This window comes from Barbatula barbatula (genome assembly GCF_947034865.1).
Source record: "Barbatula barbatula genome assembly, chromosome: 5".
Classification (NCBI taxonomy): Eukaryota; Metazoa; Chordata; class Actinopteri; order Cypriniformes; family Nemacheilidae; genus Barbatula; species Barbatula barbatula.
The window spans coordinates 5,616,429-5,676,917 of NC_136769.1; the positions used below are offsets into that span (position 1 = coordinate 5,616,429).

At 38.3% G+C, this 60,489-nt stretch overlaps 2 protein-coding genes across 3 annotated transcripts; both read right to left on the reverse strand.

Moving 5' to 3' along the window:
• Positions 1-3,518: 3,518 nt before the first annotated feature.
• LOC306893961 (Fc receptor-like protein 5) lies at positions 3,519-22,107 on the reverse strand. 2 transcript variants are annotated; one of them, XM_079456156.1, is made up of 23 exons: positions 22,058-22,107; positions 18,263-18,298; positions 17,835-17,900; positions 17,172-17,231; positions 16,977-17,048; positions 15,148-15,405; positions 14,678-14,947; positions 13,560-13,817; positions 13,163-13,429; positions 11,714-12,001; positions 7,315-7,590; positions 6,679-6,960; positions 6,458-6,595; positions 6,220-6,378; positions 5,830-6,132; positions 5,493-5,744; positions 5,305-5,406; positions 4,966-5,061; positions 4,775-4,831; positions 4,619-4,684; positions 4,458-4,544; positions 4,289-4,348; positions 3,519-4,197 (listed from the first exon to the last, which is right to left on the reverse strand). In XM_079456156.1, the coding sequence occupies exons 1-23, from the start codon at positions 22,086-22,088 to the stop codon at positions 4,148-4,150; spliced, it is 3,534 nt and encodes a 1,177-aa protein (XP_079312282.1). In that variant the 5' UTR covers positions 22,089-22,107; the 3' UTR covers positions 3,519-4,147. The 2 variants fall into 2 exon arrangements, with proteins under 2 accessions (XP_079312282.1, XP_079312281.1); XM_079456155.1 differs by having other exon boundaries at positions 3,525-4,197; positions 4,945-5,061.
• Positions 22,108-41,777: 19,670 nt separating this feature from the next.
• LOC306894873 (uncharacterized protein) lies at positions 41,778-56,894 on the reverse strand (the record flags this gene model as incomplete). Its single annotated transcript, XM_079457711.1, has 21 exons — positions 41,778-41,827; positions 41,919-41,978; positions 42,088-42,174; positions 42,249-42,317; positions 42,405-42,461; positions 42,596-42,691; positions 42,928-43,029; positions 43,116-43,367; positions 43,841-44,125; positions 44,213-44,371; positions 44,451-44,588; positions 44,672-45,045; positions 45,473-45,584; positions 45,671-45,752; positions 47,249-47,440; positions 47,584-47,831; positions 47,930-47,986; positions 48,079-48,193; positions 48,339-48,583; positions 51,476-51,511; positions 56,789-56,894. The coding sequence occupies 21 exons, from the start codon at positions 56,892-56,894 to the stop codon at positions 41,778-41,780; spliced, it is 2,922 nt and encodes a 973-aa protein (XP_079313837.1).
• Between the last annotated feature and the right edge of the window lie 3,595 nt (positions 56,895-60,489).

Sequence of the window (60,489 nt, forward strand, 5' to 3'; positions counted from 1 at the left end):
TGAATTTACTATATACTTGAATACCAGTGTACACATCAATGGCAATTAAATGGTTTCTTGTCAAGTTGTCTCTTCCTTTCGAGTATTTTTTCGTTCCATTTTCCCAAGCTTTCCCAAAGCCAGATATGTTAGCAGAGATTTCTTTGTTTAGATATTTTGTCTCCACTTGACGTGTCATGTTTTTTGAACAACCATCATACTGGTCATCCGCTGAATCCGGTGCCATATCCAATGAATATATTCTATTTCGGCAACCCTGTAGCATTGAGAAATGTTAACTTCGCATCTTCAGTGATCATTCTTGTACAGTAGTGCCGTAGAAAACCCCATAATTTAAGCTCACCTGTCCCAGAGCAACTTCACAGGTGACTGTGAGAATAAGAGCTGCAGCGGTCAACATCATGATAGTCTGAGTCCTCAGATATACAACTAGTGGAAATCCTGTAAAATAAGAATAGAAGAGAGGAACAACTGGAAAACAAATACGACATTGTTTTACAAATTGTACGGCCAAAATCGTATTCATTGCACTGACTTTTTAACTTAACAAAGTCATTAAACTAACATTTGTATGGGTCCAAAACCCCAAATTTCGCCAAAATGACACGATTGCAGTCAACATTTTGTCAATTAAACTGCATTTACATTCCCAGCAACTGACCTTTTCATATGTTATCAGGCCTTCAAGTGATTTTTGTACCAGGATTTGAGAAAAGAGTTGCAAAAGTTGCCTATCAAAGTTTGAGTTCAAAAAAGTACAAAATAAGTGCATGTTATGTTACGATCGCATGCATGAACAAAGAGCAGCTATGAGGAACAAACTCTGAGAGTTTTTATACTCTTTGAAAGTAAGAGGTGGGTCAAACGCACCAACTAACTAACAAGACCTAACTAACTAACAAGACCTAACTAACTAACTAACTAACTAACTAGCTAACTAATTAACAAACTAACTAACTAACTAACTAACTAACTAACAAGACTTAACTAACTAACTAACAAGACCTTGGATTTTTTTCCGTGTTTTGACCTTGGATTGTTTTTATTTTTGTATGAATCTCTGCTGCCTGCACTGGCCATTGCCTTCCCTGATTTTTACCTGTTTTTTAAACAGCTGTCCTGTAGCTCAGTGGTATGAGCATGGTGTTACCAACACCAAGGTAATGGAGATTTCACATACGTCTTTTGTTTAAAAGCATCTGCCAAATGCGTAAATGTAACCCCTCGGAGCAGTTTGTAACAGAAGACATAGCCAATATGAATCTAGCTGCCGAAATTTGACCCCAGCTAGATGTCAGCCGGTACTTGTTGTGATCCCTATACCAGTCTTTGTCTGTGATTTCCAAAATGGTCGCAGCATTGAAGTTTTTTTTTCTCTGAGTTTCTCTGGTATGCCTATAGCCATTATGAGCCTGAAGATAATAATGTTATGTCCAAGAGCCCGTTCCTGAGCCCAGTCAAGTCCAAGAGTCTGCTCTTGAGCCAAGTCAAAGTCAACGAGTTCGTTCCCAAGTCTGGTTAAGTCCAAGAGTCTGTTCCGCTGAAGGCACCAGATTCACCTGAATCTTGTTGTTACTTGTTGTTATTTCTGAGCATTTTACCCTTGTTGGATTACCATGGATTGTTCCTAGTGTTTTACTTTTCACTTTTTAGTGTTTTGTGGATTATGTTTATTGAAGTTGCGTGTACTGTAGATCCTTAACCCCTTCATGTCTCGGAGCAGTTTGTAACAAATATACAAATACATAATTTCATCTTTCTTTTAACAATGCCTTAAATGTCCATTTTAGCATGGAAGGGAAAATACACTGGTTTGTTGTGTGTCTCTTTAAATCCAATTGAGCTGCTAATCTCCGTCTTTCCAGCAGAAAGGGCTTAAAAGGGATAGTTCACCCAAAAATGAAAATTCTTGTTCAGAATGGTTTATTGATTTTTTTTCAGTGAAGAGGAAGTGGCACAAGTAGAAAAACACTGAACAAGTTTCAGTCTTTGCGGCCAAAGTCCCTTTTAAAAACAAGTTCAGTAACACTTTTTGTAACACGGAAATACTTTTTGTCAGCCATCAGTAGTCAGTTCACCATCAGCACCACACCCCCTCAATCCCAATTCTTTGTAATGGGAGGTATCGGTTGTTTGCCAAATACTTTTTAGTAATTGTTTCTAAGTTAAATTATTTAGCGTGTATAAATATACCTTGGTCATTAGAGTGCAAATGAATAAAGTTTCAGACCTAAAGCTCTGTGTTCATAGTGGGTGAGTAGCAACGAATGTCCGCCTTCACCTCACCCAGTCAATACATTTCCCTCGAGGAACATACATGTACGCTGTTTCTCAATTCTGAGGATGCAAAGAAAGGATTTGTGTTCTTGTGAGGTAGCCTTGGAAGAATGAACTTGGATCAACACCAGAGGCGTTGCTAGGCTCTAGCCCCCCTATAGTTCAAGCTCAGCCCCCCTAAAATATTGTAAGTACAAATCTGTACGAGTATTCAAGATCATTTTATAGTCCCCTTTAAAACTCTTATTATGAAAACTGTGGAAGGCTACGTTATTTAGCGCATTCTTCAGTTCATAGCAGCACAGAGTGGATTGAACGTCATAAGCAGAGTACAAGGTGACATCTGCATCTTTGCCATTATTTGTTATAAATGCAGCTCACATAATATGATGCGGGAGCAATTCAAGACCCTTTCTCATCCACTGTAAAACGTTTTGTGTGCGTTCACCCCTCGTCACACTGTTAACTAGTTATTTATTACCTCTAGAAAAATAAAATCATTTCACACCATTGACGGCATACTTTACAAAACAAGCATGATGATGTTGTTGTGCACAGAAATGTGTCATTCATGATGATGTGCTGTTTTCTGCACCTAGTTATTGAGAGCTGATGGTAGTTTCAAGAGACCCGGAAAGACGACGGGCAGATAGAGTAACTGTAGTTCAGCCTGGTGCGGCTGTTGTGTTATTTATTGTTCTGAGTTACGAAGACGAATATTTGTATTATTAATTGAAAATATATTGTGACGGTAATACATGAACACGCAGTCATGCACAGGAGTGACAGCGCTCGTGCTTATCAGAATGAATGAAACATATCAATGTCATATCAAGTTATTCCTTTTACCAGTTGATTGTGACATTTATTATGTGACAGTTGTTTTCACTTTGAATTATAAATGTTGCAGATCCATCGATTAATGTGATATTAATTTAAATAACTTGTCTTTAATCTGCATATTCTTTCTAAATTATTTATTTTAGTAATGTAAACAGTATGTGGTGCTACAGTGTTATTTATATATATCCTCATTGGAGGCTGAGCCCCCCTAACATTGAAAACCTAGAATCGCCCCTGATCAACACGCCGCAGTGACTTCTGGGATTTCAAGCGTATTTATATTGGCCTTGAACGTGGCTCAACCAGTCAGAATCAAGGACCGGAACTGAAGATCTTATAATCAAATATAGATTGGCATCTATGAAGCATTTTTAAATGACTGAGAAAGAAGAACGAGAGGATCTAAATGCAATTCTTTTTAATAAAACCAAAACAGCTTAACAAGGAAAACAGAAGCACTGCAACAGCTTTACAATGTAAAGACAAAAAACCACAACAACGAAGACCTCAAACACGGGTCATACAAAACTGGCAACAGTGTCCAGGTTATATACAACATTCTCATTAGGAGAAATTAAAAATAATTAAAGAAAGGACGATCCTAAACGCTTCTCGTACTTTAGCCAACATTAAAACTGAACTGTATCAGCTGAATGTTTTTATTGTGTAAGTTAGCTGTATTTACTTTAGTTATTATGGCTTAAAGCAAAAGAAACCGACTGCAGTTTAATATTAATTGAAATGCACAATAAAAATGTTAAAAACAGTTATCTTATTTTGTAAATAAACTCTCAAATATGAAGTATTGGTACATGTATTGCCGTCTCAGGTTAAATCTGTACTCAGAAAAGTATAAAACTTTTCTTTATCACTTAAAACTAAACTCATTCTGGCACTTAACATCTCACTTTAAAGCAGAACATTGAACGATTTGTTAGATTCGGCAGATATTGAAATCTAAAACAGTCGAAATAATAATAATTTAGACCCATGTTTGAATCTTTCCTGCTTTTTCTCGGCTGGTGTTTTATTTAATCTGAGCATATGTCACATGATCACTAGATCCACAAACAACATCTGAAAGACAAATAAATGGAAAAACTCAAATTATTTTTCATACATTTGCTTTTCTGATACCGTTGCCATTTATCATTTAAATGTGTCTCACCTCGATGTCCTTTCATCTTCAGGTTCGAGTACAGCGCGTCATCGCTCTCTTTATTATTCTCTAAAATTGACAAGAGTTTGGAAAACCAGATTAGAAACATCCTGACATTCCCAGTTCCCATTGTAAGGGCATTTTAAACACCTCTAATGATCATGAAGTCAGTCTTTACCTTTCTTCTCTTTCTTTTTCTTCACTTCTTTCTTAGGCTTCAGTTCAATCTCAGCATAGGTGAGATCAGCTTCTGCTCTTACATTGTCTACAAAAAAGAAGAAAGACATAATTAAGACGTTTCCTTGCAGTTTGTTGTTTTACTCTTATTGTTCTTTCTACCTTTGCTCTTGTGTTTCTTTTTCTTGATGTCGACCTGTGAATACAGCACATCGCCGCTCACAGTCACTGCGAAAGAAACATGATTTCACAATTAAAACCTTTAAAACTGTTTCACTGTCATGAGCTGAAATACATTAAATGACATCATGATGTTACCTGTGCTTGAGTTTTTCTTATCTGCTGCATCAACCGAGTCATAAATATGAGCATCTTCTGTTAAAAGAGTAAGAAACCATTTGTCAAAGCTTTACATCTTACAAAAGTTACTTTTTAAAGTAATAATGTTTAACGATGTTTCAATTGTTTAAAAGATTTGTGTCACTGACCATAAGTTGATGTTGACTGACCAGACTGCAGTGGGGTGTCTTCACTTTGTTTCTGATCTGATGTCTGACTGATGTTCTGCTGTGCACTGACACCAGAGGAAGACTCAGAGACTTTACCTACACAAACCCACAGAAGAAGAAAATAAAGTTGTAAAAACACTGTTATGTCAAACATGTATTCAAAATACACAGCACTTCCTCAAAGGTGAAATGTGAAGTATATATTTGCCAACAAAACGGTGGATATAGTGCAATAAAAATTACAGCAGTCCTTAATCTGATACTTGTCCTTAGTTTGTCTGTGCACAACGGCACGTCACAAACATCACATTGAATTTTATGATCGTAGAAGATTTGAACCTTTTTTGTTTCTGTAGCACCACAGCAGAACCAAGACAATGATGAAAAACATGACGCTCAATCCAACAACCACTCCAACCATCAGACCACGAGATGAAGAGTCTGGACAGAGATATTCTTACACAACCAGAACATTTGTAAGTTAAGCAGAAATATTTGATGTTTATACTTGTACAGGACAGTATCACCTGTGACTGAGATCCAGCTCTTTAGAGACGCTCCTCTCTCTGGGTGTTTACAGTAGTAGAAACCCTCATGTGACTTTGAGACTGTAGAGATGATCATCGTGTCTCCTGTAGTCTGATTCTGCACCTCTGATCCATCTTTATAGAATTCAGCTCTGAGGTTTGACAGGTTTTTATATCGATATAAACAGTGAAGAGTCAGAGAATCTCCTTCAGTCACAGGATGAACAGGACTGTCCAGAATCACATCACCGTCTACACAACAGAGGAACAAATGTAATGTAATGTAATAATAGTGATATTTTGTGTTGAGATAATAAATACAGAATTATAAACTCACCGTGTATTGAGATATTAACAGGATGAAGTTTGTGTCCAGATTCAGACTCACACCAGTACACTCCAGTGTCAGACGTGATGAGAGATCTGATTGTACATGTAGATTCTGTTCCTGTAGATCTGACCGATGATGATGATGATGATGATGATGATGATGATGGACAAGTTTCCAGTGTGTTTGTGTATCTTCTCACTGTCCATCCAGTAGAGTTCCTGTGATCCTCACAGCTCAGAGAGAGAGATTCAGATGAGAAGTGTTGAGTTCTGTTGGGTCTGATGTTCAGAGACCCTGAAGAAGAAACACCTGAGGAGAAAAACACAGTTTATAGATGAATGAATAAATGAAGGATATAAGAGCTTGTTGTTGTTTAGTTGTGTGTGTTGAAGTCACCAGTGATCCACAGTGGTTGTGTGTTGCTGTGGTGTGTGTGATAGACTGGATCTCCTCTCTCTGCTCGGCACATATAAACTCCTGTGTGCTTCAGAGCAGCAGAACTCACAGTGTAGTTGCCTTTAGATCCTCCACTGCTGTCTGACACCAGATCATAACCTGGAGAGAGAAATGTGCTTCACATTAAGGTTTAAAGATGGAATATTCAATAGAAAATAACTAACTGAGATGGTATTACCTGAGGAAAGATTGTGTTTAGTGAACCAGCTGAATGTCCAGCCTGTAGAGGATCTGTTAACCTCACACATCAGAGTCACTGAATCTCCTTCAGTCAGCCACTGCTGTGGAGAAACTCTTAAAACTGTCTTGGGTTGATCTGAAAGTGAGAAATCTCTCATGAATAACATGTGACACTTCAGTTCTTCACACTAATGATGATGAACAAACATATAAACTCACATGATGATACAGTCAGTGTAACAGCATCACTCTTCTCAGAGTTTTGTCCGTTTACTCTCTTTCCTCCACACGTGTAGTTACCGCTGTGCTGATGGTTAACTGTGATTTTACACTCTTGTGTTTTGCATTGGTTGACTGTATTCCAGCGGTTATTTTTCTCTACAGTCCAGCTGTATGTCCACTCAGTGTCTTGTTCAGTCTGTATGTCACATCTCACAGTGACAGTTTCTCCTGAGAACAGCTGTTTGTCAGGCTCAACGCTCAAAACTGCTTTAGGACTCTCTGTACAAACATAACAAAATATAATTTATTTATTTATTTGTATGTTTAGGAGGAAAAGCATTTGTCCAGCAGACAAAAAAGTGAGTTATAAAACTGACACATGAACGAGAGTCTAAATCCAAAAAAGCCACAAAAAAAGCATAGAAAATATGTCCAACTGATAAATTCCAGTTCGTCTGAAGTCATTCTTTAACATTTCTCCTCTTGTGTTACATGGATGACAGTAAGTTTGGAACAGCGTAAGGGGACATCAAATAATGACAGAAAATGTATTCATGGAGTTAAGACACTACAACCCATAGAAAAGATGAAATATCTACACCTGACTGACCTCATGACATCTCAAAATCTCACCTGTGACATTGATCCACAGCACATCACTGTAGTCTGTGTAATAGACTGGATTCCCTCTTCCAGCTCTACACCAGAACTGACCTCCATCTGAAACTGAAGCTGCGTATATTGTGTAGGAGTTTGTATCTGTTGTCGTCTTCTCAGTGTTCTGTGTGTGTTGATACCAGTAAAACTTCCATCCAGTGAAGTGATTCATGAGACACTTCAGAGTCACTGTGTTTCCCGTCAGTACAGATCCTTCAGTATCTGATGTGAGTTCAGCTTTTGGTTTTGATCCTGCAGGAGAATAAAACACATTCAGATGCTGAAGAGTCTCAGAGTTCATCTGCTTCATCTGATTCATCCTAAATGTACGACTTCATATCTTAAGTTGAACACAAACAATAATTATATAAAAATGAATGAATATAATGTTCACCCTGAATGGAGTTTGACTGATACAAAAACAAAATAATCATGAAATAGAAGGAAAATGAAATTGTAGGAAGAAATTGACCAGATTTATCAGATTTTCTCTCATTTATAGAGTCTCTTAAAGTATAAACAACACAATTAATACAAATTGGGAAACCTGTTAAAGCTGTTTACTACAGGGGTCTGAAACACTACAGAAAAACCTTAAATATACTGACTTACAATTACAACATTGTAATGTAAATTGTTCATTTCTGTTTAGCTGAAGAAAATAAGTCACTGGTATTGCATGCTGGTAAGTAAAGTATTAAATATATTTTTTGGGAAAAACCACTTGTTTATTTTTAGTCATTTTTTAATCTGTAACTCTTGAGCTGTCTGTCTGTCATGAACTGCTCCGAGACTTGGAGGTTAGATCCAAATGCAGCTTTATTGGTGGGTAATCCAGAGGCGTAATCCAAAGAACAGGCAAGGGTCATACACTGACAGGCAGTCCAAACAAAGAGACAAACCAACAAAGAAACAAACAAAACAGGTAGGGACCAGAGGCAGAAGGGTAATCCAGGGAACAGGGCAAGAATCCAAAAACCAAAATACAAGGAACCAGGGAAACGCTCGGAAATGCAGTGAGACACAAACAAAACTTCGCAGTGTGTGAATGAGTGCACATGGTATATATAGAGTGAGATTAACAGGGTGACGAGATACAGGTGAATGTAATCAGTGATGATGAGTCCGGGAAGTGCGTTATGGGAGATGTAGTTTTGTGAGTGAATGATAAGTTTGATGTGGAGTGCCCTCTGGTGGTTTTCAAGGGCACTCCAGCTGGTGACCGTTACATAGCCCCCCCTTTAAGGAGCGGATTCAAGACGCTCCTAACACTGTCCAGGAGAGAGGAGGAGCGGAGGCGGACCCGGGGGCGGGATGGAGGGCCATCTTGTCCGAAGACACAGGCGTGGATTCGGCCATCTTGTCCGAAGACACAGGCGTGGATTCGGCCATCTTGTCCGAAGACACAGGCGTGGATTCGGCCATCTTGTCCGAAGACACAGGCGTGGATTCGGCCATCTTGTCCGAAGACACAGGCGTGGAGACGGCCATCTTGTCCGAAGACACAGGCGTGGAGACGGCCATCTTGGGATGAGGCTCTGACTGGGCGATGGTCATTTTGTCCCAGAGCTCAGATATGCCAGACGTGACGTGGGCAGTCTCTGGCTGGGCAGACGTGACGTGGGCAGTCTCTGGCTGGGCAGACGTGACGTGGGCAGTCTCTGGCTGGGCAGACGTGACGTGGGCAGTCTCTGGCTGGGCAGACGTGACGTGGGCAGTCTCTGGCTGGGCAGACGTGACGTGGGCAGTCTCTGGCTGGGCAGACGTGACGTGGGCAGTCTCTGGCTGGGCAGACGTGACGTGGGCAGTCTCTGGCTGGGCAGACGTGACGTGGGCAGTCTCTGGCTGGGCAGACGTGACGTGGGCAGTCTCTGGCTGGGCAGACGTGACGTGGGCAGTCTCTGGCTGGGCAGACGTGACGTGGGCAGTCTCTGGCTGGGCAGACGTGACGTGGGCAGTCTCTGGCTGGGCAGACGTGACGTGGGCAGTCTCTGGCTGGGCAGACGTGACGTGGGCAGTCTCTGGCTGGGCAGACGTGACGTGGGCAGTCTCTGGCTGGGCAGACGTGACGTGGGCAGTCTCTGGCTGGGCAGACGTGACGTGGGCAGTCTCTGGCTGGGCAGACGTGACGTGGGCAGTCTCTGGCTGGGCAGACGTGACGTGGGCAGTCTCTGGCTGGGCAGACGTGACGTGGGCAGTCTCTGGCTGGGCAGACGTGACGTGGGCAGTCTCTGGCTGGGCAGACGTGACGTGGGCAGTCTCTGGCTGGGCAGACGTGACGTGGGCAGTCTCTGGCTGGGCAGACGTGACGTGGGCAGTCTCTGGCTGGGCAGACGTGACTTGGGCAGACTCTGGCAGATCGACTCGGACTTGGGTTGACTCTGGCAGATCGACTCGGACTTGGGTTGACTCTGGCAGATCGACTCGGACTTGGGTTGACTCTGGCAGATCGACTCGGACTTGGGTTGACTCTGGCAGATCGACCCGGACTTGGGTTGACTCTGGCAGATCGACTCGGACTTGGGTTGACTCTGGCAGATCGACTCGGACTTGGGTTGACTCTGGCAGATCGACTCGGACTTGGGTTGACTCTGGCAGATCGACTCGGACTTGGGTTGACTCTGGCAGATCGACTCGGACTTGGGTTGACTCTGGCAGATCGACTCGGACTTGGGTTGACTCTGGCAGATCGACTCGGACTTGGGTTGACTCTGGCAGATCGACTCGGACTTGGGTTGACTCTGGCAGATCGACTCGGACTTGGGTTGACTCTGGCAGATCGACTCGGACTTGGGTTGACTCTGGCAGATCGACTCGGACTTGGGTTGACTCTGGCAGATCGACTCGGACTTGGGTTGACTCTGGCAGATCGACTCGGACTTGGGTTGACTCTGGCAGATCGACTCGGACTTCCCTTTCATGCAGGGGCTCTGGGCTGGCGGCCATCTCGTGCAGTGGCTCTGGGCTGGCGGCCATCTCGTGCAGTGGCTCTGGGCTGGCGGCCATCTCGTGCAGTGGCGCAGGGCTGGCGGCCATCTCGTGCAGTGGCGCAGGGCTGGGGGGTGCTGTGGGATTGTGGAACCCCTCATCCACAAAGCCCACAGTAAAGGACGAGCCGCTTAGCCGAAGGGCGAGGTCAATATACTGAGCTAAAGTCCATTGAGGAGTGTTGTCAGGCATGAGGTACTCTAACATGTCCTCAAGCCCATAGCGGAACATGTCCTTTAAAACGGCCTCCTTTAAGTCCACCTCATGGCAGAGTTCACAAAACTCTTCAACATACTTCTCTATCGGGCGGTTACCTTGGCTGAGGCGGAAGAGAAGGATGACTGGATCCATGGTAGGTATCGCTGCTGGATCTTGGGTGGCGAAGTTTTCTGTCATGAACTGCTCCGAGACTTGGAGGTTAGATCCAAATGCAGCTTTATTGGTGGGTAATCCAGAGGCGTAATCCAAAGAACAGGCAAGGGTCATACACTGACAGGCAGTCCAAACAAAGAGACAAACCAACAAAGAAACAAACAAAACAGGTAGGGACCAGAGGCAGAAGGGTAATCCAGGGAACAGGGCAAGAATCCAAAAACCAAAATACAAGGAACCAGGGAAACGCTCGGAAATGCAGTGAGACACAAACAAAACTTCGCAGTGTGTGAATGAGTGCACATGGTATATATAGAGTGAGATTAACAGGGTGACGAGATACAGGTGAATGTAATCAGTGGTGATGAGTCCGGGAAGTGCGTTATGGGAGATGTAGTTTTGTGAGTGAATGATAAGTTTGATGTGGAGTGCCCTCTGGTGGTTTTCAAGGGCACTCCAGCTGGTGACCGTTACACTGTCGTTCTCTCATCACTGTTTTTGATCTCATGTATTGCAGGTATAAAGGGTTTTATATACTATGATCATCTTATTACTGCAAAGAAACTACATTTATTTATAAAAGTACAGGACAGTGGATTTCATCTTTCAACACAGGATTTCTATATGAATTTTAAAAGATACAAATAGCTTTGATAATATAAAAGATCCAGCTTTGGTCATCTCAACACATTTGTCATTTTCAGTCTCTGGTTTTGTTTTTGACTCAAAAAAGCTTTTAATCTCAAGAATCTAATCTGGTCTCCTATAAGATTAAATGAATCTATCAAATAAAAACTAATGAATCTATAAGAACACAATAAATGTTGTTTCAGTCACTGGAGCTCTGGGTAAATAAGGTTTAATAACTCTTTTATCATAGACTGTTTATATCCATAAATCTGAATGATTCATGAAAATGAAACCATATATTTCTGGTCCTCCTAAAACACTGATAAACATGATCACTGACATAATGTTTCTTTAACACACACACATGAGATGATATTAAACTCACCAGTCACAATGAGATAAACAGATGATCTTGATGTAGTTTGTGGTCGTCCAGCTCTCTCTCCTCTACACCAGAACCGACTGTGATCAGATTGAGTAACTGAACTGATAGTGAGAGTGTTTGTGTTTACAGTGTAATGTTGAGTCTTAGAAACTTCAGTTCTGTCTTTATACCACAGATATCTCCAGTATAATGATCTGTATTGTTCTTCTATCTCACACTTCAGAGTGACTGTCTCTCCAGTGAACACAGATGTGTCTGGTGTTACTCTCACTGTAGCTCTGGGTAAAGCTGTAAAGATAATGTCATATTTACTCATAGGGCTTTAATACACACAAACATATTATTATGAATGGAACGTTCCAGTTTGGTCTAAAGCAACGGTATATTAGTAAATTTGTGTTTATTATATTGTAATTATGTGTTAGAAGTGTTTTAACATTTGAAAGATAACCTTAAAGTCTTTAATGCTTATAAAGCATCAATAAAACTGTTAACTTCAATATACACTCGCTGGCCACTCTATTAGGTACACCTGTCCAACTGGTCATTAATCAGCCAATCACATGGCAGCAACTCAAAGGATTTAGGCATGTAGACATGGTCAAGACGATCTGCTGCAGTTCAAACCGTGAACTTAAAGGTGATTTAAGTGACTTTGAACGTGTCATGGTTGTTGGTGCAGACGGGCTGGTCTGAGTATTTCAGAAACTGCTGATCTACGGGGATTTTCACACACAACCATCTCTAGGGTTCACAGAGAATGGTCTGGAAAAGAGAAAATATCCAGTGAGCGTCAGTTCTGTGTGCGCAAATGCCTTGTGGATGCCAGAGGTCAGAGGAGAATGGCCAGACTGGTTGGAGCTGATAGAAAGGCAACAGTAACTGAAATAAGCACTCGTAACAACAGAGGTCTGCAGAAGAGCATCTCTGAACGCACAACACGTCGAACCTTGAGGCCTTGAGCCATGAAGGATTGAGGCAGTTCTGAAGGCAAAAGGGTTCCAACCCGGTACTAGTAAGGTGTACCTAATAAAGTGGCCAGTGAGTCTAGAATATTATAAATGAAATTACTAGAGTACTTTGATTTGAGGTTTTATTTTATTTACTACTATGATCTTCTTCCCAGTGTGACAGTAATGATTTTAATCTGAAATAGAGAACACTGCTATACATTTCATTTATCTACACAGAATGACGCCTTTCTCTTTTCAATAAAAAAAACAATAGTTGTGCAGATATTATAAATCCAACACTGTTCATCACTATACGTTTGTGTCACAGCTGTCTGTTATTTCATGTTTGTTGAATGTATTGTGTATGTTTTGTTTACATATTATTTTCTATTTTAAAAGATTATAATCTCAAGAAAATAACCTGATAAACTAAAGTTATAATGAATAAAATGTTTCATAATGAGCAAAATATGACTGAATACAGATAAACACTCACCTGATACTGTCAGTGTAACTGCATCACTGGTGTTTGAGAATCCTCTGGTCTCTGATCCTCTACAGGTGTATTTACCTGCGTCAGACTTACTAACAGAACTGATAATGTAATACTGTTGTTTATTCTGCTGGGTGACTAAAGCTTTATACCATCTGTACTGCCAGCTAGTGAATGATGTTTTCCCGTTGATGACACATGTGAGAGTGACAGTTTCTCCTCTGAATAAACGTCCATCAGGCCGTACAGACACTTGAGCTTTTGGTCTTTCTGTACAATGACAAACAATTCACTCAAAATAAAGTCAAATTATGTCTGTGATATTCTATGTGAACACAGATTGACAGATCACAAAACTGAAACAAACAATGTTCAATGTAAATAATGTAATAATACTTGCCCTCTACTGTCACTCTTATTGGATCACTGTATAGTGTGTAATAGTTTTCTCTTCTGGCTCTGCACTTGTATTCTCCTCCATCAGAGACTTTCACAGACATGATTCTTTTAGTTCCTGAAGCTTCACTGGATTCAGGGTTTGAGGATGCGGTGAAGAAAAACTCCCATCCAGTGAACTGATCCACCGCACAGGTCAGAATAACTGTGTCTCCAGTGAACACAGAACTCTGTCGCTGTACAGTCAGAGATGCTTTTATATCTGTAAATATTAAATCAAGATTTTTTTACTCTAACTGACCAATTAGTTAAATTCACTACATTTATGTAAAATTTTTAATTCTGCACATGTTTCATTATAAAAGCTTTAAAAAGCTATATAGTGAAATAAAGGCTGTAACCTTTTTCTAATTTACTTTTTCACTTAGAGGGATTGAGCCACTGTAGCCAAACCCCTTCTATTGTACTCGAAAATCTCCAATATAAAAAATATATACATGCAGTATATATAGATAGACACTTAAAACAAATGTCCATATGAACAAACACGTCAATGCTTGTGTTTCTTCACTCTTTCTGTAGACAGCTACTGTAGTGGCTCTTTGTCAGGAACAGAACTTGATCGGTTCAATATCTTTACTGGTTTAGATCAGTCAGTGTCTCTTTCACATCAATCTCGCTCTATCCTGATGGGTTTGACTCTTCTGCTATATTGCGTGAAATTGGCTTAGTTTTACACTACTAAGTTGTATTAAGTTAAAGAAAATAGAAGATTGTAGGGCTAAAAGGGATCAAAAGCTTTTAGCAGAGATGTTTGTCCAGTACATTGAGGATTAAATATGATCTTCTGATTGGTCAATTCAATTGTCTCGTGTCTCATCATTTCAACAGTTTTATAACATCTAAACCTTCTTTAGTTATTTTGTCTTTCTGAACCACTGACACCCTTACAGGACAAATCACATTCTATATGAATCAAAACCTGATTGACTCTGGATTATAAAAACAAATATCAATACAAGTAGTGTTTCTGATTCTATTTATTTCTATTTCATTAAATGCCAATGACACGATTGTTTACTGCTTAATGGTGAATGATGATGAATACAGATAAACACTCACCTGATACTGTCAGTGTAACTGCATCACTGATGTGTGAGGATCCTCTGGTCTCTGCTCCTTCACAGGTGTATTTACCTGCATGAGACTCACTAACAGAACTGATTGTGTATTTCTGTTGAGAACTGACAGTGTAATAATAGTTTGAATCTTTATACCATCTGTACCACCAGCTAGTGTTTCCTCCTCCAGTGATGACACATGTGAGAGTGACAGTTTCTCCTCCAAATACACGTTCACCAGGCTGTACAGACACTTGAGCTTTTGGTCTTTCTGTACAATGACAAACAATTCACTAAAAATTTAAGTCAAATTACGTCTGCCATATTTTACATGAACACAAACTGACAGATCACAAAACTACAGGTATGTATCAGATTTATGCACTGAAACTACAACCACCATTTAGTGTCTTATGAAGAAATCTGTTTTGTGTTTTCAGAACAGTGTATTATGTGAGTAATAATACTTGCCCTCTACTGTCACTCTTATTGGATCACTGTATAGTGTGTAATAGTTTTCTCTTCTGGCTCTGCACTTGTATTCTCCTCCATCAGAGACTTTCACAGAACTGATTCTTTTAGTTCCTGAAGCTTCACTGGATTCAGGGTTTGAGGGTGTGAGAAAGAGAATCTCCCATCCAGAGGACTGATCCACCGCACAGGTCAGAATAACTGTGTCTCCAGTGAACACAGAACTCTGTGGCTGTACAGTCAGAGATGGTTTTATATCTGTCAATATTAAATCATTGGGAATTATGAACATATTCCATCAAGTTTGTGTTGCTCTAACTGTCAGATCATTAATGTATTTGATTTCATAAACAATTAAAAAATGAATTCTGAATATAAAGGGCTGATGTGATCTGCAAATAACTTGCTCATATATTACAGTTACTCCACACAGATATATCACTATAAAGTCAGAAAAAGGCCTTATACAAACTTACAAATGGAATTAACAGTGCTTTTAAGTTTTTAACTCATCATGTAAGTGTGGCAGAAAGGGCGTTTCTGTGTTTCATCATTGTAATTGATGGTCATTCTAGCCTATCATCTGTGAAAACCTGAGTTCCCCTCCAGAGAAAGTTACGTTCATTTTCCTCGATCGGTATGTATTAGTTTTATATGCAGGTATTAAGTTAAGATGTTATCTAGTAGAGTAACAATCTCATGTTGTTTATAGGTCTGTAAAGGGCGATAACTGTATTCATTTACGGCCGCAGTGCTGTCCTGTTTCTGTTCCGGTCCTGTTTCAATGGTTAACTGACTTCTAGCATTTTGTTTCGTTGGACTGCCATTGGCTACAAAGATTGTGCTAAAATCAAAACCGCAATCTTTGCTCTTCTCTCATTCCAATTTATTTTGAGTTTTCTTGCTTTTTCATTTGTATTTAATTTTGTTTCTAAAGTTCAATGATCTCTTCGCTATTTTGTTTTGGAAATCTGATTATCTTCTTTTTGAAAAGTTTATTTCTTTAACCCTATTTTGTTTCAAATTGCTTGACTGGTTTGTTTGATTATTAGTTTGGTCTGGAGTTTGCGTTTCTTTTTATTTATATATTTTGTCGCCATTGACATTTGGGTTTAGTCTCAAACAACTGTTTATTTCAATTTATTAGTTATAATATTATATTGGTTATTTAGATTTTTCTTTGAGCCTGAATGATCCACCCATCTATCAAAGGTTGTTTTGTGTATTTGATGTATCTCCTTTATGTGTGTTAGCAGGGCCTGAGCACCAGGGGCAGAGGATTCTTATCGGGGTGACGGTATCTTTCTCACCGTGTGTAGTGCTTGGTATTAACACCTGAGTGTGTGTGTGCACAGTGACGTGCAGTGGTCCTGCATCTGCGGGTGGCGCACCTCGACTCTCTGCCTCTGTGCCTGGACCTGGTTCTAACACTTGTAGGGGTCCATTCAGGGCCGTTTGAAGGAATTTGGGGGCCCCAAGCAAAATGGACATGGAGGCCCCCCCAACCCCCCGCCCCGCCCCGCCCGCAGACACGCAAAGCCTACAGGAGCCACAGCATAGCCATAAAGTTTAAGTTCAACCACACTTTATATAAATAAAAAAGGTTTACAGTGCAAATACTGCTGTTGCATATAATGTGCATAACATTTTAACATTTTCAACAATCTGAAATATCCATGGGCTAAAGTGACTGGTATTTACACAGTTTGGTGGGAATTCAATAGTGATTTGCATTGTTGTTTTTCTAACAATATGACAGCACACACTTATCAGTTTAAACTCTGGGCTGTGCAGGATATCAGCTGTAATTCTAGAGCTTGTGGTGGTACCTTGTGCTATAGAGGAAACATCAGCACTGAGAAGTGATGCATCTGATGTTGAGGATGAAGTTGATGGTGTAGCTGGGAAAATAATTGAAAAAAAAATCTGAAATTACCTGTGAAGTACGTTTTACCATTTCACTGTTAGCATATTGAAAGAGGTCACTATTAACAGCTCAGCTCAGTGAGAGAAATTCACTCTACCTTCATCAGTGGAGGTCTCCTTAGGAAGAGCCTGAGGGCTGAGAAATTTAAGCAAAGCACCTTGAGGGAGAAAGAAAAGATGGTAACACTTAATAATAACAATCATTAATAGATGGTAAATTGATAGTTAATTAATCTTTAGTTTACTGTCATTTAACTGTTAGCAAACAGTCTTTTTACTGTTAACAAACAATGAAATTATAATTATATGTTTACTAATTATTAGTAGTGCTGTAAATTAACAGTTTATTGTAACACACATTATATCTATCATATAATATATTAGGTATAGGGTAATGATTAAACATTTTTTGTAAACCTTTAAGAAACCTGTGTATGCCTTTCGTTGGGGTCTATTCTAATTCTTTGGGTGAAATTCCCAGAGTGGTGTAGTCGGAGTGTGAATGGTTTAAGAAACCCCCTTATTGCCCTCGTGTCACCCGCCACATAAGCACTGTCTGATGTGGCTTTCTGAGTGAACACTTTTTCATAAACTTCTCTAACAGCAAGAACTGAACTGAATTCTCTTTCACGTCACTTGAATCAGTAATAAAACACACAAATGATAAACTTTCATCTGCTGTCCTGAGCATCATTCAGACTGGCCCCGGATCATCTGAGAGTTTTTATTGTCAAAGCCCATATAATGATAAACACACTCACCTGAAGATATCTTTGTATCTGCACCATTGATGTCTGAGGATTGTGATCCGCCGGCCTTTCCTGATTCTAACACATGATTTTAAACGTTTACATCATTGAGATGTGAGCAAGTGTTTCAAAAAGATCTTGTTGCTCTCATTGGTAAATCATAAGTAAACTTAAGGCTGGAATACACTACACGACTTTAAACATCTCAACAGATTAAAAAAAACTAGACATCACACACTTGCAGACATTTTGAAAGTTATTCTTTTATAATCTTTCTTCCCCATTCATCTGGAAGCATTAATGTTGGCTATGAGAATGGATATATGAATGATTTCCCTAATGGTGGTCAGTCTTGTGCTTCACAAAAGATCATTTTTATATTTCAGCTCTCAGATCATGAATATTGTATGTGATGTGATCAATAAAACAAAGTGACTCACCTTCAGTTTCTTCAGAGGCGATCGCTGAAATCAGCACTGTAAAGAAAAAAGAGAAAAAAACTTGTTTCAGTTTAAACCTAAACATGGAGCTGATACATAATAAAACAAAGTTATTTTATTTGACACACAGAGCTGAAGATTCTTCCTAAAATCACCATGTTGAGAGACACATGAGCAGCTAAATAATAGATTGTTGCTTCAATGACAAAAATAATCCACAATTTCTTCTGTTGTGTGACGCTGCAGCCACACAGATAGATGTCAGTATAAAGTCAAACATCATCAGCCAGGAAAACAAACACATAGAGAACAATAAAATACTTTCAACAATATAAAACATTTGTCTTTGCTCATGACGACTCATTTTCTTTTGCAGATTGTTGTGCCGATCATCTGAATCTGAATGACTGTAGATTCATTCATCTGAATTTGAGTCATTTAACGGTTTATGAAAAGATGACAGATTCTTGTGACACAAATACAAAAGTAACAGACTCGGTCCACAAGATGGCGCCAGTAAACCTTTGGGACCCCAGTGGGCATCTTTACTTCCGGTCTTTATACATAAAACAGCTTGTGTGTTGAGTAAATCTACACAGAGATGTGCAATATATTCACTAACCAGAGACTACGACTAAACTACTGTTATTTCTTTACCTTATGACATGAAACCACACTGATTTAAAACTACAAAATTAAAATATATTAAAATGGACTTTTCTATAAGAAGAATGAGCAGTGAATATGAGTTTATTGATGTTTTACTGAAAGAAGACGGTGATATGGCAACACTTGTTTTTACAGACTGGTATGAAACATCATTACACTTATAAACATGACTATTGTATTGATTCAATACCGTCATCGCGTCACACATTCACGTTGCTTAATCTTAATGTTGTTGGAATAACATTATATATTTACTCTTTTAGTCTGCTCTTGACAGGACTGTATTTACTGTAGGGGTGACCCCGAATAGTCGATGATTCGATGCATCGATATGCTGAGCCTGATTCGACCACCGATCTTACAGTCGATTCTTCGCGGTTGTATTAAACAACGATCATACCATTTGGCAATATGTGAGTGCTCAATTTCCCACAGAACTACTGGTTTTGTACGGTTATATTAAGTTATACAGCCTTTAATTGATAATGCTGTTAAAAAAACGTGAAAAAAAGAAGCGTTCAATAAATATTTCTAACGCGTGTGTGAATAAATCCAACCACCCCTATGACAGATTTAAGTTTCACTTTCCCTTTCCGCGTGACAGATGAGGAGCATCTTGGCGGCTGGGATTGTATGGAATAAGAAAATCTAAAATCTGGATGCACTTTGAAATGGTAAAAGATGATCCAAAAAAAGTTAAATGCAAGCTCCTAAAACCAGGAGCGCACTGCTGCTGGCCAACGTTAACAAGTTGGTTTTCATCGCACACAATTTGAAAAGACTCAAACGCACACAAGCAGAGTGAAAGACTGGATTTTTTTCGATCGGGTAGGCTACAAGTGTTTTCAAACATTTTAGCTAAAAAAACTGTCCGTTTTTATTTATTTTTTTATTGTTAGAAATGTATATACTGTTCTAATTTAATCCTGTAAATTAATGCTTTTAATTGTTTTTCGCTGTGTTGATGTTGCGCTGCACTTTAAGCATGCTGGCACAGGCAATTTTGCCGATTTAATTTAATTTCGCAAAATGTGAAATGCAAATCCTGTCTGAAGTCAGTGTGTTCTTTTTCTCTTTAGGCAGGTATTTTTTTGTTATTCTAGGTATGTTCTTTTATATATTTGTGTGATGTTCTGTATTTCAAGTTAACTTTTTTCGGCTTAAAAGTATTATGAGAAAATGTTTTACGAATGTTTAGCCACAATATTAACTTTTATGTAAACCTAAATAAGAAAGCCATTGTCAGTTCGTCTGTCAGTTGGCAGGCAATTTTGGTCGCTTTTTTAAAAGTTGTTGCTGTGTGCACTGCATTGTGTAAAATAAAATAAAAATAGATTTACCCTCCTGCTGACGACCTAGTGTCGTGCCCCTCCCAACCCATTCACACGCACACATAGATGATTCGACTATCAGTCGACTATAGAAAGATTCGACAATTCTGATTCGAATGTGTAAATCCTTAGTCGGGGACACCCCTAATTTACTGTGAGTCTGTGTACAGATGTGAACAGGAAGAATGGATGCCCACACTCGCTTAATCCAACATGGCAACCATATGCAAGTAGCCAATTTGAGAAAGCAGATGCATGAAATATGAAGACAAATAGACTTGTAGAAAAATAGACAAATGCAGGATGATGATGAGGATTTGGTCAACAAAGGTCTAGCAGCATGTTATATGTTTATCTGCTTGTTTGTTTTATCCTTCATTTTTCTCTCCTGCACATCACTTGCTGTTGCACGTATGAATCAGTTCTATTTGTGGTTACGTCTTCTATATTTGTCTCTGAGGTCTGGATGTATTTATCATCACTTCTGTCTTTTCACCAATGATCAGCCCTAATGTTTGTGAAAATCTTTACATCTATTTGTAGTTGATATATGCAACAATGACCCCTCTGTATCTGCACTTTTTCATTACGATGTGTGCAACTAAACTTAAACCACTAAACCCGCTAAACTCTAGTTATGTGTCATGGAATGGACAAGGAGAACCCAAGTGCAGGCAGCGAAACGGGATGAAGGGGTTAACAAGACTTTAATGACTAACAAAACACAGGCCCACAATGGGGTAAAAGAACATACGAGAACTGAAGGAGGACTTAACTAAAACAGACTAGCGCTAACACTCACAAAGACTAACTACTACAAAACACTAAGACTAGATTTGACTGACTAAACTAAAGCAGGTTTCATGTACAAGACAACAAGAATGGCATACAAGTACAACGAACGAGCACAAGACAATAGACAAGAGGGCATTAAATAGGGGAACAAGCACAGGATAATTACTAAGGGGCAGGTGAAGGTAATGAAACACTAATGGGAAGGCTAACGAGACAAAAGGCGGGGAAACACTGACGAGACACGAGAAAGCACATGGCATGTCAGAATCAAAACAAAGCCATGTCTTTCTCACACAAAACCTAAGGCTATGCCATGACTCCGCTGCAAGACCAAGAATAAACATGACATGATAGCGGAATCATGACATTATGAGACAAAATAATATCTCTTGAAACTCTTTTCTTCCTCTTTAGTTAATGTGTGATTATTCTCATCTCACTTCATTGTATTGTGCTGCATCTGCTGTTTAAGGATGTTTTAATACAGTTAAAGGACACTGAAGGTTTCTGTCATGTACACTTGTGGTTGTGCATCACAAACGTTCTGTAACATGTATAAATCTGACAAATGTTTGATGGACAACATGAATGAATAAAAATACAAACATCATCAAACTGAAGTAACACACCAGTCTCCCTCGTTCAGCTAAAACACAGCAGATGCTTTTCTGTTTCACACACACCACCAAACCATCAGAACTAAGTGTCTGACCTTTAACCAAAACCAGACCTAGTTTTGACCCTCAAACAGCCCTTTAAAGGGTCTCAGAAAGTGAGGACCGGACAAAATGTCCTCAAATTACTCTCCTAGTCCTCATGAAGACAAATGCACAAACACACACAACATCTGAACTCTTACTGATGTCATTCGCTCATACATTATGAGATAAAGATTTAAACTCATCATGAAAAAATGTGAAAAATAGACTTGATGTTGTCCATGAATGTGACAGTAAGTGATGATCAGTGAAACACACAGAGAGAAGAAGATAATACTCACAGAGCACTAGAAGAAGAGAACTGAGCTCCATACTGATCTACTGATGACACACTTCAACAAACACACTGTTAAACACTCAAACACTTCCTCTATAACACCATGAACCACATCAATGCCATAGAGAGAAAAAAGATCAACGTCAAACTGACATACATATATTTCTACACCGATGTGTGTTTGCAGTGTCAAATGGAGTAAATCATTCATGTGTCATTAACTGCACATAATAATGTTGATAGTAATAATATTAGTAAAGATTTGTGAACAACTGCTCTCTTGAACACACGCAGCTTAATACAACAGAACAGAAATAAAACAAACCAAAACCTCATTCAGTCATGTGAAATACACTGATGGTGCTGAGTGTCAATGATGGGCTACACATGTACCTGTGAAGATGAGCTATATCTGAACATCAGAATAACATCTGGAGTCTTCTACTGACAGACTCAGTGAGCAACAGCTGAGAACATCACAGCAACCAGCTCAACACTTCCAGGAAGTTTCATTCATCTCACATTTTATGAAAGTGAGTTCTGATGCTTTGATGGTTTGTGTGGAGATGATGTCAGATTTGAGTTTTGAATACTTAACAAAAAGCACATTTCAGAAGTCACTGTTATTAGATTCTTTTGAAAAACAGTGAATATATAATATATAACTAAGAGCCAAAGATACAGAAAGAGGAAGTAGAACAAAAACTGTTGAATCTTTAAATATCAAACTGCTGCATCTTCAGTGTGAAGAGACGCTCCCATGGTTAACACGTCTCATCTGAACATCATACATGTTTTATGCTAAACTTTTGTGCTCTGACAAGAAACCTCAAGATACACTGAACAAAATTATAATAAAAGGTCGTCTCTCTAATCTGTGCAGTTTTACTGTCTCGGGGGGTCCGAAAACCAGTCAGTATCTGCTGTGACCACCATTTGCCTCATGCAGTGCAACACATCTCCTTCGCAATTGATCAGGTGGTTGATTGTGGCCTGTGAAATGTTGGTCCGCTCCTCTTCAATGGCTGTGTGAACATGCTCGATGGGTGACATGTCTGGTAAGTATGCTGACCATGCAAGAACTGGGATGCTTTCAGCTTCCAGGAATTGTGTAGCATCCTTGACACTTTTAAGGTGACATTTTTTATTTACTTTTACACAAGTATGGGTCAACACAATGTGTCTGAAGTTCATGTGTCTGTTTCTGCATGGAAGGAAAAACACGCTGGTTTGTTGTGTGTCTCTTTAAATCCATCTGAGCTGCCAATCTCCCTCTTTCCAGCAGAAAGGGCTAAAGGGATATGAAAATTCTTGTTCAGAATGGTTTATTGACTTTTTCAATGATGTTACATCATTACACCCTAGGTCAGTGGTTCTCAAACTTTTTTGGTCATTCCCCACTTTAGACAAGGGGGAATTTTCAAGCCCCACCTGCCCCCATCACCCCAACACAATGCTAATGAAATGCGCAACAAGCTTAACATGTTCCAATTTATTGAACTAAAAAGTAGTATCAGAGTAACAAGTTGTATCTAAAATACAAACTATATACATCAAATAACAGAAAGTTCTAAAATAAAGAAAATAAAAGTGCAGCTGTGCACTACTAATTTCAAAAATAGAAAAGATATAAAAGTGCCATTTTGAAATCTGTAAAAAAAACATTTAAATATGGCTGCGAAAGTTTGTTCCGTTACAATTAATATGCTGATGTCATGTTATTTTGGTACTTCGGTTCCAGGTTACGTTTTTCTCGGGGTCTCATATCTAATGTTGTTTTAATATAGACTGCATGTAGACTAGTAATGATTACCCCTTAATGTTTCCATGGCAACGCGTCATATTTGTCACGTGACACACCGCAGCCACAATAACACCTATGATAGATCGCCTTAATTTCCTTTTTTCTTTCAAAATATTCACAAACTTGCTTACCACGTCATCAACTATCTGATATTCCGATTCTCAAAAATGTGTAAGTGAGTGTGTTTGGTCATTTATAAATAATCTTGATCTACGTGAGACGGTTGCCACCATGTTTCTTTGCGACGCAGTTCAGAGAGTTTATTTGTCTGTCATCAGTTTCTCCTGATATACATGCAAGAAATTGGCCGGTGAACTCCGAGAACTTTAACTCTTGTAAACTTTATAGTTACTTCCACTATGTTTGTCTGATGTGAATAACACACGTCGTCAAATTATATTTGAATAGATTGTTATTGCTGCTTCCACAGACACGAGTGTGTATCTTACAAACTCCAAAATGTATTGTTCTACTAGTGCTTGTGTGTATTTAAATGGCTGAAACCTAAAATAAACATTATTAGGTTGAAAACACTGTATAGTTGTGATATATGACAGCGCTGAGCTCGTCCGTCTCTGGCTCAGCGCAAACCAAAGCACGAAAGCACAATTTGAATCTGGCAGTCACTGAACATTCTTAATCTCATATCTGGGACCGTATTCTCAGGGGCACGGAAATAAAATCCCATATATGGGACCAAACCGGATACCGCTCAAAAGGTTAAAATTTCTGTAGCGAGGTAGGCGGGACGAGAGCCGGGATTCGAGGCCGGTGCGTGAATGATAACGAGCGTCAGCTGTACGCACACCGTACTATTGGGTTTCGGCATCAGTGTAACTGTTACGTGCTAGCGTTATTCCCTCACTGATTTGATCTGCTTCTCCTACTAACTCCGGCAACCTCAGAATATTTAACTCCGAAAGACCATCTAAAACGACAGCTCTAAGATCATTTTTCAATGACTGCCGACGAACTGAGATTTGGAAGTGTTCAGCTATTACGAAAAGATCATCTTTACGACATTTATCAAAAATGTGCAACGACGGATTCTCAATAAAACTATGTGCATGCGACGACATCACAAACTCACAAAGAACCTACACAAAGCCTTATTCTACAATACTGACAACACTACTATTGCCACTTGAGTCCATTCACCGCAACACTCCTAGAGTAAAACAAGGGATTATGCCAACCTACCGGAACTTCCTCAATATTGAGAACAGTATCCCGGATGAGCCCCCAAATTATGTTACGACACTCCCCAGAGACTAAAACTGTGGAAAAGTGCTTAATTTTAATTATGAACGTCTTCTTCATACCTCTACGCCTGGGGACGTAACAGTAACAAAGTTCCATGAAGGGAAGGAAGGAGGCGAGAACCGGCGAACATTTAACATCTTTAATCAAATCAAATAAACAAGGACGTAAAAGACAAAACACAATTTCCGGGCCCGGTCCTCTCTTACTGACGGTCCGGTCGCTCGTCCACTTATGCTTCACAATCTCCTCCGTGATACCAGACCGGTGCGCGTACAGCTGACGCTCGTTATCATTCACGCACCGGCCTCGAATCCCAGCTCTCGCCCCGCCTACCTCACTACAATTTCATTTGTAACCATGAACACAAAATTCCGGAAGATTTGATCTCACGTTTCCATATAAGGCATAAAAAGGAACATTTCCTCACGTTTGGCGCGCCCCACCTGTCACGTCTCTATTCCCCACCAGTGGGGCGCGCCCCACAGTTTAAGAAACGCTGGCTTAAAAGCATGCACTACTGGTTTTGATTCATTAAATACCTTTAGGATGTTAATGAGATAAATGTTTGGATTTATGGATTTAGCGTAAAATAATTTAACCCATACAAACAATACAGTATATACAAATAATTAGCCCATATGTATACTAATTGTGGCCCATAAGAGACCCATATAAGACCTAGCTAGGTCCCATCATTAACCCATCTAGGCAAACTCCTGTAGACACCAAATGGGAGCTATCTGGTTAACCCAAGTTGGGCCTATATAGTGTCCATTAAGGGCCCATCATAAGCCCATGTGGGCTAACACATGTGGGGCCACCATGGAAACTGCAGACAAAATTAGCTGGGTCCCAGTTGGGTTGCCCAGGTGGGCCCCAGATATCAGCCCAAGTGCAACCCATTTGGGCCCCACATGATTGTGTTTGCTGGTATGAAACATTATTACACTTATGAACATGACTATTGTATTGATTCAATACCGTCATCGCGTCACACATTCACGCTGCTTAATCCTAATGTTGTTGGAATAACATTATACATTTACTCTTTTAGTCTGCTCTTGACAGGACTGTATTTACTGTGAGTCTGTGTATAGACGTGAACAGGAAGAATGGATGCCCACACTCGCTTAATCCAACATGGCAACCATATGCAAGTAGACAATTTGAGAAATCAGATGCATGAAATATGAAGACAAATAGACTTGTAGAAAAATAGACTAATGATGATAATGAGGATTTGGTCAACAAAGGTCTAGCAGCATGTTATATGTTTATCTGGTTGTTTGTTTTCTCCTCCATTTTTCTCTCCTGCACATCACTTGCTGTTGCACGTATGAACCAGTTCTACTTGTAGTGTCGTCTTCTGTATTTGTCTCTGAGGTCTTGTCATAATTTCTTTTTACCAATGATCAGCCCTAATGTTTGTGAAACTCTTTACATCTATTTGTAGTTGATATATCCAACAATGACCCCTCTGTATCTGCATTCTTTCATTACGATGTGTGCAACTAAACTTAAACCACTAAACCCGCTAAACTCTAGTTATGAGACAAAATAATATCTCTTGAAACTCTTTTTTTCCTGTTTAGTTAATGTGCGATTATTCTCATCTCACTTCACTGAATTGTGCTGCATCTGCTGTTTAAAGATGTTTTTGACCGGCCAACATGTCCTCACACAACTGGTCTAAAACTTAAATCGGTCCTCATACAAAAAATGTACACGCACACACACAAAACACTATCTGAACACTTACTAATGTCATTCACTCATATATTATGAGATAAAGATTTAAACTCATCATGAAAAAATGCTGAAAAATACAGGAACACTAAATGACTTGATGTTGTCCATGAATGTGACAGTCAGTGATGATCAGTGAAACACACAGAGAGAAGAAGATAATACTCACAGAGCACTAGAAGAAGAGAACTGAGCTCCATACTGATCTACTGATGACACACTTCAACAAACACACTGTTAAACACTCAAACACTTCCTCTATAACACCATGAACCACATTAATGCTATAGAGAGAAAAAAGATAAACGTCAAACTGACATACATGTATTTCTACACCAATGTGTGTTTGCAGTGTCAAATGGAGTAAAACATTCATGTGTCATTAACTGCACATAATAATGTTGATAGTAATAATATTAGTAAAGATTTGAGAACAACTGCTCTCTTGAACACACACAGCTTAATACAACAGAACAGAAATAAAACAAACCAAAACCTCATTCAGTCATGTGAAATACACTGATGGTGCTGAGTGTCAATGATGGGCTACACATGTACCTGTGAAGATGAGCTATATCTGAACATCAGAATAACATCTGGAGTCTTCTACTGACAGACTCAGTGAGCAACAGCTGAGAACATCACAGCAACCAGCTCAACACTTTCAGGAAGTTTCATTCATCTCACATTTTATGAAAGTGAGTTCTGATGCTTTGATGGTTTGTGTGGAGATGATGTCAGATTTGAGTTTTGAATACTTAACAAAAAGCACATTTCAGAAGTCACTGTTATTAGATTATTTTGAAAAACAGTGAATATATAATATATAACTAAGAGCCAAAGATACAGAAAGAGGAAGTAGAACAAAAACAGATGAATCTATAAATATCAAACTGCTGCATCTTCAGTGTGAAATGACGCTCACAACTAGCGGTTAACACGTCTCATCTGAACATCATACATGTTTTATGCTAAACTTTTGTGCTCTGACAAGAAACCTCAAGATACACTGAACAAAATTATAAACGCATCACTTTTGTTTTTGCCCCCATTTTCCATGAGCTGAACTCAAAGATCTAAGACTATTTCTATGTACTCAAAAGGCCAATTTCTCTCAAATATTGTTCACAAATCTGTCTAAATGTGTGTTAGTGAGCACTTCTCCTTTACTGAGAGAATCCATCCACCTCACAGGTGTGACATATCAAGATGCTGATCATACAGCATGAGTATTGCACAGGTGGGCTTATGCTGGTCACAATAAAAGGTCGTCTCTCTAATCTGTGCAGTTTTACTGTTTTAGGGGGTCCGAAAACAAGACTGTATCTGCTGTGACCACCATTTGCCTCATGCAGTGCAACACATCTCCTTCACATACAGTTGATCAGGTTGTTGATTGCGGCCTGTGAAATGTCGGTTCGCTCCTCTTCAATGGCTGTGTGAAGTGCCTGGATATTGGCAGGATCTCTAACCTCATGAATGTAGACTTTAACCTGCAGCTTGTGACACATTTATTTTGAAGAGATGATTGACAGCTGAAATCCTGCGGCCTGTTGTGAAGAGATGAGCGGTTACTTTCATATTCTGCCCAACAAGAAAAAAAGACAAAGCCATCTCATCGAGCTTTATTAAGAGAGGAACCGAAACCAAATCTTGGACAAAAAAAGAATACTAAAGATTGACATGGGTTACCAGAAACTGTTATGACTTCTCCATAAATGCTTCCCTCACATAGTATCTGCACCACCAGCACCTTCCACTTTCTGTCTAATTCACTAGTTTGTGCATATTTGATTAATTTAGTCTGACAGAAAAAAATGTAGATCTAACATAAACACGTAGAACATGAAGATCTAACAAAAACACGTAGAACATGAAGATCTAACAAACACACGTAGAACATGAAGATCTAACAAAAACACGTAGAACATGAAGATCTAACAAAAACACGTAGAACATGAAGATCTAACAAAAACACGTAGAACATGAAGATCTAACAAAAACACGTAGAACATGTAGATCTAACAAAAACACGTAGAACATGAAGATCTAACAAAAACACGTAGAACATGTAGATCTAACAAAAACACGTAGAACATGAAGATCTAACAAAAACACGTAGAACATGAAGATCTAACAAACACACGTAGAACATGTAGATCTAACAAAAACACGTAGAACATGAAGATCTAACAAACACACGTAGAACATGAAGATCTAACAAAAACACGTAGAACATGAAGATCTAACAAAAACACGTAGAACATGAAGATCTAACAAAAACACGTAGAACTAACAAAAACACGTAGAACATGTAGATCTAACAAAAACACGTAGAACATGTAGATCTAACAAAAACACGTAGAACATGAAGATCTAACAAAAACACGTAGAACATGTAGATCTAACAAAAACACGTAGAACATGAAGATCTAATAAAAACAAAAACACGTAGAACATGAAGATCTAACAAACACACGTAGAACATGAAGATCTAACAAAAACACGTAGAACATGAAGATCTAACAAAAACACGTAGAACTAACAAAAACACGTAGAACATGTAGATCTAACAAAAACACGTAGAACATGAAGATCTAATAAAAACAAAAACACGTAGAACATGAAGATCTAACAAACACACGTAGAACATGAAGATCTAACAAAAACACGTAGAACATGAAGATCTAACAAACACACGTAGAACATGTAGATCTAACAAAAACACGTAGAACATGAAGATCTAACAAACACACGTAGAACATGAAGATCTAACAAAAACACGTAGAACATGAAGATCTAACAAAAACACGTAGAACATGAAGATCTAACAAAAACACGTAGAACATGAAGATCTAACAAAAACACGTAGAACATGAAGATCTAACAAAAACACGTAGAACATGAAGATCTAACAAACACACGTAGAACATGTAGATCTAACAAAAACACGTAGAACATGAAGATCTAACAAACACACGTAGAACATGAAGATCTAACAAAAACACGTAGAACATGAAGATCTAACAAAAACACGTAGAACATGAAGATCTAACAAAAACACGTAGAACATGAAGATCTAACAAAAACACGTAGAACTAACAAAAACACGTAGAACATGTAGATCTAACAAAAACACGTAGAACATGAAGATCTAATAAAAACAAAAACACGTAGAACATGAAGATCTAACAAACACACGTAGAACATGAAGATCTAACAAAAACACGTAGAACATGAAGATCTAACAAACACACGTAGAACATGTAGATCTAACAAAAACACGTAGAACATGAAGATCTAACAAACACACGTAGAACATGAAGATCTAACAAAAACACGTAGAACATGAAGATCTAACAAAAACACGTAGAACATGAAGATCTAACAAAAACACGTAGAACATGTAGATCTAACAAAAACACGTAGAACATGAAGATCTAACAAACACACGTAGAACATGAAGATCTAACAAAAACACGTAGAACATGAAGATCTAACAAAAACACGTAGAACATGAAGATCTAACAAACACACGTAGAACATGAAGATCTAACAAAAACACGTAGAACATGAAGATCTAACAAAAACACGTAGAACATGAAGATCTAACAAAAACACGTAGAACATGAAGATCTAACAAACACACGTAGAACAATAAGATCTAACAAAAACACGTAGAACATGAAGATCTAACAAAAACACGTAGAACATGAAGATCTAACAAAAACACGTAGAACATGAAGATCTAACAAAAACACGTAGAATATGAAGATCTAACAAAAACACGTAGAACATGAAGATCTAACAAAAACACGTAGAACATGAAGATCTAACTCTGTCAGTGTGTGATGGATTGTGTTTTATTTCTCAGAGTCTCAGTGGTGACAAATGAATGATATTAATCCTGGAGTGCAGCAGGCTTTGTGGGCCCAGAGACTGCATAGAGCACATTTACCCATAATTCCTTTGGCTTTGACTTGGAAAAGGGCTTCATACAGACAACACAGAAGTCTGAGCTCTCTGGATCCTCATCCATTGCTTTCTCTCCTCTTTCTTTGCCTTGATTCTTTACTAAGATGCTCTTTCTTACATTCTAACACTTTTTAAAGATGCTAAATCATTTTTTGTCTCTTAAATTGATGTATTTGTATTTCCAGCCTTGATAACTATCCGTGTGGATCTGGGAGGAGGCGGGTACACACTGAAATGATCACATGACTCATATCTTATCCCTGATTGGTGGAATTCGTGGCGTTACAACCATACCCGGTCTCCCCCATGTGTATGTGATTTGGGATGCACACATTGAGTTGAACTTACAGTGAGTGATGTTTAATGTCATCTGTGTTACAGGATACAGACTCATGAAGGTCTCAGTGAATCAATAAACAACACAGAGGAATCACAGCGACACCTAGTGTGTAAAAGACTTATAACATCTTCACCACACATTCATTTACTTCCATACGCCTTACAATACAAGAAACAAAATCAACGTTAATGTGGCGAGATGAAAGAATACAAACACAGTGAGTTCAGTGTTGGGTCACAGAGGAAAGTGTATTTAAGAGAAAGTTGCTCTGGTCACTATGATGTCATACACGGATCGGTCTGCGCAGTTTGTGTTGTGGTTTGTGCACAGAGAACATCGATATTAATAGAAATATTTTCACTATGAATGTTTCACCTCATTCATTTATTACAGATATTCAATGGGCTTCTGGTTTGACATTCAAATACAATTTTAGGTTTTGTGATATCTGTGCATTGAATGTTTCATTGATCTCTGTGATGTCATCAATCTTACACAGTCAGGTCTGCTTTTCACATAAACATACTCCAGTAGTATTTAATGTAGTAAACTGGTGTAAATTGCATTATACTTTAGTATTTTATATAAATTACTACACTGTGTTCATTTATACTTCTACAGTACAGTGTTTTATAGTAAGTCTACTAGCTACAGTGAATTGTATCTAGGACGTTTATTACAGTTGTTTTCTATAGTAAATACAAGAGTAGCTTATACTTTTACGTGCTGGTAAAAATAAAGATCGAAATACTCAAACATTTAAGTTTTTTGTTGTACAAAAGTATTTATAGCAAATATACACATAGCGCCTCTCTAGCGTGTTTTACTATAATGAGAGGTAGCTATCCTGAGCTCTTTACATTTATTTTTACACAAATATGTGAGTTTCACTTATAAATGTTTATGTATTCAACCTGTGTGTGTGTAATTATTAACTCCTAGTATGAAATACTTTCCCCCTCTAAATCACTATTTAAGCAGCAGTATTTACACCTTCAACGAACATTAAATGCCTTTCAAGTACTTTTATAATATAAACACTTTCAGGAGTTAACCCAAAACATTACTCCTTTTCCCTTAATCAACTCAAAATATCAAAAGAGACACAACTGTGTTATAAGAAATATACCAGATTTAGTTAGACAAATTGTGTCAAAGTAAACAGGTATTGATAAACTCACTTTTCATATCACAAAGGCATTTAACTTCACATTCAAACAATATAGGGCCCAAGAAAATAAAATAGCCGGCAAAACTCTAGCTTAACTTTGAAATACCCTTGAAAATGTCAAACGCTGCAGGCCTGAATGTAGCTTGGGTGCGTTGTAGCCTTAAACCAAACGGCTGCTTCACCACACGGGCCAAACTAAAAATGGAACCTTATACACTCAATGCAGATGCGACCTCAACCACAGGAAACAGGACGAAAAGAGTTGAAGAGAAGAAGATTGTTGACGAGGAAAGAAAGTCACATGGTCGACGATGATGCGGGCAAAGTCCATCACTCAGTAACGCTTCCGGCTCCGTCGGGGTCTTTGCTCATCGTCACAGATCCACACAGACAGGCTTAACCACTCGAGATCGCGGCCGCTAGCTTGTTAGCAAAGTCCATGCTAAACGCTAAACACTCATTTCAGTCTTCATGTGCGGAGTATGTCACTCGCACCGACAGAAATATCGCCATTAAAGTGAATATCAGAGTCCTGGTTGAACACTTTCACTAAAACGGCTGCATTTATTAATCTTAACCACGTTTTTCTTATCAGACAAAACCCTCGCGTCTCGCGATTACTCTCCTCTGACCTCGACCGTGATTGGCTCATTACAAAACTTTCAGAAATAAAATAGATTCACAAAACATTTCTGTAAATCTTTCTTCCTATTCTTACAGGCATTTTTAAAGCATCTTCACAAATATTATTAACCAAAAAATATTTAACGTTTTAAATGTAAAACATGAACATCCAAAATAATAACTTAATGGCTGGTAAATTATTATTAACTCATTTCTTTTTAACCTCAAATCTATTTATTTAACTTTGAAATTATTTATTCAAACTGGTATAACATACTAATGATTAAAGTTCAACCGGGTTACATACAGTATTTCTTCAGAAGGGTTCAGTGATTTATTCAGTGATGTTACATCATTACACGTGTAGGTGGCGCTCATGAATCTCTTTCAGATCATCTTTGGTACTTTGGTAAAGTCTGTGTTAAGGATTCCTTTAGTTTTTACTTCATAAACTGTTGTGGTCTTTTCTTGAGCACAGCACCATGAGACATGAGGATTCAGGGGCCTCAGTCTTTTATGACCCTTCAACTACTTTAACTTTTAAAGAAGAACTACGTCATATAAAATGTGTGTCATTTATTCATCCAGTTAACGCTTCTGCTTTATTCCTACAATTTACTGGTTTTTAAAACATTATTACTTTTAATTAAAGGAAAAGTTCGCCTTGTTGTCATCATTTACTCACCCCAGGTTGTTTTAAATCAGATTAAATGTCTTTGTTCAGCTAAACACAAAGGAAGATATTTGGAAGAATGTCAGTAACCAAACAGATCTCATTCCCCATTGACTCCCATTGTATTTATTTTCCCTATATGGACATAAATGGGGATGAGATCTGTTTGGTTACTGACGTTCTTCCAAATATCTTCCTTCGTGAAACACATTATTGTATATTATATATTGTATAATGTGTTGTATTGAAACACATTAACAAGTTCTTGAAGTTTATAGGTTAAAGAGAAACTACATATATTTCTGATGTATAAATTTACATTTAGTCTCATAAAAATCAAGGTGAGAATAAACTCAAGTAATGTGACAGTAAGAAATGTTCTAGGCTAGAGCTACAGTAAAACATGACATCATCTTAAAATCTGTGACTTAAGAATCTGTATAGATTTGTAGAAAAAAGATTTGTGAAACACAAACAACTTCTTACAGAAATACTGTATAAAGTTAAATATTTATTAAAGAATATTGTGTACTTTACAAAAAAAACAGCAAAATTGTGTCACAAATGCTTCTTAACTATAATGAACAGAAACACAAAACAGAGACGCATAACTATTGCATATAGTCTGCAGAATAACAAAGTTATCCATCACAACTATAAGTGCCGTCACTCTAAATGTAACCTTAAACTTATTAAAAACCTTAAATCTAAAACCACAGCTTAACCATCAAACAGCATTTGTGGACTTCTGAAACTGTCCTCCCTTTACTCTTACTCCGCTGGTATAAAACTCACATTTGTCCTCAAAAAGATAGTTGTAGACACGTCTGGTTTATTTTCTCTGTGGGCACAATCCATAGGTGAAATGATTTTTATACTATACAAACTTTAAATGTTATCCCCTAAACCAAAAGATCATAGAATTTTTTTTCTATTTTCAAAAAATACTGTTCTGTACCATTTATAAGCTTTTTTTGCCCATGGGGACCTGAGTTGGTGTGCATTCAGGTTTAAGCCACAAACACACAAACACGATTCCTGTATAACCATTGTGAATCCAGTTAAAATAAGGAGGTCGTGCAGAACACAGATTTATTAGCGCAAAAAAAACTTGGAACAATAAAAGCAACACAAGACATTAACATTCAGCAGACGCTATAAGAAAACACGACTTCAAGAATTTATGACCACATCTTTTTGGTAAAAAATATAATACCCATTGTTTCTGTCTCTCTACCCTTGTGCATGTCACTAGATATACTGTACATATGAAAACACATACAGTATGTATAATGAAAAAATGATTATATTACGACGTGAAAAACATTTGGCCAAGTCTAATTGCCTATCCATTCTGAATCATAAGTATTGAATCATCTCAAGCGCTGCTAGAAAACTTACTACATATCCATCACTTTGAGAAAATGTTTGAAGGCAGATTGAGTTTTTTACAAATGGAAATAATGAAATCAGACAGGCTTTAATTCTCCCCCCACTGTCATAATGGCGAGAGAAAATGATATTTGTGATATTTCTGGGAATCGGTTGAAGCCACCGCACAGTTTAAGTCACTTTGTATTCCAGAGCTGTTCAACGTATACACAGTCTGACACCAGTCACCTTTCCTGATAGCAGTGATGGTAAATTTCTCATACGGGGGAATCAGGACCTCTTTCTCACGAGGATACTCAGAGTATTTTGACACATCAGCACTATGACAAGTATAGATTTCAAAACAAGAAAGATTTCCAAATCTCTTTGCTACATTTTGATCAAGAGAAGATGATGCAAACAAACCAAATCGAATCTCCTTTTTCGGATCTTTCACATTAAACGCAACATTGACACCACGATATGTTGATTTACATCCTTGTTGTGTTTTCTTTAAAATCTGTAATGCTTCAGTCAACCAAAAGTGAAGCGAGTACCATGTGTAAGTCAGTGTTTTGTATTTTCGTCTACCAGTAATAACATCTTGATTGAATTTACTATATACCTGACGACTAGTGTACACAGAAATGGCAATTAAATTACTCTTTTTCAGGTTATTTTGTGGATCACGGTGTTTGTTTTCACCATCTGTCCAAGCTTTTCCAAAGCCAGATATGTTAGCAGATCTTTCTTTGTTTAGATATTTTGTCTCCACTTGACGTGTCATGTTTTTTGAACAACCATCATACTGGTCATCGACTGAATCTGGTGCCATATCCAATGGAAATGTTGGTACTACAACAGCCGGCCTGTGATCCTGTGAGAAAAATAAACTTAACATCATCAGTAATCCTTGTACAGTAATATAGAAATCCATAGTTTAAGCTCACCTGTCCTAGAGCAACTTCACTGGTGACAATGAGAAAAAGAGCTGCAGTGGTCAACATCATGATAGTCTGAGTCCTCATTCATGGAAATTCTGTCTGAATACTGAACAGTGAAGAAAAAGGAAAACAAATACAATATTTAGTACAAGTTGCACATCCAAAATCTTTCCACAATACAAAACTGCAGGTATATGCGTACAGTACTCATGCCAAACTCATCCTAACCCATTTCATTTCTTTTATCTTTTCATAGAAACAATCATTAAACATCTTTAGAAATGTTGGTACACTAAAACCCTAATAAGTTGACTGCAGTTACATGATTGAGAAAGATCTTGTGAAGCCTCCCAAATGGTTTACATCCAAGAATACTTGATGCTTATGTACATGGAACCTGAATTGTGAAATTGACTTTGTGCTTGTTTAATGTACTTAATGATTATTTCTCAACGGTTGAATAAACTTGATTTTCCACAGAATTAAACATGAAAATACATTTTCTATTGTGGAAAGAAATTTGATGTGTGGAACAGTGAAATTTGACAAAACATACAAATCACCTAAACTGTGACATGACTGTGAAGCAGCATCAATGATACTTATACTAATAATGTCCGACTGTGGGGCAATCGAATATTTTAGTTGGAGGATAAATACAGCATCATAGTTCATTGCATGCCTTATTAACAGACCATTCTTTTTGAAGTGTATGGTTTGTGTATGTTGAAACGTTACACAAGCTGCGATGGTACTAAAACTGTCGAAACCTCAAAATTGAATCATGATGTACTGGAAGTACAAAAAACATTAGACATGAATGTCACCAAGTCAAGTCAAGTCAAGTCAAGTCAAGTCAGCTTTATTTATATAGTGCTTTTTACAATTTTCATTGTTACAAAGCAGCTGTACAAGAAAACATTGACTATAAGTAAAACATAAAAGGTTATGGAAGTCAAAACACAGGTCAAATATCAGACACACAATAAATTCCTATATGCAGAGTTAATTAAATAAGACTATCAAATTCTAGAAAAAAAGAAAAAAAACCTCAGAGGAAGACCAGGCCTAACCAGGGGATTCCAGTTCCCCTCTGGCAAAAACTGCAGCCTCTGCACAAGCTCGACAGTGCTTGCACAACAAGGCAAAATAAAAAAAGTTAGATTTAAAATTATCATTAATAATCTAATAGCGACTGAAGTTTGTAGAGTCGCCATGTCCTTCGTCCAGCATTTGTCAGGTCTGGGAATGGATTGCGCCCTGCCCGCTCCGGTAACCTCGGACTGCATCCTGCCCGCTCTAGTAACCTTGGAACAATGAGACAAGACTGGCTGAGAGTAGAGTACTGTTCTGCACTCTTTGATGCAACGAATGCATCAGTTGTTATTGGAAGTGTCCCTGGTTCCGGTTGATCTAACTAGTGCAGCCTAGATCTTTGAAATATATATATATTATGATAGTGTAGTGTATGCAAGATTAAAAAGATGCGTCTTTAGTCTAGATTTAAACTGACAGAGTGTGTCTGCCTCCCGGACAGTGCAGGGAAGAATCTTCCAAAGTTTAGGCGCTAGATAGGAAAAGGATCTGCCGCCTGCACTTGATTTTGAAATTCTAGGTATTACCAACTGACCTGACACCTGAGAGCGTAGTGCACGTGATGGACTATAATACGTTAGAAGTTCTCTCAAGTAGAGAGGAGCTAAACCATGCAAGGCTTTACAGGTAATAAGCAAGATTTTTGTTAAGGATTAGGACAGGAAGAACCCAAGTGCAGGCAGACACGGGATAACAATAATTTATTATAAATAAACACAAAACAAAAACCCACAAGGGGGTAAAACAAGACAAGATAAATAATAATCAGGACCCGGACTAACTAGACTGAGAAAACAACTAAGGACAAGACTACACTGACTCACCAAATTACAATGACCAAGCACTAGATATTGAAAACACAGCATACACGACCAAGGTACAAAATACAATGAACGAGCACAGGACAATGAACACGAGGATGTTTTATAGGGGAAACAAACACAGGATAATTGACAAGGGTCAGGTGCGGGTAATGAAACACTCATGGGAAGGCTAACGAGACAAAAGGGCGGGAAACACTGACGAGACACGAGAAAGCACATGGCATGTCAGAATCAAAACAAAGCCATGTCTTTCTCACACAAAACCTAAGGCTATGCCATGACTCCGCTGCAAGACCAAAAATAAACATGACATGATAGCGGAATCATGACAATTTTAAAGTTGCTTGAGCTTTAAAGAACTTGAGCTGCCGCATTTTGGACCAGTTGGAGTTTTTGTAATAGGCCTGCAGGGCAACCACCTAATAGTGCATTACAGTAATCTAGTCTTGATGTCATAAAGGCATGTATAAGCTTCTCTGCATCTGATGGTGACAGCATATGACGTAGTTTAGATATATTTTTAAGATGGAAAAACGCAATTTTACAGGTGTTGGCGACCTGGTTCTCAAATGACAGAGTACTATCGAATATAAAGCCAAGATTCTTAGCTAAAGATGAGGGTTTTATGGAAGATCCATCAATAGTTAAGCAGTATTCTTGGTTGTTACGTAGGGCGGTTTTCGGTCCGATAAGTAACACTTCAGTTTTGTCTGAGTTCAGTAATAAAAAATTGCTACTCATCCACTTTTTTATATGGGCTATGCATTCCACTATTCGATGGAATTGCTGTGTTTCATGAGGCTTTGAGGAAATATAAAGTTGCGTATCATCAGCATAACAGTGAAAGCTTACTCCGTGTCGCTTTATTATATCTCCTAGAGGTAGCATGTATAATGCGAAGAGCATAGGCCCTAAGACTGAGCCCTGTGGTACACCGTACTGGACTTTCGATTTGTGTGATACCTCATTGTTTATTGCTACATATTGAAAACGGTCGCATAAATAAGATCTAAGCCATTTCAAAGCTATTTCCTTAATACCGACATCATTTTCGAGTCAATGTCGGAGCATGATGTGGTCAATGGTGTCGAATGCAGCACTAAGATCTAGCAGCACCAATAAGGAGATACAACCTCGGTCGGACGCCATAAGCAGATCATTTGTAACTCTAATCAGAACAGTCTCTGTACTGTGATGTGCTCTAAATCCAGACTGGAAATCTTCATTAATCTCATTCCTTTGGAGGAAGGAGCATATTTGAATTGAGACTACTTTTTCCAGAACTTTAGATAAGAAAGGTAGATTCGAAATAGGTCTGTAGTTAACTAGTTCTCCAGGGTCCAGATGGGTTTTTTTGGCAAGGGGCCTTATAACAGCCACCTTATATGCTTTAGGCACATGTCCTAATGTCAGAGATGAGTTAATAATGCTAAGTAGAGGATCTATAATTTCTGGGAGCATCTCTTTCAGTAGATTTGTAGGTACAACCTACAACAGCCACACCACCACAGCCCAGTTTATATTCAGCAGTTTGCTGAGCTATTCTGTGAACAATATTTCTAAATACCAAATGAATAGGCAAAACATTTACAGTAACTGACCTTTTCAGATGTCTTCAGGTGTTTTTTTTCCAGGATTTGAGAAAAGAAGAATAACAAGTAGCAACGTATCAAAGTGTGAGTTCAATTGACTAAGTCCAAGCACAAGTTAAGATCATGAACAAAGAGCAGCAATGAGGAACAAACTTTTGTTTTTACTATGTGCAAGTAAGAGGTGGGTTTTGTGCACCCAACTTTATGAACACGTCATCGGTTCTTAAGAAAGTTTACATCTTCCGGCAGAATCTGCAAAATGTTAATCTTAAATTATGTATACTTAAAACAAAGAGAGTCTAATTGCAATTGTCTTTATAATCCTGCCCTGGACAATTTCACATGACATACAGTAAGTTTACATATCCACAGTACAAGAACAAGAACAGATTATACAACCCAGTTTATATCCATTGGATTCTTTTTTTCTTATTGCTTGACTTAGACACAGTTTTAGAGGAGAAGTGAGAGGACAGAAGACGAGAAAGAGGAGGAGAGGATGAATAAGACAAAGAGAAGGAGGAGGCGAAGATGGAGACAGGATGGCCATGTTTGTTTTCATTACATTACATCCATACATTACTACCGAAAGAAAACATTGCCTGCTCCTGCTATCTCTCTAGAGCCAGACTGCAGGGGCTTTTACATTATCTTGATTATTACACGGCTACTTGCCACGTGAGAAAAATACTGGACATGAAATGTGAATATGAGATATTGTATTAGATAATTTCTACCGGATCCAGACCTTCGGAATGGAAAAGCTGTTTACTTTTGGTTAAATGGTAAGAAACGACGTTCAAGAATATTTGGTTTAATCATTTGTAGATATAATGTCATATGTGTTAGATACATTTACATTTCATTTGTCAAAAAAACCTGTCAATATAATTTGCTGCATCCGGGTTACTGTGTGATATTAGTTTTGAGAGGTTGTTATGAAACTGCAAATGTCGAGACTCGCCAATCAGAATCAAGCATTCCAACGAGCCATGTTATAATGTGCAATACCTTCTCTGGTCACTGGATTCAACTACAGTGTGGAGACTTTAGACAAGTGTTCTTCACAGTTCTTTGAGAATTATAACATCAGCTCCTATTTATGTCAGGACGTTTGCATGACACAGACAGACCAGTTTAAGCTACATCAATACATTTCCCTTCAGTGAGCCCCATGTGTCTCTTTTCTACTGCCCACGCATTCATTTAACACTTGATCATATACCCTCCAGCTCATGGCTTTCTCAGACTCTATGTGACCAACGGACCAAGAGAAGAGGATGTGGCACAAGTAGAAAAAACACTGAACAAGTTTCAGTCTTTGCGGCCAAAGTCACTTTTAAAAACAAGATCAGCAACACCTCAAACACAGAAATACTTTTTTGCCGATGCCTGAAAAGTTGTCAGCAGTCAGTTCTCCATCAGCACCACAACCCCCCCAACTGAACATCTTATACTCAAATGTAGATTGGTATCTACGAAGCATTTTTTAACGACTGAGAAAGAAAAGTGAGAAAGAGTTTATATGTTTTAATAATATTTTTATAAAAAATTTTAATAAAACCAGCTTAACAAGGAAAACAAAAGCACTGCAACAGCTTTACAACGTAAAGACAAAAAAAACCAACAAAGACCTCAAACACGGGTCATACAAAAATGGTAACAGTGTCCAGGTTATATACAACATTCTCATTAGGAGAAATTAAAGATAATTAAAGTTTTAGACAACATAAAAACATTATGTGCTGAATATATGAGATATTGAGACATGTAAGCAGGACAGCTGTATTAAAACACTTAAATATGAAACCGTATTAAAAAAGAAATGTAATGTACAATCATCTCCAAATCAATGCACATGTTATAATGTTATAAGGAGTTTGTTTCCAAAATGAGATATCATGTTTTTTATCACGTTATACTGTTTTTATTGTGTTTTAATGTAAGTTAGCTCTATATGTTTTAGTTATTATGGCTTAAAGCAAAACAATGCAACTGGAGATTGATATTTATTGGAATGCACAATAAAAACATTAAAAACAGAGTTATCCCATAAACTCTTCAAATATGAAGTATTGGTAAATGTATTGCCATCGCAGGTTAAATCTGTACTCAGAAAAGTATGAAACTATTTTTTTCATCACTTAAAACCAAACTCATTCTGGCACTTAACATCTCACTTTAAAGCAGAACATTGAACCATTTGTTAGATTCGGCAGATATTGAAATCTAAAACACAGTTGAAATAATAATAATTCAGACCCATGTTTGAATCTTTCTTTTTTTTTTCTCCTCTGGTGTTTTATTTAATCTGACCATATGTCACATGATCACTAGATCCACAAACAACATCTGAAAGACAAATAAATTGAAAATCTCAAATTATCTTTCATACATTTGCTTTTCTGATACCGTTGCCATTTATCATTTAAATGTGTCTCACCTCGATGTCCTTTCATCTTCAGGTTCGAGTACAGCGCGTCATCGCTCTCTTTATTATTCTCTAAAATTGACAAGAGTTTGGAAAACCAGATTAGAAACATCCTGACATTCCCAGTTCCCATTGTGAGGGCATTTTAAACACCTCTAATGATCATGAAGTCAGTCTTTACCTTTCTTCTCTTTCTTTTTCTTCACTTCTTTCTTAGGTTTCAGTTCAATCTCAGCATAGGTGAGATCAGCTTCTGCTCTTACATTGTCTACAAAAAAGAAGAAAGACACGATTAAGACGTTTCCTTGCAGTTTGTCATTTTAATCTTCTGGTTCTTTCTACCTTTGCTCTTGTGTTTCTTTTTCTTGATGTCGACCTGTGAATACAGCACATCATCGCTCACAGTCACTGCTAAAGAAACATGATTTCACAATTAAAACCTTTAAAACTGTTTCACTGTCATGAGATGAAATACATTAAATGACATCATGATGTTACCTGTGCTTGAGTTTTTATTATCTGCTGCATCACCCGAGTCATAAATATGAGCATCTTCTGTTTAAAGAGTAAGAAACCATTTGTCAAAGCTTTACATCTTACAAAAGTAACTTTTTAAAGTAATAATGTTTAACAATGTTTCAATTGTTTAAAAGATTTGTGTCACTGATCATAAGTTGATGTTGACTGACCAGACTGCAGTGGGGTGTCTTCACTTTGTTTCTGATCTGATGTCTGACTGATGTTCTGCTGTGCACTGACACCAGAGGAAGACTCAGAGACTTTACCTACACAAACCCACAGAAGAAGAAAATAAAGTTGTAAAAACACTGTTATGTCAAACATGTATTTAAAATACACAGAACTTCCTCAAATCAAAGGTGAAGTTTGTATTTGACAACAAAATGGCGATAGTGCTATAAAAATCACAACAGTCTGTATCTGACTCTTGTCCTTGGTTTGTCTGTGCACAACGGCACGTCACAAACATCACATTGAATTTATGAGCGTAGAAGATTTGAACCTTTTTTGTTTCTGTAGCACCACAGCAGAACCAAGACAATGATGAAAAACATGACGCTCAATCCAACAACCACTCCAACCATCAGACCACGAGACGAAGAGTCTGGACAGAGATATTCTTACACAACCTGAACATTTGTAAGTTAAGCAGAAATATTTGATGTTTATACTTGTACAGGACAGTATCACCTGTGACTGAGATCCAGCTCTTTAGAGACGCTCCTCTCTCTGGGTGTTTACAGTAGTAGAAACCCTCATGTGACTTTGAGACTGTAGAGATGATCATCGTGTCTCCTGTAGTCTGATTCTGCTCCTCTGATCCATCTTTATAGAATTCAGCTCTGAGGTTTGACGGGTTTTTATATCGATATATACAGTGAAGAGTCAGAGAATCTCCTTCAGTCACAGGATGAACAGGACTGTCCAGAATCACATCACCGTCTACACAACAGAGGAACAAATGTAATGTTTAGATTAGATTAGATTAAACTTTATTGTCATTACACATATACAAGTACAGTGTAACGAAATGTAGTTTAGGTCTAACCAGAAGTGCAGTTAGCAAGTGCAGGATATACAGTTAGAATAAATACAGAATACAATAGTGAGAATATAATACAGTGGGCATGGACTATAAAAATATTTTGCAGTAGGTGTGCTCTATGAAAATATGACAGTAGGTATATACTATGAACAATATATACAGATGACTATATACTATGAACATTAATGTACAGGTGGATATGAACAGATAATAATTTAGACGAAAATAGTGCAAGTGACTTGGGTATGCATAAATTATTGACATTGGCTATTAAAGTTGCAGTGCAATAGGTGAGTTAATGCAGTAATAATGTAATGTAATAATAGTGATATTTTGTGTTAAGCTAATAAATACAGAATTATAAACTCACCGTGTATTGAGATATTAACAGGATGAAGTTTGTGTCCAGATTCAGACTCACACCAGTACACTCCAGTGTCAGACCTGATGAGAGATCTGATTGTACATGTAGATTCTGTTCCTGTAGATCTGACCGATGATGATGATGATGGACAAGTTTCCAGTGTGTTTGTGTATCTTCTCACTGTCCATCCAGTAGAGTTCCTGTGATCCTCACAGCTCAGAGAGAGAGATTCAGATGAGAAGTGTTGAGTTCTGTTGGGTCTGATGTTCAGAGACACTGAAGAAGAAACACCTGAGAAGAAAAACACAGCTTATAGACGAATGAATAAATGAAGAATATAAGAGCTTGTTGTTGTTTAGTTGTGTGTGTTGAAGTCACCAGTGATCCACAGTGGTTGTGTGTTGCTGTGGTGTGTGTGATAGACTGGATCTCCTCTCTCTGCTCGGCACATATAAACTCCTGTGTGCTTCAGAGCAGCAGAACTCACAGTGTAGTTGCCTTTAGATCCTCCACTGCTGTCTGACACCAGATCATAACCTGGAGAGAGAAATGTGCTTCACATTAAGGTTTAAAGATGGAATATTCAATAGAAAATAACTAACTGAGATGGTATTACCTGAGGAAAGATTGTGTTTAGTGAACCAGCTGAATGTCCAGCCTGTAGAGGATCTGTTAACCTCACACATCAGAGTCACTGAATCTCCTTCAGTCAGCCACTGCTGTGGAGAAACTCTTAAAACTGTCTTGGGTTGATCTGAAAGTGAGAAATCTCTCATGAATAACATGTGACACTTCAGCTCTTCACAGTAATGATGATGAACAAACATATAAACTCACATGATGATACAGTCAGTGTAACAGCGTCACTCTTCTCAGAGTTTTGTCCGTTTACTCTCTTTCCTCCACACGTGTAGTTACCGCTGTGCTGATGGTTAACTCTGTCGATTTTACACTCTTGTGTTTTGCATTGGTTGACTGTATTCCAGTGGTTATATTTCTCTACAGTCCAGCTGTATGTCCACTCAGTGTCTTCTTCAGTCTGTATGTCACATCTCACAGTGACAGTTTCTCCTGAGAACAGCTGTTTGTCAGGCTCAACGCTCAAAACTGCTTTAGGACTCTCTGTACAAACATAACAAAGTATAATTTGTTTATTTGTATGTTTAGGAAGTAAAGCATTTGTCCAGGTGACAAAAAAGTGAATTATAAAACTGACACATGAACGAGAGTCTAACTCCAAAAAAGCCACAAAAAAGCATAAAAAATATGTCCAACTGATAAATTCCAGTTCATCTGAAGTCTTTCTTTAACATTTCTCCTCTTGTGTTACATGGATGACAGTAAGTTTGGAACAGCGTAAGGGGACATCAAATAATGACAGAAAATGTATTCATGGAGTTAAGACACTACAACCCATAGAAAAGATGAAATATCTACACCTGACTGACCTCATGACATCTCAAAATCTCACCTGTAACATTGATCCACAGCACATCACTGTAGTCTGTGTAATAGACTGGATTCCCTCTTCCAGCTCTACACCAGAACTGACCTCCATCTGAAACTGAAGCTTTGTATATTGTGTAGGAGTTTGTATATCTTGTCGTCATCTTCTCAGTGTTCTGTGTGTGTTGATACCAGTAAAACTTAAATCCAGTGAAGTGATTCATGAGACACTTCAGAGTCACTGTGTTTCCCGTCAGTACAGATCCTTCAGTATCTGATGTGAGTTCAGCTTTTGGTTTTGATCCTGCGAAGAATAAAACACATTCAGATGCTGAAGAGTCTCAGAGTTCATCTGTTTCTCTCTGAGTCTTTATTACAGTAATGACTGACCTTCAACATAGAGAGTCACATGATCACTGTCCTGTGAGGATGAGGGGCGTCCAGCTCTCTCTCCTCTACACCAGAACTCATCCTGATCAGATTGAATAACTGAACTGATAGTGAGAGTGTTTGTGTTTACAGTGTAATGTTGAGTCTTATAAACTTCAGTTCTGTCTTTATACCACAGATATCTCCAGTTTAATGATCTGTATTGTTCTTCTATCTCACACTTCAGAGTGACTGTCTCTCCAGTGAACACAGATGTGTCTGGTGTTACTCTCACTGTAGCTCTGGGTAAAGCTGTAAAGATAATGTCATATTTACTCATAGGGCTTTAATACACACCAACATATTATTATGAATGGAACGTTCCAGTTTGGTCTAAAGCAACGGTATATTAGTAAATATTTGTGTTTATTATATTGTAATTATGTGTTAGAAGTGTTTTATAAAAGCTCCAGTACTTTATGTGTCACTCTGTCTGTGAAAAGCTTTTAAAAACATTTGAAAGATAACCTTAAAGTCTTTAATGCTTATATAGCATCAATAAAACTGTTAACTTCAATATACACTCGCTGGCCACTCTATTAGGTACACCTGTCCAACTGGTCGTTAATCAGCCAATCACATGGCAGCAACTCAATGCATTTAGGCATGTAGACATGGTCAAGACGATCTGCTGCAGTTCAAACCGTGAACTTAAAGGTGATTTAAGTGACTTTGAACGTTGTTGTTGGTGCAGACGGGCTGGTCTGAGTATTTCAGAAACTGCTGATCTAATGGGATTTTCACACACAACCATCTCTGGGGTTCACAGAGAATGGTCTGAAAAGAGAAAATATCCAGTGAGCGTCAGTTCTGTGTGCGCAAATGCCTTGTGGATGCCAGAGGTCAGAGGAGAATGGCCAGACTGGTTGGAGCTGATAGAAAGGCAACAGTAACTGAAATAACCAGTCGTAACAACAGAGGTCTGCAGAAGAGCATCTCTGAACGCACAACACGTCGAACCTTGAGGCCTTGAGCCATGAAGGATTGAGGCAGATCTGAAGGCAAAAGGGGTCCAACCCGGTACTAGTAAGGTGTACCTAATAAAGTGGCCAGTGAGTCTAGAATATTATAAATGAAATTACTAGAGTACTTTGATTTGAGGATTTATTTTATTTACTACTATGATCTTCTTCCCAGTGTGACAGTAATGATTTTAATCTGAAATAGAGAACACTGCTGTACATTTCATTTATCTACACAGAATGACGCCTTTCTCTTTTCAATAAAAAAAACAATAGCTGTGGAGATATTATAAATCCAACACTGTTCATCACTATACGTTTGTGTTTTTCACATCTGTCTGTTATTTCATGTTTGTTGAATGTATTGTGTATGTTTTGTTTAAATATTATTTTCTATTTTAAAAGATTATAATCTCAAGAAACTAACCTGATAAACTAAAGTTATAATGAATCAAATGTTTCATAATGAGCAAAATATGACTGAATACAGATAAACACTCACCTGATACTGTCAGTGTAACTGCATCACTGGTGTGTGAGTATCCTCTGGTCTCTGATCCTCTACAGGTGTATTTACCTGCGTCAGACTCACTAACAGAACTGATAATGTAATATTTCTGTTGTTTATTCTGCTGGGTGACTGAAGCTTTATACCATCTGTACTGCCAGCTAGTGACTCCTCCTCCAGTGATGACACATGTGAGAGTGACAGTTTCTCCTCTGAATACATGATGATCAGGCCGTACAGACACTTGAGCTTTTGGTCTTTCTGTACAATAACAAACAATTCACTCAAATTAAAGTCAAATTATGTCTGTGATATTCTATATGAACACAGATTGACAGATCACAAAACTGAAACAAACAATGTTCAATGTAAATAATGTAATAATACTTGCCCTCTACTGTCACTCTTATTGGATCACTGTATAGTGTGAGATAGTTTCCTCTTCTGGCTCTGCACTTGTATTCTCCTCCATCAGAGACTTTCACAGACATGATTATTTTAGTTCCTGAAGCTTTATAACCTTCAAACTTTGGAAACTTTGTGATGATAAACTCCCATCCAGAGGACTGATCCACTGCACAGGTCACAGTAACTGTGTCTCCAGTGAACACAGAACTCTGTCGCTGTACAGTCAGAGATAGTTTGGGTATATCTGTCAATATAAAGCCATTGAGAATCATTTTTGAAACACCTGATATATCAAATGTTATTGGATAGTATTTTGCAGATAATAATGATGAACACACTCACCTGATACTTTCAGTGTAACTGCATCACTGATGTGTGAGTATCCTCTGATCTCTGCTCCTATACAGATGTATTTACCTGCATCAGACTTACTAACAGAACTGATTGTGTATTTCTGTTGTTTATTCTGCTGGGTGACTGAATCTTTATACCATCTGTATTGCCAGCTAGTGACTCCTCCTCCAGTGATGACACATGTGAGAGTGACAGTTTCTCCTCTGAATACATGATCATCAGGCCGTACAGACACTTGAGCTTTTGGTCTTTCTGTACAATAACAAACAATTCACACTAAAATTAAAGTCAAATTATGTCTGCGATATTCTATATGAACACAGATTGACAGATCATAAAACTGAAACAAACAATGTTCAATGTAAATAATGTAATAATACTTGCCCTCTACTGTCACTCTTATTTGATCACTGTATAGTGTGAGATAGTTTCCTCTTCTGGCTCTGCACTTGTATTCTCCTCCATCAGAGACTTTCACAGACATGATTATTTTAGTTCCTGAAGCTTCACTGGATTCAGGGTTTGAGGGTGTGAAAAAGAGAATCTCCCATCCAGAGGACTGATCCACCGCACAGGTCAGAATAACTGTGTCTCCAGTGAACACAGAACTCTGTGGCTGTACAGTCAGAGTTGGTTTTATATCTGTCAATATTAAATCATTGGGAATTATGAACATATTCCATCAAGTTTGTGTTGCTCTAACTGTCAGATCATTAATGTATTTGATTTCATAAACAATTAAAAAATGAATTCTGAACATAAAGGGCTGATGTGATCTGCAAATAACTTGCTCATATATTACAGTTACTCCACACAGATATATCACTATAAAGTCAGAAAAAGGCCTTATACAAACTTACAAATGGAATTAACAGTGCTTTTAAGTTTTTAACTCATCATGTAAGTGTGGCAGGAAGGGCGTTTCTGTGTTTCATCATTGTAATTGATGGTCATTCTAGCCTATCATCTGTGCGCCTGGGCTATAAAACCGCAACGCATTTACCGCTTGTCAGGCGTCACGTTTGGAATCGCTGCGCTGTTAATGCGCTTTCATCACTGCTTCCTGGAAACCGGATGCGAGTCGCATACCCTTTCTCAATCGTGAGAACCTAATCCATACCCTTTCTCAATCGTGAGAACCTAATCCATACCCTTTCTCAATCGTGAGAACCTAATCCATACCCTTTCTCAATCGTGAGAACCTAATCCATACCCTTTCTCAATCGTGAGAACCTAATCCATACCCTTTCTCAATCGTGAGAACCTAATCCATACCCTTTCTCAATCGTGAGAACCTAATCCATACCCTTTCTCAATCGTGAGAACCTAATCCATACCCTTTCTCAATCGTGAGAACCTAATCCATACCCTTTCTCAATCGTGAGAACCTAATCCATACCCTTTCTCAATCGTGAGAACCTAATCCATATCCTCTCCCAGTTGTGAAAACCTGAGTTCCCCTCCAGAGAAAGTTACGTTCATTTTCCTCGATCGGTATGTATTAGTTTTATATGCAGGTATTAAGTTAAGATGTTATCTAGTAGAGTAACAATCTCATGTTGTTTATAGGTCTGTAAAGGGCGATAACTGTATTCATTTACGGCCGCAGTGCTGTCCTGTTTCTGTTCCGGTCCTGTTTCAACGGTTAACTGACTTCTAGCATTTTGTTTCCTTGGACTGCCATTGGCTACAAAGATTGTGCTAAAATCAAAACCGCAATCTTTGCTCTTCTCTCATTCCAATTTATTTTGAGTTTTCTTTCTTTTTCATTTGTATTTAATTTTGTTTCTTAAGTTCAATGATCTCTTCGCTATTTTGTTTTGGAAATCTGATTATCTTCTTTTTGAAAAGTTTATTTCTTTAACCCTATTTTGTTTCAAATTGCTTGACTGGTTTGTTTGATTATTAGTTTGGTCTGGAGTTTGCGTTTCTTTTTATTGATATATTTTGTCGCCATTGACATTTGGGTTTAGTCTCAAACAACTGTTTATTTCAATTTATTAGTTATAATATTATATTGGTTATTTAGATTTTTTTTTTGCCTGAATGATCCACCCATCTATCAAAGGTTGTTTTGTGTATTTGATGTATCTTAGCAGGGCCTGAGAACCAGGGGCAGAGGATTCTTATCGGGGTGACGGTATCTTTCTCACCGTGTGTAGTGCTTGGTATTAACACCTGAGTGTGTGTGTGCACAGTGATGTGCAGTGGTCCTGCATCTGCGGGTGGGGCACCACGACTCTCTGCCTCTGTGCCTGGACCTGGTTCTAACACTTGTAGGGGTCCATTGAACCTGAGCAAAGTCCCTCATATCCTTATACTGTTATTTTAAATGCTGTCAATAAAATATATTTTTGTACAATGACCCATGTCTCTGACACTGAGTGATACGAACCTGTGTATGCCTTTCGTTGGGGTCTATTCTAATTCTTTGGGTGAAATTCCCAGAGTGGTGTAGTCGGAGTGTGAATGGTTTAAGAAACCCCCTTATTGCCCTCGTGTCACCCGCCACATAAGCACTGTCTGATGTGGCTTTCTGAGTGAACACTTTAGATAAACTTCTCTAACAGCAAGAACTGAACTGAATTCTCTTTCACGTCACTTGAATCAGTAATAAAACACACAAATGATAAACTTTCATCCGCTGTTCTGAGCATCATTCAGACTGGCCCCGGATCATCTGAGAGTTTTTATTGTCAAAGCCCATATAATGATAAACACACTCAGCTGAAGATATCTTTGTATCTGCATCATTGATGTCTGAGGATTGTGATCCACCGGCCTTTCCTGATTCTAACACATGATTTTAAACGTTTACATCACTGAGATGTGCAAGTGTTTCAAAAAGATCTTGTTGCTTTCATTGGTAAATCACAAGTAAACTTAAGGCTGGAATACACTACACGATGTGGCGAGCGGACCAATGGCCAATCAGCGTCGCCATGGAAACACCACAATCAAGCCGCCACACCTGCCGATCGTCTACACCTGCACCTCATTACGAGGACAGCATATAAGCTGAGAAGGAGAAGGAAAGGGTGAGCTCGTTCTCACGTAGAGAAACCCTTAATGCTGACTGTGTGTTTGTTCTCTCCTCAGTTACAAGCGCCTGAGACGATCGGCAGCCACATCCACCACTCTGCACTGCACCCCGGACTGTTTGCACCGTTTCACCGCCGCTGGGACCGGAGAGCTACTTCCCCACTGCTCACCTTACTCCGCACCCAGCGTATTGTTGTTAATTAATCACCCTCCTGGGTACAAATTGTACTTACCTGTGTCTGTGTTGTTTTATGCCCGCCACAACGACTAGAAAAAACTAGACATCACACACTTGAATGTTTGGGCATCACACTACACGCTAAAATCTGCAGACTAGCGCAGACTTTGTGCAACAAAGGCTATGAGAATGGATTTATGAATGATTTCCCTAATGGTGGTCAATCTTGTGCTACTCAATAGATCATTTTTATATATCAGCTCTCAGATCATGAATATTGTTTGTGATGTGATCAATAAAACAAAGTGACTCACCTTCAATTTCTTCAGAGTCGATCGCTGAAATCAGCACTGTAAAGAAAAAAGAGAAAAAAACTTGTTTCAGTTTAAACCTAAACATGGAGCTGATACATAATAAAACAAAGTTATTTTATTTGACACACAGAGCTGAAGATTCTTCCTAAAATCACCATGTTGAGAGACACATGAGCAGCTAAATAATAGATTGTTGCTTCAATGACAAAAATAATCCACAATTTCTTCTGTTGTGTGATGCTGCAGCCGCACAGATAGATGTCAGTATAAAGTCAAACATCATCAGCCAGGAAAACAAACACATAGAGCACAATAAAATACTTTCAACAATATAAAACATTTGTCTTTGCTCATGACGACTCATTTTCTTTTGCAGATTGTTGTGCCGATCATCTAAATCTGAATGACTGTAGATTCATTCATCTGAATTTGAGTCATTTAACGGTTTATGAAAAGATGACAGATTATTGTGACACAAATACAAAAGTAACAGACTCGGTCCACAAGATGGCGCCAGTACACTTTTTGGACCCCAGTGGGCATCTTTACTTCCGGTTGTAACGGCGATCTTTTATACATAAAACAGTGTTTGTGTGTCGAGTAAATCTACACAGAGATGAGCAATATATTCACTAACCAGAGACTACGACTAAACTACTGTTATTTCTTTACCTTATGACATGAAACCACACTGATTTAAAACTACATAATTAAAATATATTAAAATTGACTTTTCTATAAGAAGTATGAGCAGTAAATATGAGTTTATTGTGGTTTTACTGAAAGAAGACGGTGATATGGCAACACTTGTTTTTACAGACTGGTATGAAACATCATTACACTTATAAACATGACTATTTTATTGATTCAATACCGTCATCGCGTCACACATTCACGTTGCTTAATCCTAATGTTGTTGGAATAACATTATATATTTACTCTTTTAGTCTGCTCTTGACAGGACTGTATTTACTGTGATTCTGTGTACAGATGTGAACAGGAAGAATGGATGCCCAAACTCGCTTAATCCAACATGGCAACCATATGCAAGTAGACAATTTGAGAAATCAGATGCATGAAATATGAAGACAAATAGACTTGTAGAAAAATAGACACATGCAGGATGATAATGAGGATTTGGTCAACAAAGGTCTAGCAGCATGTTATATGTTTATCTGCTTGTTTGTTTTCTCCTTCATTTTTCTCTCCTGCACATCACTTGCTGTTGCACGTATGAACCAGTTCTATTTGTAGTGTCGTCTTCTGTATTTGTCTCTGAGGTCTGGATGTATTTATCATCATTTCTGTGTTTTTACCAATGATCAGCCCTAATGTTTGTGAAACTCTTTACATCTATTTGTAGTTGATATATCCAACAATGACCCCTCTGCAGTGGTGGGCGAAGTACACAAACCATGTACTTGAGTAAAAGTAGAGATACCCAAGATAAAATATTACTCAAGTAAAAGTAGAAGTGCTGCCTTTAAACTTTCTCTTGAGTAAAAGTACTAAAGTATTTGCCATCAAATGTACTCAGGTATCCAAGTACTATGATTTGTTTTTATGGCTATAATGTCTTATTATCATTTTTGTCACAAGACTCTTGCTTGCTTGTGAGGACTCTAATGTCACTCTTGGCACACCAATCTATTAATAAAATGACATTCATTAGTCAGACAGACACTGATGTCTATTAAAATTTTCATAAACCCAAAACCTTGAAGACAAAATTAAATAACAGGACTTGAGAGCAGTTTCGGTTTAACATTTATTTGTAACAGTAATCCAAGTTTTTATTTAAACTTAAACTTGCAATGGAACAAAAGGATCATAAAAACAAATATGTACTAATCTAAGTGGATTCACTGAACCGTATTACAGCACATTCTCACTAAGTTATTAGACATTTCTCCAACTTGAATTCTTGAAATCAGACTGTTGGTTATGAAGTATTTAGCCCATCTTCATTCCTGATAAATGAGACGGGTGTATTCCTCCTCTCTCATTCTTTTCACTCAGAGAAAACACTTAAAAATGAAAGACTCGTTCTTTACGTGTTGTGGCAAGCTAGATTCAATAGTTTCTTCCATGATTTTACTTATAAAGACATTGGCAGTCAAAATGTTATTCTGTTGCAGACAGTCGCACTGAATCTGATGTGATGTTGAATCGTAAGTAGATAACGTTACCAAGGCGACAACAGGGGCAAAACAAAACAAAGCACGATGTTCTGTGATTGGCTCGTTTTACCAGTTAAGTTTTTACTGACTCATAAATAAAAAGGAACGACTGACTTTGAAAATGTAGTGGAGTTAAAGTAAAAGTCTCCCTAAATTAAAATACTTGAGTACAGTACAGATACACAAAAAAACTACTTAAGTACAGCAAAGAATTACATTTACTTTGTTACTGTCCACCACTGCCCCTATCTGCACTCTTTCATTACGATGTGTGCAACTACAAATCTATACTATAAATCTGACAAATGTTTGATGGACAACATGAATGAATAAAAATACAAACATCATCAAACTGAAGTAACACACCAGTCTCCCTCATTCAGCTAAAACACAGCAGATGCTTTTCTGTTTCACACACACCACCAAACCATCAGAACTAAGTGTCTGACCTTTACCCCAAAACCAGACCTAGTTTTGACCCTCAAACAGCCCTTTAAAGGGTCTCAGAAAGTGAGGACCGGACAAAATGTCCTCAAGTTACTCTCCTAGTCCTCATGAAGATAAATGCACACACAAACACAAAATCTGAACTCTTACTAATGTCATTCACTCATATATTATGAGATAAAGATTTAAACTCATCATGAAAAAATGCTGAAAAATACAGGAAAACTAAATGACTTGATGTTGTACATGAATGTGACAGTAAGTGATGATCAGTGAAACACAGAGAGAAGAAGATAATACTCACAGAGCACCAGAAGAAGAGAACTGAGCTCCATACTGATCTACTGATGACACACTTCAACAAACACACTGTTAAACACTCAAACACTTCCTCTATAACACCATGAACCACATCAATGCCATAGAGAGAAAAAAGATAAACGTCAAAATGACATCCATGTATTTCTACACCAATGTGTGTTTGCAGTGTCAAATGGAGTAAATCATTCATGTGTCATTAACTGCACATAATAATGTTGATAGTAATAATATTAGTAAAGATTTGTGAACAACTGCTCTCTTGAACACACACAGCTTAATACAACAGAACAGAAATAAAACAAACCACAACCTCATTCAGTCATGTGAAATACACTGATGGTGCTGAGTGTCAATGATGGGCTACACATGTACCTGTGAAGATGAGCTATATCTGAACATCAGAATAACATCTGGAGTCTTCTACTGACAGACTCAGTGAGCAACAGCTGAGAACATCACAGCAACCAGCTCAACACTTCCAGGAAGTTTCATTCATCTCACATTTTATGAAAGTGAGTTCTGATGCTTTGATGGTTTGTGTGGAGATGATGTCAGATTTGAGTTTTGAATTCTTAACAAAAAGCACATTTCAGAAGTCACTGTTATTATTCAGATGTTTATTTGACAAACACAAATCTATTTATAATACACTTAATATATAACTAAGAGGCAAAGATACAGAAAGAGGAAGTATAAAAAACAGATGAACATGTCTATAAACAGATGAATCTATAAATATCAAACTGCTGCATCTTCAGTGTGAAATGACGCTCACTACTAGCGGTTAACACGTCTCATCTGAACATCATACGTGTTTTATGCTAAACTTTTGTGGTCTGACAAGAAACCTCAAGATACACTAAACAACATTATAAACACAACACTTTAGTATCTGCTGTGACCATTAGCCTCATGCAGTGCAACACATCTCCTTCACATAGAGTTGATCAGGTTGTTGACTGTGGCCGGTGAAATGTTGGTCCGCTCCTCTTCAATGGCTGTGTGAAGTGCCTGGATATTGGCAGGAACTGGAACACACGGTCGTATCCGCCGATCCAGAGCATCCCAAACATGCTCAATGGGTGACATGTCTGGTGAGTATGCTGGCCATGCAAGAACTGGGATGTTTTCAGCTTCTAGGAATCGTGTACAGATCTTTGCACCGTGGGTCTGTGTATTATCATGCTGCAACACGAGGTGATGGCCGTGGATGAATGTCACAACAATGGGCCTCAGGATCTCGTCACAGTATATCTGTTCATTCAAGTCAAGTCATGTCAGCTTTATTTATATAGCGCTTTTTACATTTTCATTGTTACAAAGCAGCTGTACAAGAAAACATTCACTAGAAGCAAAACATATAAGGTTATGCAAGTCAAAACACAGGTCAGATATCAGACTGACTATAAATTCCTATATGCAGTGTTGTAGTAGCCCCCCCGGCCAGGCAAACGGTGGCAAAGAACCCAAAACTCCATCGGAGTTCAGCGGGTTTCACTTCTCGTTGCATGATTATAATTGTTTCTCTAATATCTTGGATTTTATTTATGAAATAGTTCATAAATTCATCACTGCTGTGCTGGTATATAGAATCAGAAGTCGCTGATGATTTATTTTTGGTTCATTTAGCCACAATAAAAACCTCTATGGTTGTGCTGGTTTTCTTCTATTAGTGATGAAGAGTAGGCGGATCTAGACGTTTTTAGGGCTTTCCTGTATTTTTGAATAGTATCCTTCCATGATGTATGCAATACCTCTAATGTACCACGGTGTCAGGCTATCATTTTTTATCTTCTTTAAGCGCAGAGGATCCACTGTGTCTAGCGTTTCCGAGAAGGTGGCGTTACACTTTTCAATGGTGAAGTCAAGATCTCCAACGCTATTACTCATACTAGAGATTTGAGACCATTCAGTCAAATTATCAAGAAAAGCACCTTTTGTATATTTGAAGAAAAGGAGTTTGATTTGCAGCCATAGGTTAGTGAAGCAGGCATGATACCAGATAATGATCCATAGTGTTTTCGCTCTGCTGAAGGACTTTTACATCGTCCACATTTATACCGTAAGACAGTATTACATCTAAAGTATGATTACGAAGGTGAGTGGGTCCTGACCCATGTTGTCTAACGCCCATGGAGTTAAGAGTGTCTTTAAAAGCCATTCCTAAAGCATCTGTATCGATATCTACATGGATGTTAAAGTCACCAACAACAAGGACTCTGTCTGCGACCAGTACTAGTTCTGATAAGAACCCACCAAATTCTTTAATTAAATCTGTGTGATGCCTTGGAGGCGTATATACAATAGCCAGAATACATTTTAAAGATGTTTTATCCTGATTATTTGGTGTTGATACATGAAGTACCATGACTCCAGTCGCTGTCTGCCATCTGCCCTGTACAGTGAAAACCGGGATTCATCCGTGAAGAGAACACCTCTCCAAAGTCCCAGACGCCATCGAATGTGAACATTTACCCACTCAAGTCGGTTACGGTGACAAACTGCAGTCGGGTCGAGACCCCGATGAGGACGACGAGCATACAGACGAGATTCCCTGAGACGCTTTCTGAAAGTTTGTGCAGAAATCCTTTAATTGTGCAAACCGATTGTTGCAGCAGCTGTCCGGGTGGCTGGTCTCAGAAGATCTTGGAGGTGAAGATGCTGGATGTGGAGGTCCTGGGCTTGTGTGGTTACACGTTGTCTGCGATTGTGAGGCCGGTTGAATGAACTCCCAAATTTGCTGAAAAGCCTTTGGAGTCGGCTTAAGGTAGAGAAACGAACATTCAACATATCTGGTGGACATTCCTGCGGTCAGCATGTGAACTGCACGCTCCCTTAAAACTTGTGACATCTGGGCCATTGTGCTGTGTGATAGAACTGCACAGTTTAGAGACCAGCCTAAGCCCACCTGTGCAATACTCATGCTGTATGATCAGCATCTTGATATGTCACACCTGTGAGGTGGATGGATTCTCTCAGTAAAGGAGAAGTGCTCACTAACACACATTTAGACAGATTTGTGAACAATATATGAGAGAAATTGGCCTTTTGTGTACATAGAAAGTCTTAGATCTTTGAGTTCAGCTCATGAAAAATGGAGGCAAAAACAAAAGTGTTGTGTTTATAATTTAGTTCAGTGTTTATCAGATCACTGGCTTAACACCAATTTCACATTTACATTAGCAAAGCTCTTTACAAGCACTGTTTTCAAACAGCTTTACAGAAAGAGTCACATATTTATCTTTCAAAAAAACTTTCTTTAAAGGGCAAGTATCAGTAAAACTATTGCTCATATGAAGCATTTTCTGAATCTCTAACCTCATGAATGTAGATTTTAACCTGCAGCTTGTGACACATTTATTTTGAAGAGATGATTGACAGCTGAAATCCTGCGGCCTGTTGTGAAGAGATGAGCAGTTACTTTCATTTTCTGCCCAACAAGAAAAAAAGACAAAGCCATCTCATCAAGCTTTATTAAGAGAGGAACCAAAACCAAATCTAGGACAAAAAAATAATACTAAAGACTTGACATGAGTTACCAGAAACCATCCACAAAACCATATCACTGACTTCTCCATAAACGCTTCACTCACACAGTATCTGCACCACCACCACCTTCCACTTTCTGTCTAACTCACTAGTTTGTGTATATTTCATTAAATGAGTCTGACAGATAAAACTCAACTCAACACTAATGTTTTTATTTAATGACAACAAGTGTGTTATTGAGAAGAACATGCAGATCTAACAAACACATGTAGAACATGTAACATTTACCCACAATTCCTTTGGCTTTGACTTGGAAAAGGGCTCCATACAGACAACACAGAAGTCTGAGCTCTCTGGATCCTCATCCATTGCTTTCTCTCCTCTTTCTTTTCTTTGCCTTGATTCTTTACTAAGATGCTCTTTCTTACATTCTAACACTTTCTAAAGATGCTAAATCATTTGTTGTCTCTTAAATTGATGTATTTGTATTTCCAGCCTTGATAACTATCCGTGTGGATCTGGGAGGAGGCGGGCACACACCGAAATGATCACATGACTCATCTTATCCCTGATTGGTGGAACTCTCCCTATGTTACAACCATACCCGGTCTCTCCATGTGTATGTGATTTGGGATGCACACATTGAGTTGAACTTACAGTGAGTGATGTTTAATGTCATCTGTATTACAGGATACAGACTCATGAAGGTCTCAGTGAATCAATAAACAACACAGAGGAATCACAGCGACACCTAGTGTGTAAAAGACTTATAACATCTTCACCACACATTCATTTACTTCCATACGCCTTACAATACAAGAAACAAAATCAACGTTAATGTGGCGAGATGAGAGAATACAAACACAGTGAGTTCAGTGTTGGGTCACAGGGGATTATTTCAAGAGAAAGTTGCTCTGGTCACTGTGATGTCATACACTGATCGGTCTGCGCAGGTTTGTGCAAAGAGAACATTGTTATTAATAGAAACATTTTCACTATGAATAATTTATTACAGATATTCAATGGGCTTCTGGTTTGGCACTCAAATACAATTGTAGTTTTTGTGATATCTGTGTGTAACTCATTTATCTTTGATTGTTTCATTGATCTCTGTGATGTCAACAATCTTATACAGTCAGGGTCCTGTACCATGATGGTAGTTGAACAAACTCTGGGTTACAGGATTGGTTTTGAGTCGACAAAACCAAATCGATGCAATCAGGCTTTATTGATACCATGACGCAGCTAATGAACTTTCTCTGTCAACTCAGGCTTTGATCATTAAGCTATGATTACTCCACGCGCGCATGCACATTAAAAAGTGACGTCGGCACTGAACAACCAATTGCGTTTAATATGGATAGAGTGAGAGCGATACATTTTTCCGCGCAGGAGCAAGAGATTATTCTTCAGAAATATGAAGAATATAGAAGTGTTTTTCAAGCACGCAGTAACACTGTATCTGCTGCCAAAGCAAGAGAACAATCTTGGAGAAAGATTGCTGATTGCGTTAATGCGTAAGTTAAACAATTAATGTAAAATGAATTATAAAAAATATATTAAAAGCTAAAATGAAAATATGTGTATTCGTGTCGATACTGTCATGATTCTGCCCCTAGACCAGAAAATCAAGACAAGAGCAGGCAGAATCATGACAGACCCACGTGTTTTATGTGGAGAGGAACGTATTATGGTCAATCAGGACATAATATGCGTTCTCTCCTGTCTCGTCATTTGGCCCTGCCCCTCTCGTTTCTAGTATAGCTCTCCTCCTGTGTCGCATTACCCACACCTGCCCATCGTTATCCCCTTTGTTAGTCTCCCTATATAATACCCTCTTGTCTATTGTCTTGTGCTCGTTGGTTGTACAATATCCCTTGCTTGTACTCCTTACTGTGTCCTTGAAACCTTGTCAAGTAACGTATAGTCTAGTCTTAGTGTTTAATATTGAGTTCTTGTTGAGTGTTTAGTAATCCGTTTATCATATTTGTTATTGTGTACTGTTTTGTTACTCCCTCGTGGGTTTTTGTTTTGTTCCTGTTTTATTATTTATTAAAGTCTTGTTAACCCCTTCATCTCCTGTTGCCTGCGCTTGGGTTCGTTCTCTGTGATTCCTGACAGATACATGCATACATACATGCATAGTCTACATACATACATATGTACGTATGTAAAATGTGAATGTATAGGCAAAGCTATTACATCCTAAGAAAGATTGATATCATTGATTTTTAGATGCAACCCCAACTCCAAACGTTCCTGGCAGCAGATCAAGACAAAATATAAGAGTATAATTCAAAGTGGTGAGTATTTACCACAACCTTTTATTATTTTTGTGAACATTTAGTCACAAACGCTTGCTTGCAGCAAACAGAAAAAAGTGTGAAATGAGGAAAACTGGGGGAGGGCCACCTCAAGATTACACTGTGGTGGAAGTTGGCGCTGAGTAACAATAATGGGCGGCCGATTATGGATGGGATTGCAAGTGCTGTACAGTCTGACCCTGGTGCTGGCTCCTCTAAGCAAGTGACACTTGGTATGTGTGTGCAATGCATTACTAATGTTTTAAAAAGAGTT

Bases quoted from the DNA above. Each gene is read 5' to 3' on its own strand.
- LOC306893961 (XM_079456155.1), bottom strand. From the start codon at position 22,088: ATGGAGCTCAGTTCTCTTCTTCTAGTGCTCT. The intron at 15,406-16,976 runs GTACCACCACAA...TAATATTGACAG, and splicing joins TGTTTCCTCTATAGCACAAG to ATATAAAACCATCTCTGACT. The intron at 4,685-4,774 runs GTAACATCATGA...TTTCTTTCGCAG, and splicing joins TAAGAAAAACTCAAGCACAG to TGACTGTGAGCGGCGATGTG.